This window comes from Malania oleifera, chromosome 10 (genome assembly GCF_029873635.1).
Source record: "Malania oleifera isolate guangnan ecotype guangnan chromosome 10, ASM2987363v1, whole genome shotgun sequence".
In the NCBI taxonomy this organism is placed as follows: domain Eukaryota; kingdom Viridiplantae; phylum Streptophyta; class Magnoliopsida; order Santalales; family Ximeniaceae; genus Malania; species Malania oleifera.
In genome coordinates, this window is record NC_080426.1 from 10270985 (window position 1) to 10333309 (window position 62325).

The following is a 62325-nucleotide window of genomic DNA, read 5'->3' on the forward strand; positions in this document are numbered from 1 at the left end:
CTGGGGAAGCCTGGTTTGCAGGTTTTGCCTCTTCAGCATTCGATGTTATGCTTATATATTTTTAATTAACTCATTGTCTGCTCACACGGATGTATATTCTAGCCCAATTTTTGATATGCTGGAATGGAATAGATTGAAAATTTGTGTGGCAAATATTAATAAAGAATGGACCATTTTATTTCATTCCATTTTTTCAGAACACAAATCATATGAGTTTTCTTTGAGAGTGGCTAGCCCTTTATTATAATATTTCCTGCTAAGCTATTGAATGACTTGTGAATGTATCAAAAGAAAGTCGTATGATCACATCTTTATCAAGTGATGGAACGCGGAACTTTGTATTGGCATTTTGAGTGCGTGTTTGTTTCTCTGTGTTATTGAATTTGACCAACATTCACGAGGAAGAAAAGCTGTATTAATGACTTGTCTGGTAGAAACTTTCCTATGGAATGCTTTCTATCGTGAATCTTGTCTAATGTGGCTTCAACCACTTGCTTAATGATTCTTCTTCCTCTTTTAATGTGCTTGCCTTGGAAACCTTGGCCTGTTACAAACAATATATTTGCATCCTTCAATGGGCTTGGTTACAATATATTTGCATCCTTCAACGCATGTTACACAATATGTGGTGTCTGGTTTTTAATTAAAAATCAAGATTTGGGGCATGCAAGACTAAGGTTGTATTGGACAACACTGTAATTATTGAATAATCACCTTTCTCATAAGTAATTCTATATATACTTTTTTGTATTATAAGTATTTTTATAATAGAATATTAGTTTGGATTCAATTACCTTATGTTTGGATAAAAAATTTTACTTGAGAAAAGAAAAGGAAAGGAAAGGAAAGGAAAATAAGGAGGAAATTTATTTTTCAATATATTTTCTTTCTATATTAAAATCTATAAAAAAAATGAAAGTTTATTTTTATACGAATAAAAATTAAGAAAAAATAAATATTAATGATGTGTAAAATTAAAATTTTATTCATTAATTTGGTATATTTTTTATTTTTTATCTTTATTTTCTTGGATAATCAAACGTAAAAACATAGATCTTTGATATTTTTTTTTCTTTTCCTTAATATTATCCGAATTTATGTTAGAAACAAAGCTCACTTTAGGAGAACATTGGCAAAGCAATTTTGTGCAAACAAATAAAATAATAGAGCCCAAATTATAATTAATTTTCATAGAAAATGGAATTTAGATACTACAAAAGTATGATTTGTTTTTGTAATAATAATGTGTTTGTTTTTGTAGTCAATAATGTCTTGCTGAAGATTGAAGGGTGCTTTTGTCCATGATGAAAAATATAAGTGGGATTTCTATTAAATAACTATAGAAAGTCCCTCATTTTAAACTTGAGAACTCAAATGTCAAGAGGTAATGCTCCCTTCAAGAGTACAAAAGGAAATTACCAAGTCCGGGAGAGGGATCAAAACAAGATTTTTCTCACAAAGGCAGGGAAGTGCCGTTGATCTAAGAGTACCCTCATCACTATTGTTCGTAGTTGTATTCCTTATGCCTCCCAATTAGAGCAAAAATCTCTTGATCTCTCTCTGTAAAATAAAATTATATATATATAATTTTATATACAGCATAAACACCTCAAATTTACTATTTTCATAAACAAATACAAAAAGTAAACGTAATCAAACATTTGAAAGGCTAATAAACATAATCGAATTATACACTATAAAACACAAGATGCTTATAATAAAATAAAATGAATCAAATTTGAGAGATTGAAGTTGAGAGGACGATTTTGTTTAGTGTTTGCATATTCGAATGATGGAACCAACTTCAAAAAGTGATTTCACAATTCATAATACAAGAAATACAAATGATCAAATCAAAAATGAAAGATTAAAAGTGAGGATCAAAATAAAATAAATTGAATAAAATGAAAGAAAACTACTCATTTGAAGCTTAAATTGGATTTGAAAAACTTTATTCGAAACAACCTTGATAAATCAAATCAAAATCCTAATTTTTCGATTGAGAATCAAATCAAGGAATCTGCAGTTTATGTGCAAACTAGATCTAAATGACGAGTAATTTGCTCGAATTAAGTTTGATGAATCTTTGATTTGAAGCTCAAAATAGAAGCGGAGAACCTCACCCTAAATCAATCCATGAATCAAATCAAGAGTTAGAAAACCTTACTTCATGTCAATCAATGAATAAAATCAAATTCCTAAATTTTTTCAGTTCTTGCCTCTATCATTAGCTTGGGTAGTCCATGCTTCTGGCGTTTTAGTCACCTTTCAAAGGCTCGCGAGGAATAGCCCTATTGAGTAATGGGAAAAAGAGATTACTCCCCAAAATGCCCATTCGCCTATCTTTGGGGCTTACAATTCAACTTGTGAGATGCTCAAATCAAGCAATTTGCTATTGAAAGTGGGGACAGCAGGATGGTCAAGTGCCATTGCATAATATTCTCGGGGGTAGTTCTAGGGGAAAAAAGGTAGTTAGCTACATTTCTAAGAAATGGTTATATGGGCCCGTTTGATATTATTGTTCTTTCTTCTCTTTTTATTTTTGTTTTTTGCACAGTAAATAAATAACTTATAAAAGTGTGTTTGATTTTGTTGCTAACTTTTAACTATTTGCAAAAAAGTTGAAATTAAATTTTATGATTTTTAGTCGTTTTGACCATCTATTGTCGAAAATTTAAATAATAAAAATAGTGTTTTTTGATTGAATCGTTCATATATACCCTTTTAAATAAAAATAAAAATAAAAATAAAAATAAAATGACCACATGAATTTAAACATAATTAAAAATAACAATATACATAAATATTAAAAAAAATAATAGTCAACCACGAAATAATTTTACTATTTTTCTGTTGTCATGTGCAATAATTTTTTTATTTTAAAGTATAATTTGAAAGAATAACCATTAAGTAAAAAAATATAAGTAAATTTTTTATTATATTATTTTTTTTAATGTGTATTCTTTTAATAATATTTTAATGTGTATAAATTTTTTTATTATTTAAAAAATGAACGTTTTAAAGTTTTAATTTATTTTAATTTTATAAATACTAAACAAACAAGTTGTTGGTGCCTGATTTATAGTTTATATTTTTAATTTTTAGTTTTCGTTTCTAATTTTCATTTTCGTAATATTTGAATACCAAACGACCACTTAATGTTTAGGAAAATTTACATCGTATTTGATTTGTGGAATGAGATTGAGAATGAAATAGAATGAAAATTCAAATAGAGAATATGAGATAAAATATTTTATTTCATTTTCTCTTTTTATGTTATTCATGCGTCCCTACTTAATTTTTTCATAATGTATACAAGGAACATGCATTGATGGGAAAATTAATTTTAGAAATTTAAGATTTTGGGCTTGATTGTGCAAAATCAAATGTATTATATGGATGTGAACATACAACATCCTATATTTGTTAGCAAACAAGCATTATGAAATTTTAAGTATTTTATTATGACAAATAATATTATAGTACTCGACTTTATAATTATCCCTATTGCAATCAAAAATTGAACGACCTTCATGATCCCTGATCACGAACACCTAAAAATAAATAAATAAGTAAGGCTTGGAGGACCCGGGGTGTACTCCGGGGGTGATCAGGGATCGTGAAAGTCGTTCAATTTTTGGCTACAACAATCCCAATAGTCAATATGTCATTACAGAACATTCATTGACCACTATATTCGAAATGGGGATTCGATGTTATGGTAATTATTTCGTTTATTATAAAACTCATCTTCAAAACCTAGGTGTTTAGGAGAGAGAGTTAAGAGGATCTTATACTGACTTTGAAACTATTCACATAAATGATGTGGGATTTGACGAACATTAATATCGTTCTAATTGGTTTATCATATGAAGATACATGTGCAATTTGCACCTGAACTTAATTAATGAAGAAATTTATTGTTGATTAAATTTAACTATGCACCTAAATTTTCAAATTGTTCTTTCTTGATTTTTTTTATTATTTGTCGATGACTGATAAATTATAGTCCTTTTACTAGTCAATGATGATTGATAAGTTATGTTGTTAGTTTAAACTATTGTATTTAATTTTTAGAACAATACTAATTTGTTATGAGAGAGAGAGAAAGAGAGAGTTTCAACTAAAGTTGGCAAGGATTATTTATTTTTTAATTTTTTTTTAGGATTTAAAGATGCCCATAAGCCAATTTAGTTGTTGAAAAATGAAACTAAAGTTGGTAAATTTATATTTTTTAATTTAGGTTTTAAAGATACCCATAAGCCAATTTAGTTGTTGAAAAATTGAAAATATGTAAAATTATTTCTTCCAATAGTCATGATGCATTTAAAAATATCACATATTCTAACCATTCCATGATCGCATAAATTGGCGAAAAAAGATTAATATAGCCGACCCCAATTAGTGGGACTAAGACTTGATTTTATTTTATTTTTGTTTACATATTCTAGCCATTAATTTAAGAAAAAAAAAATTTTATCTTTCTTATTTTTTGCCTACAAATTACAGGATTAATAAAAAAAGTCAATATAAATGCATTTTCTCATTTTTATAACATCATAAAATTATTATGAAGTCTTTGAAATAAAGGTAAAATGTAATTATACTGATTAAAGATTGTTTAATAACACTTTCTATTCTCAATTTTTATGATATTATGCAACAATTGGTAGATTTCTAGAAATTATTTCAATTTATTGACAATTATCTTAAAATTAGTTTTAAAAAAATATAAAAAAATAATTTTTGATTAAATTGTCTAAAGGAAAATGATTTTACATTTTGTTCTACTATAATTAAAGCTTAAAAATAGAAGAAATATTTGTGATGACTACCTATAATAATATAAATATTATAAAGAGGAAAAGGTTTAAAAGCTTGCCCCTTTGTATAAGAAAAAAATGATTTTTTTTCGAGTTTATAGGAAGATGTTGTCGTTGTAAGTATATATATATATTAATAAATGCAAGTATTATAAAATATTTTATCTATATTTTTTATTTATTGGAAAAAGACTTAAATAATAATAGATTATTAAATTTTGGCTTTATTGAACTTTAATAATTCTGGAAGAAACGAATTCCACCCCCCATGGCGCTCTTTTTCGCGGCAGCGCCTGTTTCTCCCTCGTCCTTCCCCTCGCCCGCTCACTCCCTCCGGAGCCGCAGCGATAAAAAGAAGAAGAAGGAGAAGAAGCAAGCAAGCACTCTATTTGCATTCCTCTCTCTCAAATCCATCCCAAGAATGACCTACGATCCTGGCGTCCTCCAATGTCAGGGATGTCTCGACGTCGTCCAGACCTTTGAACTTCTTCACAATCACTCTGGAGACGGCCTAGTTAAGGTATTCTCAGATCACAGGTTGATACGCTCAATTTCCAGAATTTGTTTACTGCTTCTTCCCCCCCCCCCCCCCTCTGTTTTGTTTGTATTTTTAAAGCTTTAAGCTCGGTTTGGAACTTTGGATGAAGAATTTTGCTTAGGAAAGAAAAAGAGGTGAGAAATTTAATTTTAAATATTTTTTTACTATATAAATGTTGCTAAAAATAAAAAAAATGCGATTACAATTATATTTGATTGGCAGAATAACTGTTTTTATGAATATGATGAATAACAACTTAAAATTGTGAAGTAAACATTTTATAATAGTTAATGCTGGTATGTTTGTTGTTATTTCATCTGACATATTCGGAGTAAATATGTTTTAAGAATAGTTATTCTTTGTTTATTTTTGTTATAGATTTACAAAAATTTTTACCCTAGAATTTGGATTTGAATTTGAATTTGTACTAAATTTGGGTAAGGTAGTAATATAAAGTTGTATTGAAATTTGTTTAAATTCACCTAAATTCAAATCCATGGTCTAAAATTCATGAGCACATCCTTATATTATTATTTACTTTATAATAATAATAATATATATTTTAGATAAACTATCAAACTCTTCTATTATAACAATCATATTCATAGGAATAGACAATCCAAACCAAATGTATCTTAAAAATTAGGAAAAATGAAATGTTAGTAATGTGTGAAATTAAAATTTGATTCATCTATTATATATTTTATATTTTTTCTCACTTTTTATAATAACAAAAGGTCAAAAAGAGAAATTTTCATGTTTCTCTTTCCTCTTCTCAATGTTTGCAAACAAAGTCTTAATATTTGGGATCCATAGTTGGTGTTCACATTTTATTCTTAAAATACCCTTACCTTATATTTGGAGAAGTCATGAATTTGGATTTGTATTAGATTTGGATAAGATTTAATATAAAATTTTATTGAAATTTTTTCAAATCCATCAAAATCTAAATCCAAGGTCCGAAATGTAACATGCTTTTATTTATTTTATATAAAATTAATTAAATGTTTACATTTTATTTTTAAAATTTAAAATTTTAATTTAAGTTTTTTCTATGCATCTAATATTTACTCTGTGTTTGACAAAATTTAAGGAAAAATTTTGTTCACAAAGCATCACAAAAATTTTCACCGGTGATGCGTGCTTTGTGATTTGTTGGAATTGTTTGGGTGTAAAAAGATCAACTAATTCCTGAATGCTACACTAGTCATGATGATTTTCTTGCAGTTAATAGCCAGACTCATGGCTAAATGACTATCATTTTTTTCATTAAAATTAATATGTCAGGTAAAAATAATTGTAGGTTAGAGATATAATAGATAATAGAAAATAAATATTGGTTAAATAGCATAGCTAAGGTAATATAAATAACTAACTTATGCTAATTAAAACTAACAAAAGCCATAACTAGTTCATAAATAAACCTCGCCCACAATTATTTCTTTAGTATCTATTCTTTAGCATTCTGAACGTATTTATATACAAATTTTAAATTCCACTCAAAGAATTTACTGCACTAAATTAGGGATATACGAGAAGAATATAATTAAAATTATAAAGTAAAAAAAAAAAAGGCATTCCGGTGCACAAAGCTCCCGGGTATGAGGGGTCCAGGGTAGGCTTGGACCACGATGGATTTATAGCACGCAGCCTTACCTTACATTTTTGCAATAGTTTGTTTAGATAAAAATTCTTAAATAAACATGTAAAGAATTAATTAATTATATAAATAAAAAAATGAAACACACTCATGGCTAGTACATATAGAAAGGAAATTTTTCAACTTTTTTATCCATGGCTTATTTTCTAAAATATCCCTAATAAAGCTAATGCAATATAGAAATTTTCATTACTAACCCATAATTTGTGACTGCCTTGTTCTTTGGTGTCTATTCTTTAATGTTCTAAAATGTCCTTGTAAAATTCTATTTTTTTTAAATAAAAAATTGCTATTAGTTGATCATATTCTTCCCAACTTACAATAATTCATAATGAGATAGAGAGTAAATGTTAGAAACATTGAAAAAAAAAGTTCATTAAATTATAAAAATAGACAAAAATAAATTCTAAAAAACTAGTTAATTATATAAAAATGAATGAAGATATATTACACGCACATTGTCTCTATCCAATGACTAGTTGTGAAGAAAAAAAATTCTCTATTTTTGTTTCCACTTTTATTTTCCAAATTGTTTTTTTTTGGGTGTAAATATTGGTTGAATGGTAAAGTTAATCCATGATTAACTCATAACAATTTATATCTTTTTTTGTAGTATACTTTTGATATCCTAAAATAGTTTAATACAAATTATAAATTTCAATAAAAGAAAGGGAACCATAACTTGACCATATTTACTCTGCAACTTGCAATAATTCATTGTGGGTGGCACAGCAACTTGCAATAATTCATAATAGGCTGGGCATTTAAAGACATAGAAAAAGAATTTAATTAAATTATTAAGATTGACAACATTGAAAAAATGTGAAGAATTAATAGTTTTGCGAAATTTGAGTAAAGACATATTACACACACATTGTGCGTGCCTACTGCCTGGTAATATTATTGAGTGATAAGTGTAGATGTTATCTCTAGTTGCATGTTGTCAAGCTGTAGTATATATGTGAATGCTAGTTCTACTCTTCCTTTTTTTGATTTGGGACATTTTGAAGGGTTGATTTCACAGTGAGTTTGCAGACATCATGTCAACTGGTGCTATGGATTTAAACTTCAAACCTGAAAGAAGGCACCTTTCAGTTGATTGTTCATGTATGAAATGGGTGTCAATGCAAAGAGCTTCCTTCTTCATAAAACTTAAAATGAGGATTTGCTTGCTGTGTCGTATGTGTTCTGTGTTTGTCAAGTCAAATCTTGGTATTATTCATTATGTTCATTGCTTTACAATATTGCGGGCATAAATAGTCACTATACATAAATGGAATGCTAAAGTTTAGGACTATAAATCTGTTAGCCATGAGAGCATATCTCTAATCTAGGAAACATATTTACAATCAATTTATATACGGAAGTATACCAATTTGCATAGTCAAAACTTCTAGAATCTTCAACACCCCCCCTCAAGTTGGTGTGTAGATGTCGCTCATTCCCACTTTGTTGAGACCATCATGAAATGCTCGACTTGGTACGGCCTTGGTGAGTAGATCAGCAAGTTGTTCTTGAGATGAGACATGAGGTGTTTCAATGATTCTTGCTTCTAGTTTCTCCTTGATAAAATGCCTATCAACTTCCACATGTTTGGTTCGATCGTGCTGAATTGGGTTGTGGGCAATATCACAAGCTGCCTTATTATCACAATATAGCTTCAATGGGCTGTCATGCTTAATAGTCAGATCTTCTAATAAATTATGGATCCATAATAATTCACATACTGCCTTAGCCATTCCTCTGAATTCCGATTTAGCACTAGATAGAGCAACTACAACTTGCTTCTTGCTTCACCAAGTGACCAGATTTCCTCCTACAAACATGAAATATCCTGCTGTAGAACTCCTATCCTTGATTGATACAGCCCAATCTGCATCAGTGTATCCTTTGACATCTAGATTATTCCCATTTTAAAACATAATCCCTTTCCCTGACTTCAAGTAACGCAAAATGCGGGTAACTGCATTCATATGTTCTTCGCTTGGAGAATGCATGAATTGGCTTATGACACTTAGTGCATATGCCAAGTTAGGCTGAGTATGTGCAAGATACATCAGTCTCCCAACTAATCTTTGATACCTCTCCTTGTTTGTCCGAACTTGATCCGGATATACGCCTAGCTTCAAATTTTATTCCATAGGAGTGCTAACTGGACTATATGCTGTCATACCAGCTTCACTTAGTAAAAATCTAAGGCATATTTTCGTTGAGATAGAAATATACCTTCCTTTGATCTTGACACTTCAATACCGAGGAAGTATTTCAATGGACCAAGGTCCATCGTCTCAAATTCTAGGGCTAGGTGGTTCTGCAATGCGCTCCTCTTTTCTGAATCATTTCTTGCTGCTATCATATCATCAATATGCACAATGAGACAAGTAATCATTCCTTTATTATGCTTCACAAACAAAGTATGATCTGAGTTACTCTGCTTGTATCCAAAAGCTTTCATTAACTTTGTAAACCTTCCAAACCATGCTCTTGGAGATTGCTTCAGACCGTATAGGGCCTTTTTTAATCTGTAGACATGTTTTCCATCTTTTGACTGCATATTACATCCGGGGGGCAACTCCATGTATACTTATTCTTGAAGGACTCCATGCAAAAAGGCATTCTTCACATCAAATTGGTGCAATGGCCAGTCAAGATTCATCGCCAAGGATATAAGAATACGGACAATATTGATCTTTGCTATTGGTGCGAATGTCTCCATGTAGTCAATTTCATAAGTTTGAGTTTACCCCTTGGCTACTAGTTTAGCTTTGAATCGTTCAATGGTTTCATTTGCCTCGTACTTGATTGTGAAAACCCACCTACATCCAACAAGTTTCTTTCCTTTAGGCAGCTTAACAACTTCCCAAGTTGAGTTCTTTCGAATTGACTTCATTTCCTCATTCATAGCTTCCTTCCACCTAGGATCTCCCAGAGCTTAATAAATACAGCAGATAATTGTCGCAAATGACTTACTTTCCTTTGATAGTCTATGGTAGGATACATAGTTACTCATGGGATACTTAGGAGTGGAACTAAGAACAGGTTCATAGTTAACTCCAGGTATACCTCTAGTGGTTCGATTGGGTAGTACTTTTGGAAGGAATTTAAATTCAGAATGTACTTGGGGTTCGGGAGAGGAATTGACCTCAGAAAACAATTGGTTTGATGGTACTTGAAGTGGGTCGCTTCCATCCAATTCTAATTATTTTCCCCATTTAAACGAATGTCCGGTTGGTGAGTCGTCGCTTCCATCTGATTTTGATTATTTTTCCCAGTCAAACGAACATCAAGTTGGTCGAGAATAGGTTGCTCACGCAGCCCGGTTGCCTCCTCTGGACACTCACCACTTTTATCCTAAAATTCACCACTTGTATCCGAATGGTCCGAAGAAGGATTTAGATTTAAAGTCTGCAATTCATTTTGTCTCTCCCCCTGAATTGAAGACTCAGGAACAGTATAGTACATGTCATTTTCATGAAAGACAACGTCAAGAGTGACATACATTTTTCGTGATGGGGGATGATAGCAGTGGTAGCCTTTTTGAAGTGAGGCATAGCCAACAAAGACACATCGTAGGGCTCGTGGTTCCAACTTATCACGCAATGGCTTAGGAAGATGCACAAATGGCCTGCACCCGAAAATTCTAGGTGATAAATTCGAAGCAGTAGGAGCACTTAAAATCGAATGAAGGGCTTCAAAGGGAGTTTGAAAATTCAACGAGCTGGAGGGTACATGGTTAATGAGGAAAGCTGCAACATTGAGTGCTTCACGCTAGTAACTGGTGGGCATGTGAGCCCCAAACAAAGAGGCTCGTACAACTTCAAGTAGGTGGCGATCCTTGCGCTCTGCAATCCCATTTTGCTGAGGGGTAGACGGACAAGTCGTCTGGTGAGATATGCCATGTTCCTATAAGTACTTCTTTAGGCCCTGATTAACAAATTCTCCACCATTATCAGTGCGAAGAACTTGTATGAAAGATTGGTATTGAGTGGCGATCATTTTATGAAATTTATGAAACAAGGAGCTAACTTCATTCTTTGATTTCATCAAGCAAACCCAAGTTATATGAGTGTGATCATTAATAAATGAGACAAACCAACGAGAACCATTCAAGGAAGGGTATTTGGCCGGCCCCCATACATCAGCGTGGATCAACATAAATGGTATTGAACTTTTATAATTTTTATTCATGCTCAATGGGAACGATACATGGTTACTTTTTGCAAGTTCACAAATATCACATTTGAAATATGAAGTTTTTAACTGGGAAAACAATTATGGGAACAATTTTTTTAAATATCCAAAAGACGCATTACCTGAGCGCCTGTGCCACAACCAAATCTTGGAGGAGTTGTCAATCTGATCCGCTGAAAGAGCTTGAGCCAACTGACATGAGCTAGTAGGTTTCAAATCCAGATAGTATAGTTTCCCCCTTCTAGTACCACCACCAATCGTCTTTCGAGTTCGAATGTCCTTAAAAACACAAAGGTTAGGCCAGAAAATCACAACACAATACAACGCACTGGTTATTTGAGCGATAGGCAATAAATTATGGTTGAGGGAAGGTACAACTAAAACAGAATCAAGATTCAAATTATGTGAGAGAGGAATTGAAAATTCTCCAATCACAGGTGAGGGATTGCCATTGGCGGTAGAGACTATATGTGTGGTGGACTGTTTCATAGACTGAATATGCTGACTATCAAAGGTCATGTGATCCGTAGCACTGGAATCAATTATCCATGTACTACTACTACTATCTGATGCAGAAGTATGGAAAACCTTAACAATGTTACCTGAAGTAGCAATCAATGAGGAAACTTCTGCAACATCATTGGAAGGTTTGGTCATGGCAACAGAGGCTTGGTAGTTTGGCTTCGAATTGCGCTTGCGTGGTGCCTTTGTTGGATCCCACCACTTTGGATAGCCAATTAAGTCATAACACTGTGCCTTTGTATGGCCTGTCGCACCACAGTGAGTGCACAAACGTTCAGGTTTGGCTGCACCTATCTCATAACAACCCTTATGAGATCGTGCTTGGTCAGAATCAGTATTTTGAGTGGATTGTTGAGGCTGGGGCTTAGCACGTCGAGCCATTAGAGCGGGAGACTCAGGATTATCGGGTTCAGCATTTAAGGTAGCTCGGCATACAGCATCTCGACGGACATAGGCATAGGTGTCATCGAGGTCCATTGAGGGGTCCTTTCGAAGAACCTCACCTCTAATCTGTTCGAATTCTGTGACCAGGCCACTAAGAAAGATGTGCACTCTTAACCGTGCAACAAATTTATTATAGGTGACAATATCATCGGGATCCTTCATGATAACTTTATCACGATGATCTAATTCTTGGAAAATTTCAACAAGCTCACCGTAATAAGTTGATAGAGGTCGACCAGCTTGTTTGGTGGTGAAGGCACGCTGATTTAGTGCAAAGAGTTGTGTCTCATCCGATCCATCATAGAATGCTTTGGCAAGAGCACTCCATATTTTCCTTGGGGTACGCAGTCGTAGATAACGCTTCATTATCTCTGGCGACATGGAGGTCAGCAACCAGCCCTTGACCTTTTGATTCTCTGCATACCACTTTGCATAGGTAGCATTAGTTTCCTTCGGTGGATCAGTTTTACGCATAATATATTCGAGCTTCTCACATCCTGCAATTTGCATCTCTAATATTTGGACCATACATCATAGTTAACTTCGGTGAGGACAACTCTAGCACGGAAGCCAGAATTTTCGGATTGGATATGGATCACTGGGGTTGATGGTTCGAGAGTAGAGGATTCGGGAGCGATATGGTGGTAGTTGTTTGCTGCAATGGTTGTTCAAGGTGATTGCAGTTTACAGAGAGAGAGAGAGAGAGAGAGATGCAGGTGGTTTGATTTGGAGCTGCAGGTGGTTCGATTCGGTGGCGATGGCGCGCCTGCACCTCCTTGTCGGAATAACGTGCAGCGGCTGTTCGTGGCAGTTTGGATGGAGGTTTTTGGGAGGCCATGACACCAAGTCAAATCTTGGTATTATTCATTATGTTCATTGCTTTACAATATTGTGGGCATAAATAGCCACTATATACAAATGGAATGCTAAAGTTTAGGACTACAAATCTGTTAGCCAATAGAGCATATCCCTAATCTAGGAAACATATTTACAATCAATCTATATACGGAAGTATACCAACTTGCAAAGTCAAAACTTTTAGAATCTTCAAGATGTCACACATGCCTGTGGAGGATGAGTAACTGCCATCCTGGGTGAGATTTTTGCAAGTTATTTTTTGTTTTCTTCAATTAGCAGTCATGACTTGGGACGTTGGGCAATATTCTGACTCATATATCTTGCACTAGATTTTTATTAATGGATCTGACTAGTCAGAGCCATGACTTGCTATACATGTTACATTGAATTGCGTCATTACTATCCATGCAAAAGCTAGATGTCTTGATATCACATTGCAGAAAGCAGTTGATATGCCTGGAAAAAAGTTTCATATGTTAAAGCTAACTGAATGTTGAAGAGGACTTTTAGTTAAATTGCCCTTTTTTTGAAGCACATCACATCAGGCTACCACTGCCATTGATTCTGTTTACCGTTAAGGACCAAAGTCCAGCTATTTGCATCATGTGCTTAATTAAGCTGCTAATGAGACAATGAGCATTTATTTTGTCATCGTTTGGTGGCTGGGCAAATTTGGAGTAAGCTTTTCTCCTTTGCTGGTCAGATGTGGGTGACTACTCAGGCAACTACAATTTTATTTTGATGAAGAAGTTTTGGTATTTAGGAAAGGAAAAGCGTTGTAGGTTTGTGGTTGATATGCCATTCATTGGGGTTTGGACTTAATGGATGGAGAGGAATGATAGGATATTCAAAGATCAACTCATGCCTTCTTATTTGTTATGGGATAGAGTGGTTTTCTGGTTTCCTTTTGGGCTTCGGCTTCTGAGTTTTCTGGGACGTGTCTTTGAATGATTTGGAAAGTGATTGAGGATTACTCTTTTGTGATTGATATTGTCTTCTCTTGATTCCTTGTTATTTGGGATTTTAGACTTTTGAGGACATCTTATCCTCTAGCTCTTGCACCTTTCCTTCTTTCTGTGTCTTGCATGTTCTTAATGTTAAAAGACAACTTGCTGACATCAAATTTCATTGTGTACTTCCAATTTTTTTTTTGAAAAAAGAACATGCAGGAGCAGTAGTGAATATCTACTGTCATATTTCATTTTCTAAACACGGTCTCTGCTTTAAACCTGGTCTCTGCGTGTATACTGTTGGTGCTGATGAAAGTTCAAAGCCTTAAGAAAGTCCCCTCTATTAAAATGCTGTGTGTGTATCTTTTTTTTCTTCTTCTTTGAATTTTAAATTTTAAATTATAGAAGATTGAAGATATATTCCTCTATGCATTGGAACTGAACTTGGAGAGGTATTAGGTCTGAACTGATTCGATTCCATAGCTAAGATATGCTGCTTTGATTTGAACACTGTTTAAGATTATGCTCTTTATAAATTTTTACTGTGTTTGGTCTTTGGTGGTGCTAATTGTTCAACAAAATCTGAGTGTGAAAAATTGCAAATGAAACAAGTGAATTTATCCATCTTTCAGTTCAGTTTTTTATTTTATTTTTTTAATACGTACCTTTTATAAGATGTTTGTAGAGAAGATTCTTAAGAATAGTTTAGGAGTTGGTTGTCTAATAGCAATTGAAAGACCTGAAATTTAATTATGACAGGTTCTTAGCATTTCATAATTGGATTTTGTTATTATTTTTTTCTTCCCTTTGAATTAGATTTACTGATTCAGACATTCGAAATTGGCCATCCAAACATGGATTTGCATATGTAGTTTTTCACTTTAAAAGAAAACATGGTAAAAGAGTTGCTTTATTCCTTTACTGCTACTCTGCTCTGTATTTTCACCCCAACATATCTGTGCATGAACTAAGCAACAAGGTGTGCAGGTCGATCAAAATTATAACAAATACATGGTCATAAATGAAACCAGATGGTGCCATTTGTCGGATGCATTTAGCTCATGGATACATTCCAAACACTGTTGAAGCCACTGTAGAGTGATGGAATGCCACCTTAATCTGTCTATAACTATGGATAATTTTGAAACAATTTACAAATCAACTATTGGAGAACATTTTTGATCTATTTCGGCAAATATTGTAGATCTGGCTGTAATTAAACTTATTATAAGGGTAAGCAAACTTGTTTGTACATCAATTACATTTAACTAGTGCGGAGGTTGAAGGGGGCATATGGTGATTGTCCCAAATATTTAAAATAGGGCAAGGTTTAAGGTAAGGGAAAGGTTATGTTTATTTTAATGCTTTATTTGGTATTTGGAATGGAGTGGTTTATTAAATATTGATTAAACGAGGACAGCAAGGGAGGCTTTAGGTAGGTATTTGTTAAAATCCCAAGTATCTTTGTGTATAATGAGTAAATTAGGAAAGTGGGTAAATGTAGAAGATTATATATTATTCTGTTAGGGGATTGTTTCCTTATTAGAATAGGTGATTGTATTATAAGATTGGGATGTACATAATGTTTAATTCAGAATCGAATAGAATTGAATTTAGTTCACATGGTATCAGAGCTAGGGTTTCTCAACCTTAGCTAACTATGGCCAGCGGAACCGTCAATAGTAGAGGGTCAACCTCTTCTGAAAATATTGACGGCGACTCAGAGGCCACATCCGTTGGGGGTTTTAATGGGCTAGACAACACAGCCTTTCCATTCGTAGTGGAGAAATTAAACGGAAAAAATTTCTGTGAGTGGGCTTAATCCATAAAATTGGTAATTGAAGGAAAAAGGAGGTTAGGTTATCTTACTGGCGAACGGAGGAAACTAGATTCCACCGACGTGGATACGAGTGAGATGCTTATCTCTTCTCCAAGCCCCCTTTTTATATTGGTGGAGGTTGACCCTTCATCAATTCGACATTGACGGTCATTATTGTGCTTGTTGGGGTTGCAGAGGTTTTATGGGCATTTATGTGGAGGTTTTGAGTATAGTTTTGTAACTATTCCTTCTCATGAATGTATATACATTAAGGTTTGCACATTGGTTATGTAAGGAGGTTTGTGATTTCAAAACTGTTCCTCCTTTTGAGTAAGGATATTTTGAGGTATATCAGTTGCCCCCCCTCTAGTTTCGAATTATTGAAACTTGTTTCCAAAGTTCAAATGCTTTAGAAATTGCCATGCCCCCCCCCCTTTTTTTGAACCCGGGCTGTTCTTGGCTCGTCCGAGCTATTCTGGCTTCTGCCGAGCCGTGTACCCGTCTTATTCTGAGTTATTCTTGGCTCATCTGAGCCGTTCTAACTTCTGCTGAGCCGCTCTCTCGACTTAATTTGCATCGTTTTTCGCCGAGCCGTCTTCTCGGCTTGCTCTGTGCCGTTGTCGGCTCATTCGAGCTGATTGGGCCTATGCTGATTTGTTTTCCCTTCCCTATTCGAGCCTTCTCGGCTCATCTAAGCCGTTTTGGCTTCTGTCAAGCCGTTTTTCGGCTATATTTAAGCGGTTGTCTAATTGAATCATTGGCGCAATCCGAGCAGCTATTTGTCTGTATTTGATCTACTTTACACAAACCGAGCAGCTGTTCGGATGGACCTTTGTTGTTTTCCAACAATCCGAGCAGATGTTCGGCTGGATCTTCGTTGTTTTCCAACAATCCGAGCAGCTGTTCGGCTGGATCTTCGTGATTAGGGAACGATTTACAAATTGTTTGATTTTCAGGCAGTAATAGTTGGCACCATCTGTGGGAACTTCTTGAGAGGTTTTTCCAATCCTTGATCATGACTACGTCACACAATTCAAAGTCAGAACTTGCTATGGGTGACCAATCACCTCAATCCATACATTCTGCGCTGGTTGACAATTCCGACATGATGAGAAGTGAATTCCTTGCGTTCCAAAAAAGAATGGAGGACATGTTCATTATGATTCTGCAACAAAAAAGGGATCATAAGGAACTTGCTCCTCATCCTAACCTAGTAGAACCTGAGTAAGATGGGAAGGTTGCAGTCCCACCATAAGTCACTGGCCAACGAAGAAGGTTGAGGACGCGAATAGGGTGGGCATCTATGAACAAAGGTCACACGAATTAAAAGAAAAATTCAAAAAAATTGATCAATTGTAGAAAATGATGAAGGAAGCTCGCAACAACCCCTCCTCCGGGGAGTTTTCAGTCAAATCCTCGGATCCACCTTTCACTAAAGAGGTAATGGATGTTCCCTTTCCTAGCAAGTTTAAAATGCCAAATATAGAAGGGTACGATGACATGTCCGATCCTTTTGATCACTTAGACACCTTTAAAGTGCTGATGCAATTGCAAGGCGCACCAGATGCAATCATGTGCTAAGCATTTGCAGCCACTATGAAAGGGAATGCGAAGGCATGGTATTGGACCATGAAACCTGGTTCCATTGGATCTTTTTCCGAAATGGAGCAGCAGTTCACTGCACACTTCGTCAGCAGCCAGAAGATAGCAAAAATTTCTGCTCATCTGATGAGCCTTGTTCAAGGAGAAAGAGAAACGTTAAAGGAATTCATCTACCGTGTCTTCAATGCAACCCTAGAGATTCGGAACTTAGACCATGGGGTTGCTATTGCAACCCTGACAATGGTTCTGCAGTCAGGAGATTTCCTAAATTCACTAGGAAAGGAGCCCCCGATCAATATGGGAGAACTGATGACACGTGCCCAGAAATACATCAACCTAGAAGAGGTGATGACTACAATAAGGAGTCAAATCGACTTGAAAAGGAAAGGCCCATGAGATGCGGAAGAAATGGCCAGAGTAGGAAAAAGATAAGAGAATAGCAGACCGCTCAATAACCCAAGCGAGTTAGGACCTGTACCCAAGTTCTACTCCTACACTCCCTTGAACGTCTCCCGAGCGAATGTCCTGAGGCATATCAAAGAAAAGGGTTATGTTTCGTGGCCAGAGCCCATGCGTGCACCATCATATAAACGGAACACATCCAAATTTTGCAAGTTCCACAAGGATCATGAGCATGATACGGAGGAGTGTATCCTCCTGAAGAACGAAATTGATGCCTTAATAAAAAGAGGATACTTATCAAAATTCCTGAAAAGAGGCAACTGCTGAACAGAAGCCCGTGATCATAAAATGCCATAGGACGAGCAAAAGGAAAATCAGATTGTGGGAGAAATCACCGTGATCTTTGGAGGACTAGCTAGTGAAGGTGATAGCGGAGGTGCCCGAAAGAGGCATGCAAAACAGGTGCTCTTGATGGAAGAACGGAGACAGAATCATAAAAAGCGAAAGTAGGAGGAGACCATCGCCTTCACCAAAGAAGATGAAAAAGGTGTGCAGCAGCCCCATAATGACTCCCTAGTGGTGTCATTACTCGTTGCCAACTATCGGGTAAGGAGTATAGAAAATGCAGGACACTTTCATTGATGTAGAGATGTCCTATATATATATAGAACTTGTACAAGGTATGGTTATTACAAATTCAAATACAAATTCAAAAGTATTTAAATACTAAATCAAAGAGATTCTAGACTATCAAATACAAACAAATATTCAAGTTATACAATCTGAAGAATCCCAAATATTCAAATACAAATTCAAAAGTATTTAAATACTAAATCAAATAGATTCTAGACTATAAAATACAAACAGATAGTCAAGTAATACAATATGAAGAATCCTAGTTCATTGCATACAATCGGATATTCGCAAATCTTCAACTATTAGGATTCTTGGCAGTTCAACAACAGGTGTAACCGGCGACAATTTGGTGAAATCGTTAATGGTTTAATCATAGTAATCATTTTGTTTTAATCCCTCGAAGCAACCGTCGAATGGTTTATTGAAACCGTTGGCAGTTTGCTAGAAAACTGAGTAATTTCCATAATACGCCCCCGTAAGATAGGCATGCCATCGGTTAAGCCAATATTGGAGCATAGAGAGTGAAATTTGTGATGGGATAAAGCCTGAGTTAAGAGGTCGGCAAGTTGATCGTGAGTGCTAACATGAAAGACTTGCAGCAAACCTTTTGTAACCAGGTCTCGAACAAAATGAAGATCAATAGCGATATGCTTCATTCGTGAATGCATAACAGGGTTAAGACTCAACTGGCAAGCACCAATATTATCACAAAACAGATGTGGGGGCTTAGGAATTGGAATACCAAGTTCCTAAAACAATGAGCGAATTCAAACAAGCTCGAAGGTGGCTGAAGCAAGAGCTTGATATTCCGCCTCAGTGGAGGAACGAGCCATAGCACGCTACTTGCACGTGCTCCATGAAATGGGACAATCACCCATAAAAATAAAATAAGCAGAGGTGGAGAATTTGGTATTCCTATCACCGGCCCAATTAGCATCTGAAAACCCTTGAATAGTGAGATTCCCAGTGTAGTAACCGGGAAAAATAAAATTAAAAAAATAATAATAAAATAATAAAATAAAATAAAATAATTAAATTAACAAGTAAAATGAATAGTATGATAGGGAAAATATATATATATATATATATATATAGAATTTATGTAAGTTATCTTAAAGTGAGCTTCTCCAAGAAGCTTTGTTTAATTAATAGTTATGATGATATTAATATATATAATTGTATTAGGAAGCTTGCTTTAATTTTGGATAATCCTCTCTCTCTCCTACGACTCTCTCTCTCTCTCTTCGATTTTGGGCCAATTTTACGCCAGATCGACAAACCGAAGCCACCACGACGCTCCTAGCGAAGTTCTCTGCAAATCTGCCGGAGCGGATCATCAAGGAAACGAAATTGGATTTCATCCCAAATCCAGGATAAGACTTTATACTCAATATTTGGATTTTTGACAGTTGAAGAAAGTGATATACGCGTTGAAATATTAAAATTTAATACTGGGAGTTTTCATTTCCAGGGGTGTTGATTAAGAACGTTGAGAATCATCCCTAAGTTGGGGTAAGGCTTTTTAAGCCGAATTTGACTTAGTGGTAGTTATAGAAAATGTTGTACGTACGAAAATACTGAACTTTAATTCTGTGAGTTTTCATTTTCAAGGTGTTGAGTTGAGAACCCTGTGGGTACGGGGAAGATTTTCTTAAGGGCTTTTCATGAATTAGGTAAGGGGATAAACTAAGTTAATTTTGTTTTGAGAAAATGCATGTATATATATGTAGCATCTGATTTCAGGAAAAATAAATATATTTATATATATGATTTATATTTGGAAAATACTGTTTAAATGATGATATGTTGAATAGGTGAAAAATTTGTTCCGTGTGGCATGAGCATAAAAATGTTGTGAAATACTGTTTTCTGGGAATGGGGATGATATGGATTTCTATGATGAAAAACCGGCGTACGGGCCGAGATATTTATATATATATATATATGTGATTTACCGGCGTACGAGCCATACTATGTGGATATGTCTGCCGGCGTTCGGGCCGTGCTATGTGGATATGTTTGCCGGCGTACGGGCCGTGCTATGTGGATGAGATTTGCCAGCATACGGGCTGTGTTATGTGATTTGCCGGCGTACGGGCCGAGTTATGATAAAATGTGAAATATCGGCGTACGGGCCAATGATTTTCATGATATATGTATATGTGAAAAATGATATGAATGATTTGATAATTAATGATATGAGTTATCCATGTATCACAATTTTAGTATATGTATATGATATCAGAACCTGGTTGGTTTGGTCTAGGCTAGCACTTGCACGGTACCGTTGCTATGTGTCCATGGTCTTCGTGATTATGATATTTGCGTTAATGCCGCTGTACGGAGTGATGTGAGATTGGATGGTCGATGTGGTTATTTTCAAGAAGTGTGCTGTTATCGCCCCTGGTGTACGGACCATTCTGGGTAGACCCATCGGACCTACGGACTACTGTTTGACTTGACAGTGGTCGGCCAACCATTGTCAGGTCCCGCCTTCGGGCCACACAACCCAGTCATGTGGGGGTAATACATGACAACAGCCAGCTAACCTACCAGGAATGTTTTATGTTATTATTATTATATGAGATGAAATATGATTATGAAAAATGCAGTATGTTCTGCCATGTTTTGATGGTATATGTATGTTTTCCCAGGTTTGATAAACAGTACTGAACATGTTATGTATGATATATGTTGAACACAGAATACTCATGTTGCCACACATTAGTATTAGTTTATTTTCCTTATTGAGAGGTGTCTCACCCCTAAATCTTATTAACTTTTCAGGAGCCCCGGATAGGAGAGCGGGACAAGCCCCGCTAATATAATACGGTCTATCTGCCCTTTTTGAAGGGTAAGTTTTGTAGGGACAGTTAGATTTTGTGGGAAATGTCCCTAGGTTTTATTTTTGGGATATATATATGAAAATACAGTGATTGTAGTAACTTTGGTATATTGTGGTATATGATATTGAGATGTACATGTTTGTATATTTTCTGCTGCTAGGGCTTCTGCTTTATGTTATGATATATCCCTGGTGCCCACGGGCCCAGGTGGATTGTGACCTGCTGAGCTGGAATATGGGATATGTGATATTGATATTATATATAAAAAAAAAAAATATGTGGAAAAATGAGCAAGTCGTGACACCCAGTGCACTTAAGGAAGATGCCATGATGAAAAGTACCTTTCAAGTACTGCAAAATACGCTTGGCAGCGTCCAATGGAGCTGAGATGGTTTATGAATGAAGTGAGCCAGCTTATTGACCGGGAAGGCAATGTTGGGCCAAGTTAGAGAGATATATTGAAGAGTGCCTATAACTCGGTGAAATTTAGTTGGATCAACAAGAGAAGAGCCATCGTGGAGCTAAAGAAGATCCTTTGTGGCAACTGGAGTCATCACTGCCGGCCGTAGCACCATCCATTTTAGTGCGAGAAAGGAGATCCCGAACATATTTTTTTTAGGAGAGGAACAGGCCATGGGAAACTGAAATCACCTCAACACCAAGAAAGTAATGCAAGGGACCAAGATCCTTCAGAGAAAACCGATGATCGAGCTGTTGAACAACCTTAGAAATAGCAGCAGAGTTACTTCCAGTGATTAAGAGATCATCCACATACCAAAAAATAGAGAGCAACATCAGCACTTTTGTAGATAAACAGAGAAGAATCAGATTTAGACTGTTGAAAACCGAGTTGAAGAAGACAAGCACTCAGTTCTTGATACCAAGCACGAGATGCTTGTTTCAAGCCATACAAAGACCGCTTTAACCTGCAAACATGAGAAGGCAGATTAGGATCAACAAAACCCGGAGGTTGAATCATGAATACATCCTCTTAAAGGTGGTCATGGAGAAACGCATTATTAACATCCAACTGGTGAAGGGGCCAATTTTCTGAACAACAATGGAGAGGATAACCCGAATAGTTACCGAGTTCACAACAAGGCTGAACGTCTCATTATAGCCAAAGCCAGGCCGTTGATGAAAATCTTTGGCCACTAACCGGGCTTTCTAATGAGAAATACTACCATCAGGATTCCGTTTGATATGGAAAACTCATTTGCAGCCAACCGGTTTGATTGTAGAACGCAGTGGAACCAGCTCCCATGTACCATGTTTAACCAATGCAGTGAACTCTTCGGACATAGCATGCTGCCACTTGGGATCTTTCAAGGTTTGAGACACACATGTGTGCTCAACAGGTTGAGGAAGAAGATGTCGATTGGCAAGGTAAAGTTGTTTGGGTCTATGAATATTATTCATAGTCCGGGTAGTCATACCATGAGTACGGGTGGACCGGGCCAAAGATGCAGGTAAAGGGGATGAAGGGATTACCTCTGGCTGAGAAGGTGCAGGGGAGGGTGATGAAGCCGGAGCTGTAGGAGCGCTATCCGTTGCGGTGATAGGAGAGGAGGGTATCCGTCCAATGGAAGGCACCGCTGGAATGGCAAGGTCCTTTGTCATAGCACCTGAAATTGACAGAGAAGGCACAACAACATGGGCAGAGGAAGAAAAAGGAAAAAACACATTTATCAAAAACTACATGCCTAGACATGTAAATGTGAGAGGTAACAAGGTCCATACACTTGTAGGCACTCTAAGAACTTGAGTAACCAAGAAAGACACAAGGCGTAGATTTTGGTTGAAGTTTACCGGTGCCATAAGGTTTGAGTCATGGGTAACATTGACAACCAAAAAAATACACAACTTTTTGTAATCGGGGCGACGACCAAACAAACATTCGAAAGGACTTTTATTTTTCAAAATAGGAGTGGGCATACGATTTATTAAATAAACTACCGCCTGAAATGCATAGGACCAATAAGAAAGAGGGAGACTCGCTTGACTCAACAGGATGAGACCGGTTTCGACAATGTGCCGATGCCGGCGTTCACTTGTACCATTTTGCTCAGGTGTATGAGGAGCAGTGGTAAGCTAGCTAATGGAATCAAAGGAGAGAAAATGACGAAGAGCTTGAAATTCGCCCCCATTATTGCAGTATAAGTGTTTGATGTGAAAACCAAACTGTTATTCAAGTAGCCATTTCAATTGACAAAAAATGTTGCAAACATCACTTTTTCGTCGGATGGGAAACAACCAACAATATTTAGTGAAGTGATGATGTAGGACGGGATGGATAGACCTAATCCTACGGTTCAACCCTCATACAAGCACATACACTTAAGGCACTTTAAATTAAGAATTTAATTATCCGAACATAAACACCATAAATCATGCTATATTTCACAAGTTGTTGGAATTTTGGGAAGGTGTATGATGCTGTTCCAAAATAAGTCCCGATTGGTCTTTCACAAAGGAATCAAGTAAAATGCAGAAAAGTTGCTATTTCAAATATTCAAGAATATAATTTCTATGTTAGCAAACTAATATTCATCTAATTGATTTAAGCTAGCAAGTAACAATGTTGCAATCTATGGATTCAAAAGGGTTATGCAAAGATGTGATTTAATCTACTAGCAAGGGTTGACAAAATATTGCAAGGATTCAAACACTAGTGCTGAAATTACCAAGAGAGTTGTTTGGATGGCTGGACGTTGTTCAACACAAGTTAGACCACGCCGAAGTCCTTCGTACAAGCTTTGAATTACCGAGACAAACGCAGCAATGCAGTGGAGGAATGATGGCTAAGGTGCTGGCCGTGTGGGTGTTGGATGGAAGGTAGGGGTGAGCAAACGGTCGGTTCAGCTAAATTCGGTTAATTAACCGAATTAACTGAAATTTTGGGTTAATGAGAACTGTTAACCGAACTGACTGAATAAAGAGGCTTTACCGAACTGAACCCGACCGAATTACATTTTTAGGTAATTCAGTTAACCGAATTAATTTGAATTTAATTAATAAAACATAATATAATTGTAGATTTTTTTTACTAAATATTAATCAACATATTAACAAATTAACATATACTAATTAACATATTAACAAATTAGCATATACTAATTAACATATTAACAAATTAACATATACTAATTTATATTTAAATTTTAATTAATTATTAAATCGGTTATTTCGGTTAACCGAATTAACATTCCTCTTAACCGAACCGATTAACCGAACTTTGTAAGACCATAACCGAACCGACCGATCTTGTGTTCTTAACCGAACTGAACCAACCAAATTCGGTCGATTAATTCGGGTGTCCCCAAATTATGCTCACCCCTAATGGAAGGTGGTCGTGTGGTGTGTGGGGAAGATGATAATGGAGTCGTTGGATAGAATAATGGTCTCTCACCACTTGATCTCCGAGGAGAACGCGTAGCCTCACACTACACAATCGAATTGATTGGACAAGCTTTCAAGCTCAACAATGGAAAACTTCAATATATTCAAACTTAGCTTAACTTTTAGTTCTTACAATGAAGGGATATATAAGCTAGCATGGTGGGACAATGCATTAACTAGATTAGCTAGCATGGGGGGACAAGGTATTCACACACTCACACCGCCTACACAAGCATGGGAGACACAAAAAGTAAATGCTCACTAATGTAGGACAATTCTAGGAACCCTAATCCTACCAAAGATCCTCTTTCAAATGCACACACCAGATACACTTTAAGATGAGAATTTAATTAATCGCAATGACCAATATAAATTATATGCAAGAACTACAGGTTGTGGAAAATTCAAAAAATTATAGGATTCATGTAGACTTGTCCTTAAGGACCTAATCAAGTAGGATAAGATAATTACTTGAAAGATGGTAAATTCAAGTCTTAGAAATAAGCCTAAACATGCAAATTATATATCCTTAGAATAAGACACAATCAAACATTTAAGTATGAAAATCTTTTGGACTTTGAAGAGTTTGTCTGCAGAGATTATTCAAAGACATGCAATGGATATTTTGAAAAGGCTAATGGAAGGTAAATATCATATTGGCTTTCTAGGAGTTATTTTGGAAGTGATTGAAATGAGCTTACTGAAATTATTCGGAATGATGAACACAACACACTCGAACCTTGCTCGATATCCCGAATGGTGATTCTTGGCGCTTCTTGGGGTTGTGATTGATCTGCTTGATTGTTGAAGTAATAATCTCACAAAATAGCTACTGGAATGGTAATATGGAAAATGGATAATGATAATCTCGTGGCCTCTCACCACTCAATCTCCAAAGGAGAAGGGATGTGGTCTCTCACCACTCACTCACAAAGAGGGAACAAGCTTAAAGCTTAAGCACAAGGCAATAAATCTTGATTCAATTCAAATACTTGATGTCCCTAATAACTTACATGCCCAGGTATATATAGAGATGTTGGAACAACCCTCCAACCATAAGTAAATAAAATATAACAAGTTTTGAATGGAAAATGATAAAGTGAAACCAAAAAGTCAAAAATGTAGAATTTTCAAAACAAATAGTCTCATTCTTCGGCCTTCTATACGTTCCATACTTTGAATTAGCTCACCTACCATATACCAAATTAAAGATATGGAAGTCTTCTTTGCAACACACTTTGAACCACTCCATTTGGACTTTTTTTGGGAAAGTTATGGCATATTTGGTGAGAGGTGTGCAGCTGTCCATGTGATGCAGAATTTCTAGACGAATGCCTACTGTTATTGGGCTGCCAAGCCGTGCACAATTTGAATTTCATGGTTTTCCCTATACCCAAAGAAAGGTATGGGAGTCTTCTTTCCAGTCCAATTGGAATCGGGTTATTTGTGCCTCTGTAGATGAAGTTATGCATTTTCTTGTACAGGTGCGCAATTGCCTTCATCCCAGCGAATGCATCCACGTGACACCATCTTCGCGAATGTTATGTTTGGGGAATGTTGATCCCCATCACTCACTGAATCCTAACACATTAAATACTAACACAACTTACTAACACACACTTGCAAGTTTGGTTGTCTTGCAACATTACAAATTAAATACAAAGACATGAGCCAAAAGAAAGTCAATTTCATGTAGGGCCCATTGGAGCTGTGTGCGGCCCACATGGGTATTGAGATGGATCTTGCTTCGACACTTCCTTGGGTCTTCAAGCACCTAATAATCTTGAAATGAAATGTTCAAGCAAATACAAATCCAAGCAAAATAATAATAAAGTCTTTCATCATAAAAGTCATCCATCAATAATCTTCAAATCCCATGTGTACCTACAAAATAGTTAGGAACAAAAGTGGACATTAGGAGGTTGTCCACGTCGGCAAAGGAGTGGACATTGAAAGGCCGTCCACGTGTTACCATGTCTGCAAAGGAAATGGGCAGGGCATGTTGATCCCCATCAAGTGATCAACAAACAAGACATAAAAACGAAACCCATCAAGCGAAGTGGAATTTGTAGGCCCCTAAACATCAGTATAAATGTATTCAAGTGGATGAGTGCTAACAAGACAAGTGGAAGAAAGGCAATTTGTGACTTTTATTGCATTGACAAGCATTACAAACAGATGATGAAGGGACTAGACACTATAACTGGTAGAGAAAAGGTATGAATAACAAAATCAACTACTTTATTTGACTGATGCCCAAGTCATCTATGCCAGGTGTCGGCTGTTGTATGTTCACCAACAAGTGCTAAAACAAAAGACATTTTAGCGGAAGATGCTATCGGCATTGGATAGATACCATCCTAACATTTACCACAAAGTAGAGTCGCCCCCGTGCTCCAATCCTTCATAAGAAAATAAAATGGGTGAAACTCAAGATAGACATCATTGCTACAAGTGAAATTATGAACGAAGATTAGGTTTTTGTGAATATTAGGAACACAAAGAGTATTAGTCAATTTAAAAGGCTTCGAGGAAGAGGGAAAAGAAATAGAGCCAACATGTGTGACTCGCAAACCTGAACCATCGCCAATGACAACCTCATCTGTGCCATCATACTCCGAGTGAACAAAGAGATTGGCAAGATTGGAGGTGATGTTGTGAGAAGTAGCGGAATCCACAAGCCACTTTTTGTCGGTGGATGCATTTGTAGCGGCACAATTAACAGACTTCACTTTTGAAGCCGAGTAACAAGTCTTAGCCGAGTGGCCGACTTTGTCACACAGCTGACAAATGATCCGAGGCTTACCAGACTGCTCCTTGCGATTATTGCGACCAGAGTTGGAGTGACGCTGATCAGAGGAACTAGGGCTAGAACGTTGGTTGCGGTTAAAAGTGGAAGTGGAAATGCGGCGCTGAGTGGAGTTCGTAGTGGCAACTAGGACAGCATTGAACACATCAACACGTTGTAAGTAATTTTTGTGACCAACTAGCATATCATGAAGCTCCTAAAACGTAAGAGAAGTCTCACGTGCCCGAATAGGCACTGCAATCTCATGGTACTCAGGGCCAAGACTGTTGAGGACATACAAAGTAATGTCATCCGCTAAGACGGGAGAGTTAATCACAGCAAGTTTATCAACTAATACCTTGATGGCGTGGAGATACTCCGAGACCGACGAGACTCTCACTGAATGAGAGTCAACTCTTCCTTAAGTTGCATAACATGAGTGCGTGAATGATTGGCGTACTATTGTTGCAGCTTGGACCAAGCATCATGAGCAATGGTGGAAGCGGTAATGAGCAGCATGACTGTATCGAAGACAGATGCAAAGATGACATGGAGGATCCACTTATCTTGTGAAAGCCAATGCCAGAAAATCAGATTGGAGACATCTGCAGAAGATGAACCGGCAAAGGAGGTGTTGGGAGAAATGGTTCGTGATGGACAAATGGTTGTACCGTCAAGATAGCCCTGAAGGTCATAGTCAATGAGTAATGACGTTAGTTGGGCGCGCTAAGAAGGGAAGTTGGAAGGGGTAAGCTTCAAGGGAAGTTGGGAGCCGGCATTGATGGCAATAAGAGAAGAGTTGCCATTGCTGGGAGTGTCGAGGGTGGTGACAGCAACGGATTCAAAAGAAACGACCATTAGGAAAGAGAGAGAGAGAGAGAGAGAGAGAAAAAAAGAAAGCTCGTTAGAGTAAGAGCTCTGATACCATATAGAAAATGCAGGATACTTTCATTGATGTAGAGATGTCCTATATATAGGACTTGTACAAGGTATAGTTGTTACAAATTCAAATATAAATTCAAAAGTATTTAAATACTAAATCAGAGAGATTCTAGACTATCAAATACAAATAGATATTCAAGTAATACAATATGAAGAATCTCAAATATTCAAAAAACAAATTCAAAAGTATTTAAATACTAAATCGAAGAGATTCTAGACTATAAAATACAAAGAGATACTCAAGTAATACAATCTGAAGAATCCCAGATCGCCGCATACAATCTGATATTCGCAAATTTTCAACTACTTGGATTCTCGGCAGTTTAGCAATAGGTGTAATTGGCGACGGTTTAATCACAGTAACTATTCTGTTTTAATTTGTCGAAGCAACCGTCAAATGGTTTATTGAAATCGTCGACGGTTTGCTGGAAAACTGGGTAATTTCCTTAATAAGGAGGGTGCTGATTGACAACGGAATGTCAACCAGCATAATCTTTTGGTCAGTATTACAAGAAATGAAGATTGGAAGAGATTGCTTGAAACCTATTTCAACACCTTTAGTGAGATTCGGGGGAGACGTGGTCCATTTTCTGGGCACAATTACACTTTTGCTAGCTATAGGGACATCTCCACAACAGGTAACCTTTATGACGAACTTCCTGGTGGTTGATTGCCCTTCAGTCTACAACATAAAAAGAGATCAAAGAGATCAAGGTAAGTAGGTTATTTTAGGGTTTTTATGTTTATTAGGCTTTTCTGAATCAGATTTTGTGATAGATGGAAATATACTACAGTTTGAGTTGATTTAACTAGGGTGTTGTGATTTCAGGGTTTGGGTTTCCAAACACCTCAGGCTTGGGTTGAGGATCCCAGCGGGTGTTCCCTTAGGAACTCAAGTAACCTTGATAAATAATTAGTAGTTTAGAATTTTATGGATAAAAGATAAATGTGGGCTTGGGCAAAAGACAAAATATAGTTATTATTCTGAGTTTGGATTATTGAAATTGGAAATATGTATACATTTCAGGATCTTGTGTGGTACACTGTGGGCGTGAAGATAAAGTTGGAGTTAGACCTCCCAGTTAATCAGGTAAGGGAAATATGCTATGCTAGTAATTCTAGAATTTTTACCAGTAAACACGTGTATTTTGAGATATGATTTTTGGTTGGTTTATAGTATGAAATTATATGTTTTCAAGAAAATTTTACAGATTATAGATTATTTTTATCAGGGAAAATACAGATTTCAGTACAGGGGTTTTTATTTATTTAGTTGTGTGGCATGAGTTAATAGTAGATCAGTACTGAATTTATATAGCTTTCAGAATATTATGATTTACGGTTACACAAAAATATATATTTTATAGCATTTTCAGAATACCATGATATTCAGATTATAGAACCATAACGTTCAAATATTACAGTTTATTCATATCAACTTTTACAGTGTTATGGTTATTACAGTTGAAACAGAATCATGGTAAAACAGTAAGATATATATAAATTAATATTATACAGTATCAGACCTTGATGGATCAGATAAGATTTCAGAGCACAGTACCGTAGCTATTTAGATCAGAGTGCAACCACATATCTCAGATAGTGTGTGGATTATATGAGTAGTCGACCGTGCCTTGGTGTCACAGTCCGACTATTTTCACACCCTTGTGAAGGGCCGTGTAGCGCTAGCTAAAACACTCTTGTTTAACTAGCCAGCCTATCGTTTACCAACATTCATCCACCAAGCACTTTCATTGACATTCATTCAGATAGCAGTGTAATAGTAATCAATTCATGAAAGCCGTGGCAAGCAAGCAGTAAATATTGAAGCAAACGTAATTCATTAACAAATCCTCCGTTGACATGGTGTACTTAGCGAGGGAGGCAAGTAGGTTAAGCACATAACAATTGCTAGTGAGTTTTACAATGACTGATGAACATTCACCCTCCCCTAAAGAGGTTTTTATGTAATTATCATCTTGGCACTAGGAAACATAAAAGTGACCGAGGAGTCATACTGCCTTATTTGGCTTACAAAGACTCTACTAGCAGAAAATAACCCTACACTAGTATTTACATGATGGAAACCCATCCCAAGCACACGAGATAAGTGGTCACAGGCAAGCATAATGCCCTGAACAAGTTTAGCTCGTGACATTCTCCCCCACTTATGCGGTCGACATCCTCGTAGGCTTTTGGTGGCTGTTACACTTCAAATTTGTCGACGAACGGTTGAATATCTTCCGCATAAATTCAATTGATTTCTTTTTCATCAAGGCATTTTCACTTCACTAGGAACTTCTGCCGCTTCTTCCTTGAGGATGTGAACTTTCTGTGTGCAAGGATCTCTTCAACGTCATGTCTGTCAGGTTGCACTGTCTTCAACTCTGCTCTATTGGACTGACTTCTGCTCAGATCATTGGTGTTGGCGTTGAATGGCTTGAGGCAGCTGACATGAAACTGCGGTCTTCTCCTGGCACGACCTGCTCATTTTTCACATTTTTTTTTTTTTTTTATATTATCAACATTATAAGATTAATACTACATATCCCACAATCCAGTTCAGCAGGTCACCATCCACCTGAACCCGTGGGTACCAGGGATATAACAAAACATACAGCAGAAGCCTACGCAGCAGAAAGTATAAAATCATATACATCTCATCATAATGTGCATAACATATACCAGAGTACTACAACCACTAACTCTCAGTATATACAACCCAAAAATAAATCTAGGGACAATTCCCTCAAAATCTAACTGTCCCTACCAAAACTTACCCTTCGCAAAGGGCAGATAAACAACACTAATTCTGCGGGGCTTTTTCCGCTCTCCCATCCGGAGCTCCTGAAAAGTTAATGAAATTTAGGGGTGAGACACCTCTCAGTAAGGGAAATAAACTAATACTAGTGTGTGGCAATATGAGTAATTCGTGTTCAACATATATCATATATAACACATTTAGTACTGTTTCGTCAAATCTAGGAAAACATATATATATATATATATATATATATATATATAAATTTCAACATAGCAGAACATACTGCATTTTCATAATATATCTCAACTCATGTCATAATAATAATAACATAAAAACCATCCTGGTGGGTTAGCTGACTGTTGTCATGTATTACCCCCACATGACTGGGTTGTGTGGCCCGAAGGCGGGACCTGACAATGGTTGGCCGACCACTGTCAAGTCAATAGTCTAGTCTGTAGGTCCGATAGGTCTACCCAGACTGGTCCGTACACCAGGGGCGATAACAACACACTTCTCGAAAATAATCACATCGACCATCCAATCTCACACCACTCCGTACAGCGGCGTTAACACAGATATCATGATCACGAGGATTATGGACACATAGCAACGGTACCGTGCAAGTGCTAGCCTAAACCAAGCCAACCAGGTTCTGATATCATATACATATACTGAAACCGTGATACATAAATATCTCATTTCATTTATTTTCACATCAATCATATCATTTTACATATATACATGTATCATAAAAATCATCGGCCCGTACGTCGGTATTTCACATTTTATCATAGCTCGACCCGTACGCCAGCTACACATAGCACAGCCCGTACGCTGGTAAACAGTAATCACATAGCACAACCCGTACGCTGGCAAATCACATAGCACGGCCCGTACGCCGGCAAAACACATAGCACGGCCTGTACGCCGGCAAATCACATAGCACGGCCCGTACGCCGGCAAACATATCCACATATATATATATATACAAAAACATCTCGGCCTATACGCCGGTTTTCCATCATAAAAATCCACATCATCCACATTCTCAGAAAACAGCATTACACAACATTTTTACTCATGCCACACAATAGATTTTCCACATACTCAACATACGATCATTTTCACAGTATTTTGCAAATATGAGACATATATATAATCATATAATCATATACATTTTTCATAAATCAAATGATAACTATATATATATATAAGCATTTTCCAAACAGTACTAGTTTAGTTTATCCCCTTACCTGATTCCTGAAAAGCCCCTAACAAAACTGCCCCGCACCCATAGGGTTCCTAACTCAACACCCTGAAAATGAAAAATCCCAGAATTAAAGTTTAGTATTTCTAAGCATACAATATTTTCCTCAACTGTCAAAAACCCACAAATTGAGTAGAAAGTTTTTACCCAAAAGCATTCAAGTTTAACACCTGAGGGGTTCCCTGACCAATACTCCGAAACTGAAAACCCTCAGTATTAAACTTCAGTATTTCATGCGTAGAACACTTTTCTCAACTGTCAAGACTCCAAAAATTGAGTAAAAATGCTTACCTTGGATTTGGGATGGAATCCAACTTCGTTTCCCTGACGATCTGCCTGGGCAGACTTGTAAAGAACTCTGCCAGGATCGTCGTGGTAGCTTCAGATTGTCGATCTGACAACTGGTGGGGCTGGAAACATAGAGAGAAAGGAGAGAGAACCGTAGAGAGAGAGAGGAGAGAGAGAGGCTTCGTACGAAATGATATTTCTCCCGGATTTTTCATTCTTATAAAACAAGATTTCGTCGATGAGTCCTTCACAAATTTCGTCGACGAGACTCTGTATTCGTCGACGAAATTCAGGCTGCCTCAGAACCTCTCTCGGTATTTTCTCGTCAACAAAGCCCTGTGTTCGTCGACGAATTCTCTTAAGCCTTCGTCGACGAAGTCTACGGTCTCCTTTTGTTTCCGGTTTCCATTTCCCTTTCCTTATTATTCAAATTTCATTTTAAATTCGGGTCGTTACATCTCCCCTTATCTGCCCACTTCTTCATCTGCTCAGAAGCTTTCTCCAAATAGGCTTGGGCAAACTCTGCATTCTGTCTCCCTTCACTGGTGAAGATGTACGCCCTAGGACTCTTTCGTTTGTACGACTCACCCACTGTGTGAGGTAACAGCGGCAGCTGGCCTGTAACAAGCTTAAAAGGACTCTTGTTGGTTGTTGAGCGCCTTTGAGCGTTGCCACAGAATGGAATCACATCAAGTAGTTGCACGCCATTCTTCTAGTTGTCGTTGACACAATGGCACAAGTACTCATCTAGTAGCTCTCTGAATCTCTTCATCTTTCCGTCTGCCTGTCGGTGAGAACTCGAAGAGATGTCAATATGTGACCTGAATATCCTGAAAAATTCTGTCAAGAAGTTGTTAGTGAACATTAAGTCTCGGTCACCAATAATAACTTGGGGAACACCCCAATGTTTCACAATAGTCACAAGGAACAATTGTGTCGTCTACTTTGCCGAATAGTACTTTGGTGCGGCCATGAAAGTACCATACTTCTTCCGCTCCCCTTTGTCTTGTTGGCAAGTGAGACAAGTTTTGGTATAATCAACCACTTCATCCCGCGTGTGCGGCCAATAATACCTCCCCAGTAGTCCTGTCATTGGAGTCATTCTCCGCGAATACCCCTCAACGAACTTCCTGCAGTATTTAGTAAGGCCAAGAAAGGAACGCAACTCCTTCACTGTCGTGGGAATCTTCTGTTCTTGAATCATCCTTACTTTCTCCATACCCCTCCCGATACGACCTTGTTCAACCACTTAACCAAGGAATTTGTTGCTTCGCCAATCGAAAGAGAAATTCTCCTTCTTCACATCCAAACTGTTTCCCCTCAGCCTGTCGAACACCTTCTGTAGATGCTCTTCATGTTTCCTCTGAAACAACACCGATGCTCCCAACGGTGTTTTGGAAGGGCGAACACATCCCGCTTCCAATTCATCAAGTTGCTTCCCAACTCTACTATCTCTCGAGGCGCAATCCGACATGACCCTTTAGCAGGTAGTTTCACTCCTGATAACAATTCGATCTCATCCTCCACAGTCCGTCGTGAAGGCAAATTGTGAGGCCGCTTATCCAGCAACACCTCCTTATACTCATCCAACACCGCTTGGATGGTCGTAGGCTTCAGCTCTTGGCCTACTTCTTTGTCTACCACCACTGTGGCTAGACGTGTTTGCTCACCCTAATCCAATCCCTCATTGAGTTGTATGGCTGAAAGGGACTTCCCATCGTCTCCTTTTGTTGCAATGACTTACACCATGCATGAGTGATCTCCCATCAGACACAGGGAACCAGCCGAAGGCATCAACACTGCCCTCGTCCCCCTTAGGAACTCCATTCCTAGAATGACTGGAAAGTAATCCAATGACACCGCTGTGAAATTCATATGACCTTCTCACTGTCCAAGCTTCACAGTAACTTGCTTTGCTACTCCCAAAGTAGGCTGGGCTACAGAGTTAACTGCTTTCATGCGTCCTGTATCCTTCTCTAAGGATAAGTTGAGTCTCCATGCTTCCAACTGCGAAACAAAATTATGAGTAGCCCCCGTATCCACCATAGCGCGAGTACTCTTCCCATTTATCCTCAAGTCCGCAAACATTAACCCTTTTGCTCGTGTAACTTTTGGTGTTTTTTCTTGCTTTTCCAATGCACTCACCAGCCCCATTGAACCCACCCTGGGGGCATCATCCTCTTCCTCCTCACTTTCCACCCCTTTTCCCGAAGTAGAAGCTTGTAAGGCATTGAGTAATCTCTTGTGTTGACACTCACTCATTCTGTGAGATCCACCACACAAGTAGCATGAAATTTTACTCTTCCCCTTTCCATTGGATGTGTTGAACCCTTGAGACGACTAAGCTTCCTTTGAGGTTGATGATTTAGAGTCGGCTCCCCCACTCTTGGGTTTGCTATTCTTGAAAGACTTTCCACTGTTTCCCTCTCCGCCAAACCGTTTGGACGAAGCGGTATCATCACCAGCATAGTCAGTCAAGCGTTCTGCAGCCGCTTGTGCAGTTGACAAGTCTTGAACCCTTTGCCTATGAAGTTCAGTTCTTGCCCATGGTTTCATCCCCTCAAGAAAATAGAACAACTTGTCCTTCTCCGACATATCCCAAATATCCAACATTAAAGCAGAAAATTGTTTCACATATTCGCTGATCGACCCTGTATGCTTGAGATCTCTCAGTTTTCTCCTTGCATTATACTCAACATTTTCAGGAAAGAATTGGGCCTTGAGCTCTCTCTTCAAGTCTACCCAATTATCGATTACACAGCATCCAGTTTCAATCTCTTGGTACTTGGTACGCCACCATAGTTTGGCATCACCAACCAAGTACATGGTCGCAGTATCAACCTTTGCTTGTTCTGAGGCCATCCTCACAGCGCGAAAGTACTGCTCCACATCAAACAAGAAGTTCTCTAACTCCTTGGCATCTCGGGCACCCCCATACGTCCTGGGTTCTAGTACCTTGGTCTTGCTAACTCCCGGAGTGTTGGAGTTCCCCATAGCAAGAACCATCATATTCACCTTTGCATTCAGATCAGCCATTCGCGACTGTAAAGTTTCAACTATGTGGCGAAAGTCCTCTGACATGTCGCCTATCAAACCTGCTTGATGTTTTTGTGATCCCATCACCTCATCAACAAGTTCTCTCATCTGGGCCACCTCCGCGGCCATAGTGTTGGTTGTTGTTTCAACTTATGCTTCCAACACGCTGATCCTCTCAACAGTGTTTGGTGCCATGGTCACTTACCAAAGTTTTTCCAAATCCAACAACAAAGGCAATCAAATTCACGAAGCAACTCAACCTTAGGCTCTCACCAAGTGTCACCGACTTGGCTTTGATACCAAATGTCACGTTTCGACTATTTTCACACCTTTGTCAAGGGCCGTGCGGCGCTAGCTAAAACACTCTTGTTTAACTAACCAGCCTATCGTTCACCAACATTCATCCACCAAGCACTTTCATTAACATTCATTCAAATAGCAGCAGAAATAGTAATCAATTCATGAAAGCCATGGCAAGCAAGCAGTAAACATTGAAGCAAACGTAATTCATTAACTAATCCTCCGTTGACATGGTATACTTAGTGAGGGAGGCAAGTAGGCTAAGCACATAACAATTGCTAGTGAGTTTTACAATGACTGATGAACACTCACCCTCCCCTAAAGAGGTTTTTATGTAATTATCATCCTGGCACTAGGAAACATCAAAGTGACCGAGGAGTCATACTGCCTTATTTGGCTTACAAAGACTACTAGCAGAAAATAACCCTACACTAGTATTTACATGATGGAAACCTATCCCAAGCATACGAGATAATCGGTCACAGGCAAGCATAATGCCCTGAACAAGCTTAGCTCGTGACACTTGGTAACGTCACAGGCTACAAGGAATCATGGACCCTATATTAGGCAAGGTGTATGACTTATCAGCATAGATGATATGATTTGGGCTGTTGTGCACCATCTTGTTTCGTAGCACCATTCATATGAGTTTTTCATTTTATTTTTTTTTAGGTTTATACATTGATTTGTGGAGTCATCAGCATGTTCCCCATGTGTACCCTTGCACCTTTATATTGTTGATGTTTAGGTCACCTTTTCTCCTCTATATTGTTGATGTTAGGTTATCTCCCTTTATATTGTTGATGTTAGGTTATCTTTTTAAAAAAAAAAAGTTATAAGCAAAACTTTCTTTGTTTTTCTGATACTGCTATGTGGTTGAGTATTCCTATGCATGAGATGAGAGGATATTGATGGTTATTAGTTGTTAGATCATCACGAGTACACATGCATACACACCTTTTTTTCTTTCCTGTTTTACTGATACTGCTACTTCGATGATCATTCCTTCCTCTGCATCATATCGGAAAATATTGACAATTGTTACTGCTCAATTGAAAATTTTCAATTGCTTAGAGCAAAAGAAGATAATGAATTTTTCTGGATATCCAATGAGTAGTACTTGGTTTGTAAATATTTCAAGTGTAAATGGCTTCAGTTTCATTCCTCAATCTCATATTGTTCACAAATATAATTGAATTTATAGTTTGTGTTTACATCTTTTCAGTTTCTAGTCTTTACAAAGAAGTAACCCTACATATTAATAGGGTGCTGTTCACTGTATGATATTTACTAAGGATGGGAGCACACCCTCTCATCTGCTATTGGTGAACGACATGTTTCTATATGATATGCTAATAACCATCCTTTTAAAAGCTTTTTTTTTTGGGGCTGATAAAGTTGAAAAGTTCCCAGGACGGGGGTCCTCCTACTGCATCTTTCTCATATATATATATATATATATATATACAAGGATGAATACACAAAATGGAGGTAAGGCTTGATTATAAAATCTTTTTATAGATGGTTTTGTTTATGAAGAGTTCAAAATGGCTGAGATTTGTTGCATCAGAAATCCGCCCAAAGTGCTAGAAGAAAATAGCCCATATTATATTGAAATTTTTTTTTCTATTTATGAGCTTGGAAGGGTTTTGTCATCACACACGCCTGTATTCTTTTGTCCATTCATATACTCTAGTTGTCATGGAGAAACTTGATTCTGCATGTAGGCATGAAACCAAAACTCCCACCAAATATATATTTTAGAATTTTATGTTGATTTGGATGCTTACTCTGGTGCTGTCTACTTATTTGATGCACTGAGACACACATATACATATGTGTGCGTGCGTGTGTGTGTGTGTGCGCGCGCCCGCGCACGTATATACATACACACAATGGATCACCCAGTCCTTTTGGATTTTTCCTCATTTGCATTCCTTTCTCAGTAGTATTTTAGGCTTTTAGCTTGGATCCCCCCCCCCCCCCAAAAAAAAAAATCCTAATATGTGTGTGTGTGTGTGTGTGTGTGTATCAATATATATGTATATGTTTGTATATATATATATGTATATATTATATATAGGTACACACACACATTAACATTCTCATGTACACCCATGATAATTAATTATATTTCCCCAAAATTTGACTGTTGCGTCATTGAATCATACAAATGCTGAAGATGCATTGCTCTCTATTCTGAAGATTTTTTAATTTCACAGGACAGAGAAAAGATATCAAAGTTAGACATTGATCGTGTCGAGGTTGTGCTCAATGGTTTGTTAAGCAGCAGGGGTCAAGCTAAGCCTGTGGGGGTGTCAAAGGTACGCTTAGCATATTCCCCATAGGAGTTCCAAGTTTTAGTTTTTGTGTACACAAATCTGTTATTTGGATTTCCATCAAAATAAGATAATTATGAGTTGCTTTCATTTGGGCTGGACATCTTGATTGTTTCATGGTTGCTTGATTGTTGATTGTTAATCTGTTTACAGTAATGTGGATCTTATTTTTGAGAATGTTTAGTAATTTGGAAAACCTAATTGCAGGAAGGGTCTCCCTCTCTATTTAGAATGTGTCATGCACATTACAATGACCATCATATCCTTGCTAACTTGTGCTTGCTATACACAGCTGTAATACTACAAAATTGAGACTAAATTACCAGTAAGCAGCAACACTACACCTCAAGTTGGAGCATAAATATCATATGCTCCTAACTTGATACTGATGGATTTAACCGAGTACCCTCCAAAATTTAGTGAATGAATTAGCAAGCTGGAATTCAGACTTCAATTGAGTGCTTGTAATGAGCTTCTGCACAAGTTTCTCCTGAGCAAAGCAGTAACTTCAATGTGTTTCATCTACTTGTGGAAGACTAGGTTGGAGGAATAACAACTTGATTATTTCAAATAAACTCCATAGGCTGAGAACTAGCCAAATCAGTTTTCATGTAGTGTGTGCCATGGCCTTATATTTCGACTCAACCCTCGATTGGGCCACAACAATTTGTTTCTTATTTTTTGCAGGTTTCTAGGTTACCACCACCAAACACACAATACACAGACAGATTAATGAAGCTGAGTCTGACCTAGAACAAAAGGCATAAAAGATGTGAAATAACTCATGACAGTGATGCCATGAGTTAGAGAGATGATGCAAGTTCTAGAGAGAGAGGGTCTGGGTTACAAAAAGAGTCTCTGGCAAGAATGAGGGTCAAAAGAGTCTCTGGGTGAAGATGGGATATTTATGGTGCTAGCTAGGGTTCAGCTACTATCCAATGAGGGGAGGTTATGGTTGTGTTACAAGGCTTTGACCAATATGAGAGAACGATTTGAATTACCCAAAGGCATAGTATTGCGTGACTAGGAAGAAGAAATAAGGAAAGGACATGTGTTGTCAGTGGCTGATAAGCTGGCTAAGGTTAAGTGATGCTGGGCCAGCCTTACCCTAGTTCTAACTCACCAGGCCAAATTTCTCTACCTCAGACCAGAAATTGTTCAAGGACCCTGCCATGTATCCTATGATTAACCCTGGGCATGCTCGTGGAGAGTAACTAAGGAATTAAAATTTAGTAAAGCAGGCAGCTAGCTAATATTTGATCATGAACCAAATTTAATATTTTATTATGTGGTTGGACCAAGATATATATAAAAATATATATATTATATATATATATTTATACACACACACACACACATAAAGGTATCTTCAATGGGTATGCTTTTGCTTTGGTTTCCTAGATTTCCTAAGCAAGCAGCCCAACAATATCATGGATCCAAAATAAATTTAAAAAAACAAAAAAAACAAAAGAAGCATCAAATTGGAATACTTTTGATCCCAAACAACAGCATGTTGAACAGCCACCAAATCATATAACCAGAATTCTTCAAGAGTAAAAGGTCAGAGTGGGAGGAAGGGAGAAAGATATTTCCTTTGGTCATTAACTATTGTCGACAGTTCTATGATCATTAAGATAGGGTGCACACACTAATTTCAATGTAAGCTTTGAAAAATATTGATCTTTTCTTATTCCTTTAGAAAACATGTAACTTTTAATGACACTTGGTCATTGAAGACAATAATCCCTCCATTTTCAATGCTTGCGATGAAAAAGCCCAAAAATTGTGCAAAAAGTCCTTTTGATATCTTTTTCAACACTTATTTTGCTAAAAATGTGTTGAAATTTGTACTATTTTCTTCACATTTTAATGGCTGTTGAAGAAGTCTTGTAGAAACAAGTTATTCCCTTTACTGGACCATCATGGCTTGATTTTTCGCTAGCATGACATGCAAAGTTTGTGTATGTAATCCAAAAGTGGAATTGTCACAATGTGGACACCATTAAAGATTATTGACAAGCATAATCCTAGCCAATTTTACATGAAATAGTTGATTGTGTGCTTTTTCCTTAGTTTGTGCATGTGCATGCATGTGCCGTATATGAATGTATGTCTGTAAGCATATACTTTCGTATTTCTGTAGATATTCAACAAAAGTTGCTTAAGTTGTCATTTTAGTTGCATGTATGCATATATGCATGCATATTTGATGAAGGTTATGTTGCATGTATGGATGTATGTCCCCAAATGCTGTCTTTTTTGCATTTTTCCTAGCATAATTCATTGCATGGTTGACTGATAAGACTCTTTTTCTTCATTCAATGTACTGAACCCAAAAAATGCCAGCTATTCAATTCTGATTACAGTCATCAGGTCATTTGCTGCTTGTAGTGACACAGATTAATAATTCAATGTTCTTTAATTCCGTATTGTTCTGTCAATTTTCTTTGGCATTTCAGGGATTGGCAAGGATGCCAAGAAAAACTCCAACCTTAATGCATGGTCAATGCATGGATGAAACTGAAGATGAAGTTGGTGTTGATGACTATATATCTCTATGGGTGTTGATGACTATATATCTCTATGGGTAAGATTACATTGAATCTTAATGCAGTGGTGATGATACTGACTGGCAGGTTTTTAGCTTATTCTTTGTGGAAAAAAAAAAATCACAAATATTTTTTGCACCTTTTATGGCTCAATTGTGCTATACAACACGGGCTTGCAGGCTCACGTGCATCACCCAGTAAGACACTGCCACCTGGGCCCATGCCATCACAGCCCCTGTGTTTTTAAAGCATTTTTGTTTATGACTTGTTAAGGCACCACCAATAAAACAAATGACCTGTTATGGACCTCTTCTCACATGAATTCTTCGAAGTTGGCTATGAATATGATGTTTTGGTTCCCTATCCCATCCCTTCCACTCCTTTCCCTATGTCTGGAGTAGATTAGGTTCCATGAGAATTAAAATATGTGACAATTATTTAGTCGAGATCTTATTTTTTTATTAACATTGTTAGGGAGCAACTCTCCAATAAAATTATGACACATGGCACTCAGTGAGATTGAGCCAAGCATGTTTCCCAAGAAAAATAGCTTCTCCTCTTAAATAGTGAGATTGGCACTCAGTGATCTTGAATTTGAATTTGCATGGATTTAGACAAATTTTAATATAATTTTGTATTATATTTTATCTAAATTTAATATAAATTTAAATTTAAAGCCTATCCAAACTTAAATTAAAGTTTTCATCCATTGATTTGGCGCGCGCGCGCGCGCACACACATGCATTTCTCTATTACTAAATGGAGTGTTTTTTACTTTCGATCTTTCGTATTCCTATTTCTGTGATGACTTATGTGATTAAACTCTGTTGAGCCTTTCTATGGGGTGGTAAGAAGAAGCCATTGGTTGCATGGAGTGATGTATGCTTGCCAAAAATGGAGGGTGGATTGGGGGTAATGGATCTCTAAAGTTGGAACTTGGCCCTACTCACTAAAACCTTATGGAATATACATGATAAGAAAGATTCCTTATGGTCTAGGTGGATTAATCATGTTTATTTAAGAGGTGGAAGTTTATGGGAGGCTATGGCCAAACATCATGAATGAAGGCTGTGGATAATTGGGATGATGGGCAACATTTCCACTGTCATGAGGCATACCAGTTTTGGAGACCTAAAGGGAGTATTGTACCATGGCACAAGTTGATATGGAAGAATCCATGTGACCCAAAGCACTCGTTTCTTTTATGGCTGGCTGCTAAAGGTAAACTACTCACCAGTGATAGATGTAATTGGGAGGATCTTGATGACACGTGTGCTGTGTGGAGTTGAAAAGGAGACTGCTGAGTATCTATTCTTCAAATGCAAAATATCCAGTACTGTTTGGAATCACTTAAGAGGATTACTTAAAATGACCAGGGCAATGTCTACAATTAAGGCCAATATCAAATGGCTTATCAAAGAAGTCAGAGGAACAGGAGTTACGGCGGTGGCTAAGAGGGCCTGTCTTGCCATTACTATTTATTGGATTTAGCACTTTCGAAACAAAAGGAGATTTGAAGGGCTAGTAACTCATGCGGAAGTTATTATAAATGTGATCCAAACTCACACGTTTAGATTAGTTTATGATAAATTCCCATTCCTTTGTACTTATTGTAGTTAGTTGACTTCGTGGTCCTAGTAATGCCCAGTTATGGATGTTTAGTGTAATCTATGTTGATGGCTTTGTTAGCCTTTAAGATGTATGGTTTTCTCTTGTTGTGTGTTAGCTTTGGGCTCCTCCTGGGTATGCTCAGAGTATTTGTACATATTCATTTTTGATCTATATAATTATAGTTTTCAGATCCAAAAAAAAAAAAAAAACTTAAAGAAATGATTTTTTTTCTCTATGACTAAACATTTCTCTATATTTTTATTGTCCTTATAGTTTTCAATGTCCAAACAGGCCGCTATGAAATCAGAAGGGAAGCCAAAATATCTAAAAATTTCTTCAATTTATGTGAACATTGAAGCGCCAGTTAATGATACATATGGGGTGGCAAGCGGGGAACGGCGACCGCCGTTAAAGGCTGGGCTTTGGGCATGGTCATCCCGTAAACCTCCCTTGTATCAATATCTTCGGGTCCCAGCCCATCCGGCGGAGCCCATTCAAAACAGTGAAAGAGCCGAGCCAAAGCCATCAGAACAAGTGTCACTCCAAGCGGCGCGCCGGGACACTTCCTCTTTCCCGCACTAAACGGCAGTATCTTGAAATCGGCTCCGTGGCTAATCTCGACCCGGCTCCCGTCGGCTGGCCAGTGCCTCTCCGGTTCGAACCGCTCCACGTCTTCCCAGATGGCCGGGTTTCGTCCGAGACCGTGCGTATTGATGAAGACACGTGTCTTGGCGGGAATATGGTAGCCGTTGATTGTGGTGGCACGCACGGACTCGTGCGGGATGAGAAAGGGCCCGGCCGGGTGCATGCGGAAAGTTTCCCGTACGACGCAGCGTAGGTAGTTAAGGTGGGGAAGGTCCGATTCGGAGACCATCCGATTAGGGCCCACGACAAAATTGAGCTCATCTTGGATCTTGCGGAGGACACGTGGATGCTTGATCACCTCCGCCATCGCCCACTCATTGGTCACAGCAGATGTGTCTGTGGCAGCAGCTATCATATCCTGATTTTTTTTTCCCCACATTATCTTTAAGCAATTAAATAATAAAATTTCAGTTTTAAAAAACTCCGATAAGCTAGATCCTGGACCTTGTGCTAGGAAAAAAAAAAAAAAAAAACACTATTGAATTTTCTACCATATTTTCTATCTTTCAAATATGATAAAAGGTTGAAAGAAAAAAAAGAGAACTAATTAGATATGCATGAAAAATAAGAAAAATAAAAATATTCAAAGTTAGAAACTTATTGATTGATTTCTTATATTCTTTTTTTCTCAATTATCGAATAACAATAATAAAAATTCTTTCATAATTTCCTTTTCTTATGATTTTCCTAAGTTCCAAATAGAATCCAAATATTAAGAAAAAATTATAGAATAGAAAATATTAAGAAAAACTTATAGAATAGAAGTTTCATGCCTAAAATTTACAATGCATTAATCCTATTTGATTGTAATAGTAGTTTTTTTTTTCCCCTCATGGTGGATTCACTTCTAGAAAATATGGATTTTTTGCCACCAATAAATGAATATAGGAAAAATACAAATATGACGTAGTCAAGCGGGTGGGGTTTGAAATTAAAAATTTGAAGGTTTTGATTTGATTTCTTACATAGTAAATGAAACTATGTACGATTTGTTATTATATTTGGTTAATTTTACACAATTCAAATTTTAGCTTCATAATACAATTCCCTAAGCATGAAATTAGTTTTTTCTACCAAAAAAAGAGAAGAAAATATTAGTCATTAAACATATTTATTGGGCATTCACCTTATTTTTAGAAAAGACTTTAAGCTACATTTCGGTGCATGAATTTTGGACTTTAGATTTGAATTTAAGTGAATTTGGACAAATTTTAATACAATTTTGCTTTGCATCTTACCTAAATCCAATACAAACTCAAATTCAAACATTCTCCAAATATAGGATTAGATTTGGATTTATGCAGATTTAAAAAATATGTAATATAAAATTATATTAAAATTTATTCAAATATATCAAAATTTTAATTCAAGACTTCAAATTCATTGTCCACATATTGTTAAATAATTTTTAATGGTTATGGGTTAACAATGCTTATAGATCACCTGAATAAGAGCTTTGATCTCCACATCATCCATGTGTTCTTTCCCATCTTCACCAGGCAATGACAGTAAAACATCTACGAAGTCCATCTCTCCTCCATTTTCTTCCCCTTCCTTACCTTCACTTCTCTTCCTCCTATGCTCTTCAATGATCTTCATATGAAAATTATCCACCCTTTCCTCCACTTCCCTCATCTTCTTCTCACACCCAAACGGGTCGACCCATCTCCAAACGGGCAGATAATCCCCCAGATATATCACGCCCAAGAGCCAAAACAGCTCATGGGTTATGTGCATGAACTCCATGGCCTCTTCTGGGCCCCCAGTTTTCACCCCAAAGTACTGCTTCCCCAGCAACATCCTGGTCACATTGTTCATAGAGAAAGCCCCCAACACCTCCCTCAGGTTCACGGGGCGTCCCATTTGGGCCTGGGCCCAAACATCTCGGACCAGGTGTTGGGCCTCATCAGCCCGATGAATTGCAAATGATTCGAGCCGCTTTGTGGTGAGAAGGTGCTCCATGCAAATTCTCCTCATCCTCTTCCAGTTTGGACCGAGTGGGGCCAATGCGACGTCGCCGCAGCCGTAGGCCAGGTGGACAGCAGCGAGAGTTCGTGGCCGGGAGGCAAAGACGTCATCCTGCCGGATGAGTATTTCGCGAATGGTGTCGGGATCATCGGTGGTGATGGCATCAACAGTGCCGAGTCGGAGGTAGACCAAAGGCCCATATTTGTGACAGAAGGAAGCAAGGTCCCTATGGGGGAGTTGGCCCAGTTGGAGGAGGTTTCCGAATATGGGCCATCTTGGTGGGCCTGGAGGAAGTCTGGGCTTCTTCTGGCCTAGGAAGTGGTACGTGGCCTTTGCAAACAGAACAGAATAGAGAAGTATGCAGGCGATGGTGGGAAGCTCCATAACTGCTCTGGCGGGTAATACAGAGATTCATGGACTGTGCAGAAAGAATTAATTAAGAAGGGCGCGGGGAGAGGGGGCGTGGATGGGTTGGATGTATGAATGCATGATCTTGACATGAAGCACTTAATAGTTTCCTACTTCAATAAATGGGATTTGAATGTTACACCGTGGTTGATGAAAAGGAAGCATGGGAAGAATGAGCTGCAATATATAATGATTTTTTTTAATAAAAAAATAGTCAAATTATTCAACTTGCTAAATATTTTTTGATCGGATCACACATTGTGTTGCATGTGGAACATATTTTACATGTTATAAATAATAATTAGCATATTATTAAGTAAGAAGAATCAAATACTTTGTGAATTATCTAATATATATATATATATATATATATTTTGGATACACCGGGTTTCCTGGGCTTGTGTGCCAAACTAATTTCACGCCTACGTCAGTTGTGCCCTCAGCCAACACGTAGAAGGTAAATCGCGGATGTGCGCTGTAGGCGGTAAGATTTGAACCTCAGACTTCATCTTAATTCAAGATCGTCTGGTGAACCTTCTTATCACTTGAACTTATGTCCAGGAGTAAGGAATTATCTAATATTATTATTAATGCAATAAGATGCAAAATTTTCAACAATTGATAATAATAATTTAAGCTATAAAATAAAATTCTACAATTTCTATGATTAATCATTATATATATTTTTTGTTATGCTTTTGTGGAGTCTAGTTGCGTTAAATTTGGATTATGACCCAACTTTCTTTAATGAGAGATTTATATCCTAAGGCTTAGTCCATGGAGCGAAAGCTTGGGCCGTAAGGCCTAAGCTGCAGTGCTCATGGACTAAGCGGACCAAGCCGTACTCGTGGGGGTCCGGGGGCAACACCCTGAGAAAATTTTTTGGGCCCGTTTTGTAGCCCATTCAAAACCCTGTGCGCAGCATATAAAATAATTATTTTTAGGGTAATTAGGGTATGCGGTCACACTTTGTGAGAGAGCGAGAGAGAGAGCATTGTACCGCCACACTCTTTGTATTTTTTTCCTGATAATAATGAAATCCCTACAACTCCGTGGACGTAGGCAAAATTACCAAACCATGTAAATACTGCCTTGTGCGTGTGATTGATTTTTCTTTGGCATGTATACTTTCTCTATTTTGTTCTTAATTCCCAACATTTTTGTGAGTTAATAATTTAAGTTATAAAATAAAATTCTCCAATTTCTATGATTAATCATTATATATATTTTTTGTAATTAAGATGATTTTTGTGAGGCTATAGAAAATTTCCTAAAGAGTTGGTTTGTAACGACCCAAAAATTCATACAATTATATATAGATATATCATCATCATGGGCCCAAAGTGGGTGCTGTGGTAAACTACGCATTTCATGTATAATACCTATGCAGCAAAAAATATAAATATCCAAATCATAACCCAAAATACACATTACCAGAGTATTACAGATCCATCATATGCATATATGTACACCTTTCCCAAAAATCCCAAAATGCTGAGGAATCTACAACTCAACCCAAAACTCGCCCCAGAACTATGTCAACTCAACCATCTCCTCTATATCTGAGTCGATCCTATACGTCTCTCTGGGTTACCTAAAATGTTATAATGTTGGGGTGAGATACCTCTCAGTAAGGAGAAACATGTTATTATCAGTGTGTGACATATAATTTTATACACAAAACATAACCTTATATTAAAACTATAAATGAGATATAATGTAAAAGTATTTGTACTATAACCCACATCTATGTCATTTAAAATACAGTAATCTGAATTAATTATTCAATCATACTTCTATCTATATATGTATAGTCTATGTTTCCTATGTATACTGTATATGTATGTAGTTCTAAAAACTTCCTTGGAGACTAAAAAAAAAATCAGAAACATCAAAATCAACATTTAAAGGAGACTCATACTTAGTATCAATGGGTTCAAACAAATTCACTTCAACATTTTTCCCTTTATCTTTTAATGATGCCTTGTAAAGATCAATTAGGTGTTTAAGAGTGCGACATATTTGAGACCAATGATCTTTTATCTCACACTTATAGCAAATATTGTCATTATATTACACTTTATTGTTTTGTTCAGAACTTTCTTTATTATTTGCCTTTTTTTTTAAAAGTTTTTTAAGCACCTTTGCTTTCAAACTTTGAAAATGATCATCACAAGTCCAACAATTTTTACCCCATTAGAGACTTGATCATGCTGATAACGTGCTGTAAATGAAATAAAAAGAAGAAAAGAAATTTGAATCTATAGAAATTCAACAGTCTAGTTATTCAAGAATTAGATATTAGTAATTATCTTATTATCTCATTTTCTTGTAAAACATGTCTTTATATAGGCAAATACATTGGCATCCCAAAAATTAACCACATAATAAACGATTATATAAACATATCAAAAGTATTAACCTATTATCTAAATAGTTATTTACGTAAATATACATGTTTTACAACAATATGTATATTAATTTCTATTTTTATTTTGAAGACCCTTTTGGGCATATAATGGGCCTTATTTGTCAATAGGGCCATCTAGCCAGTGAAGTCACCATGGGCCCATGCTACGAGTCCACGACCCCAAGCGCCTTTCTTCTTCCAAAAGGGTAATTTAGTAATTCCACTTTTATTTCCGCCGCATAAAGGCTCTAGGGTTTCTCATATCAGAGCCTCAGCGAAGCCAAACTCCTTCTTGCTCTCAACCTCGACTAGGCTGGAGGAGGCGCGCCTGCAGATCTCTGTTTAGCATTAGGGCACGGTACACATTTTCTGAACTGCAATCTTTGATTTTCATCGTCATCACTCATCATCTTCTTATTCTTCTATTGGTTCTTAGGCTCTGTGGGTAATCTGATCTCTTTTGTTTGCTCTGTGTTTAAGTGAATTAATTCAAATGTTTGCGCATCAGCGCGTTTTCTGAATGTCTCTTGTCATCTTTAGTCACTTCATAATGGTTTCATTTTGGGTTTTTAAGTGAGATTGTGCATATGTTGGTATGATTTAGTTTTTAGGCTGAGTAAAACTCAAACTTGTTTGCATCTCACAGCTCATGGGCATAACTTTAAACTGTTGAGCTATAGAGCGAGATCTTTGATTGTTTCATCTGCAGTCTCAAAATGATAAGAAGCAAAAATCGTTAAAGTATATATTTTTTTGGTTGATGATATCTCTAGTTGTGGTTGGGAGGAATTTTATCCAACTCTATACAACAGAACATGCTCGCGTTATGCCTACTTATTTTATATCCATTAATCGTTGGTTATTAGTTCTGGGTTGTGAGCCTGCGAACCGTGATCCATTAAGTAAGGTTTCTAGGCAGTGCTTTTTTTTTTTTTTGTTACAAATATGCTTTATGCCCATTACAAAACATTCCTTGGTATCATAGGGCTTATATGTGTATTATTAGGCTCTAATTGTAAAGGAACATGCTATTATTGCTTGTTTTTTAGTGGTCCTGTGTTTGAGTGGGTGTCTAAAAGAGGTGAATATATTGGTATAGTAGGTTGCTTTCCGTGGTGGGAATCTCTCTAATACAAATTTGGTAGATTACAACTAGAAGTAAGCTTTGTTTTAATTTACCATCCAGTTGAGACCATTAATTTTGAGATATTAGTGGGTTCCATGGCAAATTATATGACGCTTTTTAATCATTAGAATGCCTTAACGTGCACACACACAAACTCTTTTGTATTTAGTTACCACTTGATTAAGTAGTTCATTGCTTTTAAAATGCAAGTGTGTACAAGTATGTGAGTCCTCTTTTCTTCTAACTCTGGTTTGGGCAGCAAATTTCCACCTCATATTCAATAATTTTAAAGCTATTTTATATTTGATGGCAGCCTTGCCTTGTAACAATGGTGAGAGTTAGCGTTCTCAATGATGCTCTCAAGAGCATGTACAATGCAGAAAAGCGTGGGAAGCGCCAGGTCTTGATCAGACCATCCTCTAAAGTCATCATCAAGTTTCTTTTGGTGATGCAAAAGCATGGTATGTTCCTTTTTTATTATTCTATCATTCTAAACGTGTGTGCACGCATGTGCTTGTGTGTTTTTCCTATTTGCTTTTAGAGTTTCACATGAAAATAACTTAAATTTTGTCATGACAGCTACTTTGGCTGCCACTGTCTATTATCTTTTAAAATGGAAGTAGGATTTTTAGAGGATGCTGCAGGAAGAACCAGCTTGTGTTAGCTCAATTAAGTATAAACATGCTTGTATTAGCAGTATTTAAGGTTGACTGTTACTATCAGAAATAGGCTGCCACAGATTGTTGGAACTTAAGTGCGCAGTTTTGCAGAAAGGGAGTGGATAAAGCCAGTGGCTTTAATTTCTGCATATTTGTGTATTGCTGTAACAGTTTAGATGGTTCTGTGTGTTGAGAATGAGATGAATGCTTCATGGTGCACTGTGTTAAGAGTAGTTGTTGTTTCTGAGTGTTGATGATAGTTTGCGTTGTTTTGGTTTCTCAATTGTGAGGCATTCTGTTTTTCTGTTTCTTCCTGGGGGCCTATTCCCCAGAAAAGATCTTAGCAACCCTGTATCCTTTGTTATTATATTTATGATGTTATTTTTTTGTTTTACTAATTAGGTTACATTGGAGAGTTTGAGTATGTTGATGACCACAGATCTGGAAAACTTGTTGTTGAACTAAATGGGAGGCTAAATAAATGTGGGGTTATTAGCCCTCGCTTTGATGTGGGTGTCAAAGATATTGAATCCTGGACTGCAAGGTTGCTCCCCTCAAGACAGGTTAGTACATGAAGCCTCTCTAAATCAGCTTTCATGGAAATATGTTGGTGATTTGTACTCAAGAGTATTGTTAACTAAATAGATCTCCTTGGTGGGTATCATCAAATAATATGTTTGCCTTTTCGTATATGCTTGGTCCAATTGCCACATGTATAGAATACCCACTAATATAACCAGAGTTTGTCTTCTTATAACTAGAGTTAGTCTTCTTTTATTATGCTGCTTGGTTTATGGTGATGACGGAGTTGATGAAAACTTTCAGTTTGGATATATTGTGCTGACAACTTCCGCCGGCATCATGGATCACGAGGAGGCAAGGAGGAAAAATGTTGGTGGGAAAGTGCTTGGCTTCTTTTATTAGTCTCTTTACTGAAGAATGGATCTAAGTTTTCTGCTTATGAAGAGTTTTTTGGTGTATTTTGGAACTTATTTGCCAGAGGTTTAGTTTTGTGTGAGATTTTGATATTGTTTCTGATTAGGCCAATGATTTTTGTTTCTTGTTTCATTTTGATTGTTGTGTTACTCCGAATCATTTTATTCTCCATAACTTGTTAGGCTTTGCCCTCTACACATTGGTTTTCTTAAATATCATGGGGGATTGTTACTTTAAGCATATTGTTTATGGCGTTTTTGGATATTAGCTTTCTATTTGGTACTTCAAGGAAACTTTAATTTTGCAAAAGGTCTGTTTTGCAATGCATTCATCCCAAATTATCTGGAAAGCATTCCTACCTGTCGAAAATTTGAAATTTTTAGGATTTTAAATCTCGTCACTTCGTCCTTCTGGGAACTAGGTGAATGTGCGCGCCTTTCAATTATCATTGTGTGGTGCGTAGGTCACATTTATGATAAGCACGAGTCTTTGAAAAAGGGTCATGTCTTGCATTTAAATAATAATAGACACATGGATACCCGTGATTTCGGCCGTTGGCATGTCTATCCTTGCAGCCTTCTTTGACAGTTATAATGTAATATTAATGAAAATGAAAGCAAAAATTAAGAAAAGGAGGGTGGGGGTTTGGGAATCTCCACTATTTCTTGTGAAAGTAACATGATTGCAAGTGTTATTTAAAATTTTAAAAATAAAAAATTAACTGAATTCTTGATAGGGTATTAACTGGAGAATTGTCACTAGTTTTAGGTAGAGGTGTAAATCTGGTTGGTATGTTAATTCAGTAAAAAAAAAATCGATTAATGAAAATTGGTCATATTGAATAGAACCAAACTGAATAGGTTGCCAAATGGCTAATCCATTAAATAAGTTAACCAATTGTCACTATCCAAAAAAACCTTCACTTGAACCTAGTAGAGTGATAAGAGTGCTGATCCTTTGTCAACCTTTGAAATCGGGACCGTCAAAATAAAACAAAGGAAGTTCAGCCCCTTGATAGCCTGTTGCCCAACAAAAACTCGAGAACCAAACGGTTTTTCGGATGATGCTATGAAAGCCATCACATTGATTAGCATGCCAATGTGTCACGGTCTGCCTTTTTCACAAAGGCAGCCTATTGTTTACCAACATTCATCCACGAAGCACTTTCATTAACATTCAATCAGATAGCAGCGGAAATAATAATCAATTCATGAAAGCCGTGGCAACCAAGCAGTAAATATTGAAGCAAACGTAATTCATTAACAAATTCTCCGTTGACATGTTGTACTTAGCGAGGGAGGCAAGTAGGCTAAGCACGTTGACAATTGCTAGTAAGTTTTACAATGACTGATGAACACTCACCCTCCCCTTAAAGAGCTTTCTAGGCCATTTTCACTCTGGCACTAGGAAATATCAAAGTGACCGAGGAGTCATACTGCCTTATTTGGCTTACAATGAAATAAATACTAGAAAATAACTCTACACTAGTATTTACATGATGGAAACCCATTCCAAACACACGAGATAAGCGGTCATAGGCAAGCATAATGCCCTGAACAAGTTTAGCCCGTGACATTCTCCCCCACTTATGCGGTCGACGTCCTCGTAGACTTTTGGCGATAGGTACACTTCAACTTTGTCCACGAATGGTTTCAAATCTTCCACAGAAATCCAGCTGATTTCTTTATCATCAAGGCACTTCCACTTCACTAGGAACTTCTGCCGCTTCTTCCTTGAGGATAGGAACTTTCTGTCTGTAAGGATCTCTTCAACATCATGTCTGTCAGGTTGCACTGTCTTCAACTCTGCGCTGTTTGACTGACTTCTGCTTAGGTCGTTGGTGTTGGCGTTGAATGGCTTGAGGCAATTGACATGAAATTGCGGTCTTCTCCTCTTATCTGCCCACTTCTTCATCTGCTTAGAAGCTTTCTCCAGATAGGCTTGGGCAAACTTTGCATTTAGTCTCCATTCTCTGATGAAGATGTACGCCCTGAGACTCTTTCGTCTGTACGGCTCGCCCACTGTGTGAGGTAACAGCGGCAGCTGGCCTGTGACAAGCTCAAAAGAGCTCTTTTTGGTTGTTGAGCGCCTTTGGGCGTTGCCACAGAATGGAGCCACATGAAGTAGTTGCACGCCATTCTTCTGGTTGTCGTTGACAAAATGGCACAAGTACTCATCTAGCAGCTCTCTGAATCTCTTCATCTGTCCGTCTGTTTGTCGATGATAATTCGAAGAGATGTCAAGGTGTGACCTGAATATCCTGAAAAACTCTGTTAAGAAGTTATCAGTGAACATTAAATCTTGGTCACAAATAATAACTTGGGGAACACCCCAATGTTTCACAACAGTCACAAGGAACAATTGTGTCGTCCCCTCTGCCGAACAGTACTTTGGTGCGGCCATGAAAGTACCATACTTCTTCTGCTCCCCCTTGTCTTGTTGGCAAGTGAGACAAGTTTTGGTATAATCAACCACATCATCCCGCATGTGCGGCCAATAATACCTCCCCAGTAGTCCTGTCATTGGAGTCATTCTCCGTGAATACCCCTTAACGAACTTCCTGCAGCATTTAGTAAGGCCAAGAAAGGAACGCAACTCCTTCACTATCGTGGGGATCTTCCGTTCTTGAATCATCCTTACCTTCTCCATACCCCTCCGGATACGACCTTGTTCAACGACTTGACCAAGGAATTTGTTGCTCCGCCGAGCGAAAGAGAAATTCTCCTTCTTCACATTCAGACTGTTTCCCTTCAGCCTGTCGAACACCTTCCGTAGATGCTCTTCATGTTTCCTCTGAAACGACACCGATGCTCCCAACGGTGTTTTGGAAGGGCGAACACATCCCGCTTCCACTTCATCAAGTTGCTTCCCCAACTCTACTATCTCTCTAGGCGCAATCCAACATGGCCCTTTAGCAGGTGGTTTCACTCCTGATAACAACTCGATCTCTTGCTCCACAGTCCGTCGTGAAGGCAAATTGTGAGGCAGCTTATCCAGCAACACCGCCTTATCCTCATCCAACACCGCTTGGATGGTCGTAGGCTTCAGCTCTTGGCCTACTTCTTTGTCTACCACCACCACCGTGGTTAGACGTGTCTGCTCACCCTTACCCAATCCTTCATTGAGTTGTATGGCTGAAAGGGACTTCCCTTCGTCTCTTTTCGTTGCAACGACTTGCATCATGCACGAGTGATCTCCCATCAGACACAGGGAACCAGCCGAAGGCATCAGCACTGCCCTCGTCCCCATTAGGAACTCCATTCCTAGAATGACTGGATAGTCATCCAATGGTACCGCTGTGAAATTCGCATGACCTTCCCACTGTCCAAGCTTTATAGCCACTTGCTTGGCTACTCCCAGAGTAGGCTAGGCTACAGAGTTAACTGCTTTCACGCGTCCTGTATCCTTCTCTAAGGATAAGTTGAGTCTTCCTGCTTCCAACTGCGAAACAAAATTATGAGTAGCTCCCGTATCTACCATAGCGCGAGTACTCTTCCCATTTGTCCTCAAGTCCACAAACATTAACCCTTTTGCTCGTGTAACTTTCGGTGTTTTTGCCTGCTTTTCCAATGCGTTCACCAACCGCACTGAACCCACCCTTGGGGCATCATCCTCTTCCTTATCATCTCCCACTGCCTGTTCTACAATGGAAGCCTGTAAGGCATTAAGTGATGCTTTGTGAGGGCACTCAAAAACTCTATGAGGATCTCGACACAAGAAACATTCAATTTTACTCTTCCCCTTTCCACTGGGTGTGTTGAACCCTTGAGACGACGAAGCTTCCTGTGAGGTTGATGATTTAGAGTCGGCTCCCCCACTCTTGGGTTTGCCATTCTTGAAAGACTTTTCACTGTTTCCCTCTCCGCCAAACCGTTTGGACGAAGCGATCTCATCACCAGCATAGTCTGTCAAGCGCTCTGCAGCCACTTGTGCTGTTGACAAGTCTTGAACCCTTTGCCTGTGAAGTTCAGTTCTTGCCCACGGTTTCATCCCCTCAAGAAAATAGAACAACTTGTCCTTCTCCGACAAATCCCGAATATCCAACATTAAAGCAGAAAATTGTTTCACATATTCGCTGATTGACCCCGTATGCTTGAGATCTCTCAGTTTTCTCCTTGCATTATACTCAACGTTCTCAGGAAAGAATTGGGCCTTGAGATCTCTCCTCAAGTCTGCCCAACTATCAATCACACAGTTTCCATTTTCAATTTCTCTATACTTGGTACGCCACCATAGTTTGGCATCACCAACCAAGTACATGGTCGCAGTATCCACCTTTACCTGTTCTGAGGCCATCCTCACAACGCGAAAGTACTGCTCCACATCAAACAAGAAGTTCTCTAACTCCTTGGCATCTCGGGTACCCCCATACGTCCTGGGTTCTGGCACCTTGGTTTTGCTAACTCCCGGAGTGTTGGAGTTCCCTATAGCAAGAACCATCACATTTACCTTTGCATCTAGATCTGCCATCCGGGCTTGCAAAGTTTCCACAGTGTGGCGAAAGTCCTCTGACATGTCGCCTATCAAACCTGCTTGATGTTTTTGTGATCCCCTCACTTCATCAACAAGTTCTCTCATCTGGGCCACCTCCGCGGCCATAGTATTGGTTGTTTCCTCAACCTGTGCTTCCAGCACGCTGATCCTCTCAGCATTGTTTGGCGCCATGGTCACTTACCAAAACTTTCCAAATCCAACAACGAAGGCAATCGAATTCACGTAGCAACTCAACCTTGGGCTCTCACCAAGTGTCACCGACTTGGGCTCTGATACCAAATGTCACGGTCCACCTTTTTCACACCGTTGTGAAGGGCCGTGCGGCGCTAGCTAAAGCATTCTTGCTTAACTAGCCAGCCTATTGTTTACCAACATTCATCCACGAAGCACTTTCATTAACATTCAATCAGATAGCAGCGGAAATAATAATCAATTCATGAAAGCCGTGGCAACCAAGCAGTAAATATTGAAGCAAACGTAATTCATTAACAAATCCTCCGTTGACATGTTGTACTTAGCGAGGGAGGCAAATAGGCTAAGCATGTTGACAATTGCTAGTGAGTTTTACAATGACTGATGAACACTCACCCTCCCCTTAAAGAGTTTTCTAGGCCATTCTCACTCTGGCACTAGGAAACATCAAAGTGACCGAGGAGTCATACTTCCTTATTTGGCTTACAATGAAATAAATACTAGAAAATAACTCTACACTAGTATTTACATGATGGAAACCCATTCCAAACACACGAGATAAGCGGTCATAGGCAAGCATAATGCCCTGAACAAGCTTAGCCCGTGACACAATGGCAATATGGGAAGGTAACTTTCGAAAAGAAAACCCAAAATATATAATGAATTTTGAACTATTTTGAGACTGCAAAGTGAATAACTGAAAAGTTAGCAATATATCACATGATTCACGCATAAAGATGATATATTTCGAGTGATGTGGCGCGACATAAACTAAAATTTTGAAGTAATTAAGGATAAATGATTAAGTCTAGCACATAATAGTAGTTTCAAAATTTTAAAAGAACAAGAATAAGCGTCTGTCAGTGTTGGTCAAATTAGCTGCGAGGCTATTGCTATTTTGTAAGTGCGATTTGTGAAGAAAAAGGAGAGAAGCTTAAGGTGTGTGCCAATAGCGCTATTGCAAGCCAATGCAAGGAGGTGCAATTTCGAGCCTTTGGCTTTTGATTTTCAAATGAGGAAAGTAGGGAACCCAAATAAGAGAAGGAAAGTGTTTACTGTTTACTATTTAAGGACAACCGATAATATTGTTTTATACAAATTATTATTAATATTTCATACTATAATTTGATTAGTTCAGTAACCTAAATTATGAAATGTTCGTATCAAATAAAAAATCAGACTTTTTACGATTATATCGATCAATCACAAATTGACGATTGAACTAAATTAATTGAATTAATTGGTTATGGTCAGTTAATCCAGTAAGTACCAAATACTACCCAGTTAAATTTAAGGAACTCAAGGGATGTGTTGGGCTCACTAATCACCTATTATTCTCTTGAATTTAATTCTTATTTTTTAGCTAATGAGTTAAATTTAAAGAATAATATTATAAGATGTGTTTTTTATTATATTCTATTCGTAAAGCTTAGACAATTACTAATTGTATTTGAGTTTTATGGGAAAAAAATGCAAAGACTTTTTCAAAGTCGTTCCCCCAAGATCGTTTTCTTTGGGTTGAAATGTCCTCCCGTCATCTTTTAAATTGCGGAGAAAAAACAATATCCAAGCATTATTAATTTCATGGAGGGGCTGTGTCCTATCTCACAGCCTCACTCCCTAAGCAGACCAAACCCTAATCCAAAAAATAAATAAATAAAAAATAAAAAAATAAAAAATAAATAAATAAAAGCAATTCCCCTTCCAATTGTATCCAGCTGGGCAGGGCAAAAATGACCACCTGCTCTTCAAATGATATGAACAGATATCTTCGTGGCTTTGACAATTTCACGGCACAATCAAAGCCATTTAACCATGTCCCTAACGCCAATCACGAACGCCTGACCAAGTTCTCGACCTTGACAATTTGCTATCGCATGCAAATCGAAAACCCTCCTTCACCCAATTTACCCAATCACAGGCTACTCTTTAAAACAAAAACACACAAAAATTCCCCGCAGAATTGATTACCATCAGTCGATTTCCGAGAAGCATATGCATAATTCATCAACTAAAATTTGAAGATCTCCCTAAGGAAATATTGCAATAAATTTAAAATTAACACATGGCAATTCCAAGGTAGAAATTAGTCTCCCTAGGAAGATAAGCGCGAAATTAAGACGCGTATATATAATTAATATATATAACTTAATATATTAACTCATGATGGCCGACCATTTATATATATATATGCCATAATCAGCTCAGTACCATAGGTATATTGCCAAAGGATTGCAGTTGCCCGTGCATGCATGCCTAACAATGTGGCTTCCACCGTTCGCCGTCGGCCTTCACCATCCTCAGCGTCACCGGCGGTCGTAGCCGCCGGCTCCACCAACGCGGCCGCAACTGGTGGGCTCAGAGGCAGAGCCGTTCATTAATTAATATAGTCGGAAACATTAAGAACGAGGCTCAGACCCATGTGAAGAAGGGGGAGCTGTTGGTGAGGGTGGGTGGCTTTTTGTAGGCAAGGCGGGGTGTAGGGGAGAGGATCTTCTCAGTATATGCTTGGAAGCGAAAAAGCACAAGTTTTTGTGCTGTCACTTTTTGCCTGGTTATTTATCATTTTTTGGCTGACCATTTTGGCCCATTAGATTGTGGAGTCTGCCTAAGCTAGATAGTTATTTTATTTTTTACTTTATTACTCTCTCTCTCTCTCTCTCTCTCTCTCTGTAATGACCCGAAAAAATTATGGTATTTTAAATAATGATAAAAGGGGGGAAAATAGAAGTTGGAAGGGAAAAGAAATGGGCTCGTCGACGAGGACATGTCTCGTCGATGAGAAAATACCGAGAGAGGATTTTAAGTGATTCTGAATTTCGTCGATGAGGAGAGAGTTCGTCGACGAGTCTTCTTCTTGGCCTCATCGACGAGATGACCTGACTTATCAACGAAACCTAGTGTATAAATAGAGTCAACCTTCATTTTTTGGTCATTTCCAGCGCAAATACTCCTCCCTCTCTCTCTTCTACACCCCTCCTCCCTTCTCTCTAAGATCTCGGGCCGATCTGTCGCCGGTTCGACGATTTGAAGCTATTATGACGCTCCTGGTGAAGTTTTCTACATATCTGCTGGAGTGGATCGTCAGTGGGGTTGAGTTGAAAACCATCCCAAATTCATGGTAAGACTTTCTACTCAATATTTGACTTCGTGACAGTTGTAGAAAGCGTAGTACGGGTAGAAATACTAAAGTTTAGTTATGGAGAATGTCATTTTTAGGGTGTTGAGCGGGAAACCATGCGGGTGCATAAGTATTTCTCTTATGGGCTTTTCAGGACTCAGGTAAGGGGATAAACTAAACTAGTTATTTTGTGAAAATGTATGTATATTATTACAACATATGATTTTAGGAATATATATATATATATATATATGCTTTATATTTGGGAAATACTGTTGAAAATAATGGTATGTTAAATATACGAAAACCCTATTTTGTGTGGCATGAGTAGAATTTAAAATGAAATACTGTTTTCTGGAAATATGATAAAGATATGGGTATGATTTGCAGGCGTACGAGCCATGCTACATATATGATTTGCCGGCGTACGGGCCGTGCTATGTATGTGATTTGCTGGCGTACGGGTCGTGCTATGTATGCGATTTTTCGACGTACGGGTCGTGCTATGGAGATGTTTTGTCGGCGTACGGGCTGAGTTATGGATATGATGTGCCGGTGTACGAGCCGAACTATGATAAAATATGAAATACCGGCGTACGGGCCGATGATTTTCATGATATATGTATATATGCAAAATGATATGATGATACTGATTTGGCAAGTAATAGTATGAAATATTTATGTATCACAGTTTGATTATATGTTTTTATGATATCAGAACCTGGTTGGCTTGGTTTAGGCTAGCACTTGCACGGTACCGCTGTTATGTGTTCATGATTTATCATGATATTTGTGTTAATGCTGTTATATGAAGTGGCATGAGGTTGGATGGTCGATGTGGTTTTAAGGAGTGTGAGCGCCCCTGGTGTACGGACCAGGTCTGGCAGACCCATCGGACTTACAGACTGTACTTTTGACTTGACAGTGGTCAGCCAACCATTGTTAGGTCTCGCCTACGGCCTATACAACCCAGTCATATGGGGGTAAAACATGACAACAGTTAGCTAACCTACTAGAATTGTTTTATTATTATTATTATATGAGATGAGTTACGCTATGAGAATACAATATGTTTTGTCATGTTATGGTTATACATGTTTTTTTTCCCAGAAATATATATACAGTTTTACTAGTTACGTTCATGAATATATATATATATATATATATATATATATATATCACCGAAATGCTCATGTTGTCACACACTAGTGTTAGTTTATTTCCCTTACTAAGAGGTGTCTCACCCCGAATTTTCATGAACTTTTCAGGAGCCCCTAATAGAAAAGTAGGTAAAGCTCCACTGTGATAATTACGATTGATCTGCTCTTTCTGAAGGGTATGTATTTTACGATAGGGTCAGTTGGATTTTGTGGGAATGACCTTAGGACTCTTTTGGGTTGTTTATATATGTATATACAGTAGATATAGCAACTCTAGTATTGTGATGGATGGTTTTGTATATGGTATTATGAGTTAATTATGATTTTATGTTTCTTACTGCTTAGGCATCCGTGCTATTTTCTGTTATATCCCTGGAACCCACGGGTCCAAGTGGATTATGATCTGATGAATTTATTATATTGTTTTTATTATATTTTGAAAAAAATAATATGGAAATTAAACAGGTCCTTACACACACTCTCTCTCTCTCTCTCTCTCTCTCTCTTAGGCAAATAGTTATTTTATTTTTTACTTTACTACTCTCTCTCTCTCTCTCTCTCTCTCTCTCTCTCTCTCTCTCTCTCTCTCTCACACACACACACACACACACACACACACACAGAGAACTAACATTCCAATTAAACCTCCATACCCCTCCATTTGACAAAAAATAAATAAAAAAAATTTTGGTGCAGGTGCCAAAGTCGCATGTAAAAGTTCCTTTATAATCGTTGTGAGAATTGCTAATACAAGTCCCTTCACCACAGTAAATTAGAGAAATGTTAGTACACAACAAAAAAGTGATTGCGTGCATATGCGAAGCAAAGTGGCGATTGTATGTGTTTTCACTAATGATTCATATAACCATTGCTTTAGAAATCGATTGACAACAATAAGATATAATTCACAACTACTTGTATATGATCTACTTTTAGTGGTAATTTTTGCAACCACAACTAAAAAGTAGTTGGAAAAGTCTTTTTTTACTTCTTTGTAGTGTGGAACTAGGCATGATGGCAGTTACACTATCCTTTTGTTGCACTAATTATTATGTCACATTCTTAAAATTTAGTTTCATTTGGCTCAAAGTCTCAATTTAAGGCTAAACCTAAAAAACTTGGGGTTGGAATTTATCATTACAAAATAATTATACTTATTGCGTATACAAACACTTCAAGTAAACATTAATATTAGTGAAAAGGTTATACTATAATAATGTCCAGTAGATATGATGACTGACATAAATTAGAATAAATTATCACTATTTAACTTTAAACTTTAGCCTAATTTTATTTATTTTTATCGATTTTAGGTTTCATTGCAATCATTTAATTTTATCACAGATTTGAAGAAAAGAAAGAAGATTTTTTTTGAAAATTAAATTTGAAATTTAAACATGAAGCAAGGTCGTGTACGTGAGTCGTGTGCATAAGAATAAAGGAGAAGAAAAAGTAGTTGTGTGAGTGCATGAAGATAGGCCATGCACGTGGGAAAACCGTGAGATTCACATGAGCTGGGCTTGGTATTGGAGGCATCCGAACATATCCATGCATGAAGAAGGGCCTCGAGTAGCTAGGCTTTAATTGAAATAAGATGTGAGTTGGGTTTTGGAATTAAAGGGGAGAATGAAATTGGAGCTGGGTCGTGCGTGTGTGCACTGGAGACAAAGGGCATGTGCTGGGCTTGATTTGACCCAGCCATGCACTAATAAAGAAGGCAGCTTAGGGTTTTCTAAAAAGGAGGCATCATGGCTTCTTTTAGGTGGCTAGGAGGCGGCTTTGAAGAAAAAAAAAAAGGACTCACAGTAGCATTGGGGAGGCAAACACAAATAGTAAGAAGAGCAGATAGTTCGGGAACAGGAAGGCGCTGCACGATGGCGGTGTTGTGGGTGTCAATTTTTTTTCTATTTTCCGAAGAAAAGAAAAGATGGTGAACTCGTTTATGTGGAATTTAATTTTCAGCATAAACTAATTTTCTTTATTCCAGGAAAACGATGTAATATGGTTTCAAACTATGCTTGCTTGCCTATGTTAATCTAAAGTAATTTTCTTCTATGTTTGTCTGATTTATTCTGAGCTTATCGCTTCTGATTAACTTGCCATTAATTAGATGATTTTAATTCTATGATTTGCTATCGAAAGAGGGAATTATAAATAAATCTTGGAAATTTTGGCATAGGTAAATATGGAGATCGAAAGACTTGTATGAACCTATGTAGTATTAAAATCGTGGGTCTTATTGCGTTCTTACTTTATTAATTTGCATACTCTTGTGTTGAATGATGAACAAGAATAGTTTCTAATTGACTATCGAAAGAGACTTTTGGATGAATTTGAGATTTGCTAACAAACAAAGAAAATTAATTCCTATTAGTTAGATGAGTAAAGCATAGTGAGAAATTAGGTGAAATCGATTTCCTAGAAGTTTTCTTTCTCATTAATTTGATATTTGCCAAATAATTTTATTTTCCTTTGAATAGTTTCTTTAAAGTGATTTTATTTCAATTTGCACTTACAAAAATTTTAATTTCTTTTCTAAATAAAGTCAAGATTAGTATAATTTTGGTACTTGACAAATTTAACTCACCAATCCCTGAGTACGATACTCTTCTCATCACTTTATTATAAAACT

The 62325-nt window shown here is 37.5% G+C and overlaps 3 protein-coding genes across 4 annotated transcripts; 2 read left to right on the forward strand and 1 right to left on the reverse strand.

Annotated features, from left to right (window-relative positions):
* Nucleotides 1-5072: 5072 nt before the first annotated feature.
* Nucleotides 5073-43639, forward strand: LOC131165559 (uncharacterized). Of its 2 annotated transcripts, XM_058123479.1 has the most exons (4): nucleotides 5073-5343; nucleotides 38298-38399; nucleotides 40874-41001; nucleotides 42866-43639. In XM_058123479.1, exons 1-4 carry the CDS (start codon nucleotides 5092-5094, stop codon nucleotides 42873-42875), a joined length of 492 nt encoding a protein of 163 aa, XP_057979462.1. In that variant the 5' UTR covers nucleotides 5073-5091; the 3' UTR covers nucleotides 42876-43639. The 2 variants fall into 2 exon arrangements, 1 of the variants encoding a protein (XP_057979462.1); XR_009139598.1 differs by lacking the exons at nucleotides 38298-38399; nucleotides 40874-41001; nucleotides 42866-43639 and adding exons at nucleotides 21233-21299; nucleotides 29448-29511 and having other exon boundaries at nucleotides 5215-5343.
* Nucleotides 42939-45571, reverse strand: LOC131165558 (cytochrome P450 703A2). The gene is made up of 2 exons (XM_058123478.1): nucleotides 44663-45571; nucleotides 42939-43577 (listed from the first exon to the last, which is right to left on the reverse strand). The coding sequence occupies exons 1-2, from the start codon at nucleotides 45569-45571 to the stop codon at nucleotides 42939-42941; spliced, it is 1548 nt and encodes a 515-aa protein (XP_057979461.1).
* Nucleotides 45572-48209: 2638 nt separating this feature from the next.
* On the forward strand, nucleotides 48210-50963 carry LOC131165560 (small ribosomal subunit protein uS8z/uS8w). The gene is made up of 4 exons (XM_058123480.1): nucleotides 48210-48363; nucleotides 49445-49592; nucleotides 50193-50353; nucleotides 50616-50963. The coding sequence occupies exons 2-4, from the start codon at nucleotides 49460-49462 to the stop codon at nucleotides 50712-50714; spliced, it is 393 nt and encodes a 130-aa protein (XP_057979463.1). The 5' UTR covers nucleotides 48210-48363; nucleotides 49445-49459; the 3' UTR covers nucleotides 50715-50963.
* The last annotated feature ends 11362 nt before the right edge of the window (nucleotides 50964-62325 follow it).

Coding starts and splice junctions, on each gene's coding strand:
- LOC131165559 (XM_058123479.1), top strand. CDS start 5,092: ATGGCGCTCTTTTTCGCGGCAGCGCCTGTTTCTCCCTCGTCCTTCCCC. Junction 5,344..38,297: donor CTGGAGACGGCCTAGTTAAG/GTATTCTCAGAT, acceptor TTAATTTCACAG/GACAGAGAAAAGATATCAAA. Junction 38,400..40,873: donor AGCCTGTGGGGGTGTCAAAG/GTACGCTTAGCA, acceptor TTGGCATTTCAG/GGATTGGCAAGGATGCCAAG.
- LOC131165558 (XM_058123478.1), bottom strand. CDS start 45,571: ATGGAGCTTCCCACCATCGCCTGCATACTTCTCTATTCTGTTCTGTTT. Junction 43,578..44,662: donor AGATCAAAGCTCTTATTCAG/GTGATCTATAAG, acceptor AAAAAAAATCAG/GATATGATAGCTGCTGCCAC.
- LOC131165560 (XM_058123480.1), top strand. CDS start 49,460: ATGGTGAGAGTTAGCGTTCTCAATGATGCTCTCAAGAGCATGTACAAT. Junction 49,593..50,192: donor TTTGGTGATGCAAAAGCATG/GTATGTTCCTTT, acceptor TTTACTAATTAG/GTTACATTGGAGAGTTTGAG. Junction 50,354..50,615: donor GGTTGCTCCCCTCAAGACAG/GTTAGTACATGA, acceptor GAAAACTTTCAG/TTTGGATATATTGTGCTGAC.